The sequence below is a fragment of the Lissotriton helveticus genome, chromosome 3_1, assembly GCF_964261635.1.
Source record: "Lissotriton helveticus chromosome 3_1, aLisHel1.1, whole genome shotgun sequence".
Lineage (NCBI taxonomy): Eukaryota > Metazoa > Chordata > Amphibia > Caudata > Salamandridae > Lissotriton > Lissotriton helveticus.
The window spans coordinates 854,969,657-855,041,745 of record NC_136061.1 but is presented as its reverse complement, the minus strand read 5'-3'; positions in this window follow the sequence as shown (position 1 = coordinate 855,041,745).

Genomic DNA, 72,089 nt, shown 5'->3' with positions numbered 1-72,089 from the left:
GGCGCCACAGCAGTCAGTAGCAACCTCTGCTGAGCTGAGTGAGGGCAGGCCCCGCCCGGGTTGAGTCTTGACAGCGAGTGACTGATGTGTCTTCAGTGATTGACAGCCGCGCTGCGGTCGTGCGGCGCCAAGACTGGAAATTAAAGCCGAGGCAGTCGCAGATTCATGTAATATTGTAGCACCTCTTTAATAATATAAGCCAGCTCTGCTGGCAAGCGAGTCTGTGCAGTGCAGCGCCCGGGAAGCAGAGATTGCACAGAAGTCAGCACGAGTTTCTGAGTAGCATTACAAATGCGTGACATTGCATTTCAGTGCGGTGATGCGGATCACCGCACTGAAATGCGTGTGTGTCACACTTGATGCGTGATACTTGACAGGACTGAATGGAAGCCTTGTGACTCCCAAAACGATGGCCATTCATGTGAGCCTGCCAACTTTCCCAAAACAAAAACATTGTTTGAAGCATCATTGACCAGCATATGTGCACTTTTAGACCCTTTTTTTATTACAAAAATGCTCATTTGCTGTAACAAGATGTCCTCTAGTGAGGTAATCTCAGCAAAAGGCAGTGACACACTGAGCTATATTGCCACCATGGTAAGTGATGTTGGTGTATAGGGTTCATGTGTCATGGGAAGGTAGCACTGAGGGTTGAGTAGCTGCCGCTGAGATGTGAGTGTAAGTTGTGGATGGAACTCAAAAAAGCCCGATTAGCTTTCCACACATACTAGTGACAGGAAATCCTGTAAAGTATTACAATTGTAAGTTTATACATTTTATTTTGCCACCATGTAATTATCCATTATTAAACAAGATCTTTGATATCACCATTTTAAACATCACATTGCATGTATTTTTCCATTGACATGTTTTGTGGTGTTAAATATTAGGCAGGGTATGGTGGCTCAGTGGACCAATGCATTCACTGCAGGCATCTTTGATTGACCTCTTGGTTCTATTACAGTTTTTGTGTATTTTATAATTTTGTGCATTGCTAACAACAGTTAGAAGGTGGATTCACTTTCAAATGTACATGTACACACTGACATTTTGCTATTGCATTTGAAGCAAACGTACGATGTCTTGTTAAAGTGAGTTTTTCTGGCTTCCATAACTAGGCCTCAATTAGACCTCAACGCCATCTTGTTCAAAATGGATGTCTCTTCCTGCTTGTTCACTGTTCATTATTTCTGCAGGAAGCAGAGTCATATCTTTTTATTTCCATTGATGTTGTTCTTGCTGTTCTCGAAGAAAACTTTCCAACACAATTATAGTAATGTTTAATTGTCAAGGACCTCCTGCTAGCTCACTGTACTGCATTCATTCACAATAATTTGCTGTTGTTCTTGTACCAAGTTTGTACTGCCAGAGTGGAGTGGCGTAGAGTGGAGTGGAGTAGAGTGGAGTAGAGTGGAGTAGTTTGTCATAGAATAAGGGGAAGTGGCATGGTGCGGCATAGAGGGAGATGTGTGGAGTGTGGTAGAGTGGAGTAGTTATGTAGAAAGGCATAGAGTGGAGTAGAGTGCTGTAGAGTGGTGTGGCATAAAGTGCAGTAAGTTGTCAGTGAAGCAGAGTTCAATGGAGTTGAGCATCATAGAGTTGAGCATCGTGGAGGGGACTATCATGGAGTGTAGTAGAGTTGAGGACAGTGGCCTAGAGTGAAGCGACATAAAGTACAGGGATACAGAGTAGATTGGCGCAGAGTGCAGTTGCGTAGAGTCTATTGGTTTTGATTAAAGTGGTGTAGGGTGCATTGGCATAGAGTGCAGTGACGTATGGTAGTGTGGAGTGCAGTGACACAGAGAAGAGTGGTGCAGAGTAGATTGCAGTGGGGTAGGGTGCAATGGCGTAGAGTAGAGTAGAGTGGCACAGAGTGGAGGAGAGTGGCATAGAGTGAAATGGCAAAGAGTGGAGTAGGGTAGAGGTGCAGGTTAGAGTGGAGTGGAGTAGTGCAGGGTAGAGTGCAGAGGTGTAGAGTGGCGTGGAGTGCATTGGCAAAGAGTGTAGTGGTGTAGAATGCAGTGGTGTAAAGTGCAGTAGAGTGGCGTAGAGTTGAGTGGTGCAGAGTAGAATGCAGTGGCATAGAGTGCAGTCGTGCAGAGTAGTGTGTCAGAGTGCATGGTGGTAGAGTGGTGAAGAGTGGAGTGGTGCACAGTAGAGTGGTGCAGAGAGCAGTAACATAGAGTACAGGAGTGCAGAGTAGAAAAGAGTGGCAGAGTGTAGTGACGTAGAGTGCAATGATGTAGAGTGACGTAGCGTGCTGTTGCATAGAGTACAATGTTGTAGAGTAAAGTGGTGTAAAATGCAGTGAGGCAAAGTAGTTGGCATAGGTTGCATTGGTTTTGTGTAAAGGGGTGTAGAGTGAATGGCACTGGTTTAGAATACAGTGGCATAGCATGGACTGTATAGTGGTGCAGCATAGAGTGCTGTGACGTAGAGTGAAGTGACATACAGTGCAGTGGCGTAGAGTAGATTGTTTCAGAGTAGAGTGGAGTGGTGCAGGGTAGAGTACAGTGGTGCAGGGTAGTGCGCAGTGCCATAGAGTAGAGTGGTGCAGCATTGTTGCAGTGGCGGAGAGTGGAGTGGTGCAGAGTGGCGTAGAGTGCAGTGGCATAGAGTGCAGTGCAAAAGAGTAGATTGTTTCAGTGTAGAGTGAAGTGGTGTAGAGTGGAGTGGTGCAGGCCAGAGTGAAGTGTTGCAGGGCAGAGTGCAGTGGTATAGAGTAGTGGCGTAGAGTACATTGGCATAGAGTGCAGTGTTGCAGAGTGGAGTGGCGTAGAGTGGAGTGGTGTGAAGTGGCGTAGACTGGAGTGGCGAAGAGTGCAGTGGTACATAGTAACATGGGGTAGAGTGCACAGGCATGGAGTAGAGTGGTGTAGAATAGAGAAGCCTAGAGTGAGGTGGTGTAGAGTGCAGTGTCATAGAGTGCAGTGGTGCACAGTAGATTAGAGTGGTGTAGAGTGCATTGGTGTAGTAGAGTGCAGTAGAGAGGTGAAGAGTAGGGCGCAGTGGCACAGAGTAAAGTGGCACAGAGTAGAGTGGCATAGAGTTCAGTGGCAGAGAGTGCAGTGTTGTAGAGTAGAGTGTCGTAGAGTGCCGTGGTATATCTAGAGTGGCGCAGAGTGCATTGGTGTAGAGTGCAGTGGCGTAGAATGGTGCAGAGTAAAGTGACAGAGTGCACTGGTATTGAGTGGGGGAGAGTACAGTGGCGTGGAGTAGACAATAGTGGCATACAATGCAGTGGTGCAGAGTAGATTGGCATAGAGTGCAATGGCGTAGAGTATATTGGTTTTGAGTAAAGTGGTGTACAGTGCATTAGTGTAGAGTGCAGTGGCATAGAGTGCAACAGTGTAGAACAGAGTGGCGTAGTGTGGAGTGGCACAGAGTGGAATAGAGTGGTGTAGAGTGCAGTGGCATCGGGTAGATTGTTTCAGAGTAGACTGAAGTGGCATAGAGTGCAGTGGTATAGAGTGTCATAGAGTGCAGTGGTGCAGAGTAGATTAGAGTGGATTGGTGTAGAATACGGTGGTGTAGAGTCAAGCAATGCAGAGTAGAGTGGCACAGAGTTCAGTGGTGGAGGGAGTAGTGTTGTAGAGTATAGTGATGTAGAGTGAAATGGCATAGAGTGGAGGGGTGAAGAGTCAAGTGGAGTGGTGCTGGGTAGAGAGCAGTGGGACAGAGTGGAGTGATGTAGAGTAGAGTGGTGCAGTGGAATAGAGTGCAGTAGAGCGGCGTTATAGCACAGCAGCATAGAGTGCTGTATAGTGACATAGACTGCAGTAGAGTGGCACAGAGTCAGAGGCATAGAGTGCAGTTGCATAGAATGCAGTCAATGCAGAGTAGAGCAAGGCCGGCTCATTCATTAGAACTTGGGGCGTTGACCCCCTACTGCAAGCCACTACACCCCAGACTCTGTACACCAATTTGTTCGTTCCTTTAGGGTGGGGGCGGAGGAGCTCTCTCTCTCTCCTGGTGACTGTTGAGTGAACTGCGCATGTGAGATTGGCCGTCGTTTTTCATATGACCAATCTTAAATGCGCAGTTCAGGCTTCCTTAATGAACACTACTGGAAGCTGGAACAGCAGACACACCGCCATATCGGTCTCCAATGGAGCGTTGTGCCTTCCTTACCCAGCCAATCCGGGCACTGCTTTTATGCTGTTTGATATTAAAAGCAGCATGACAGCAGTGCTTGAATTGGCTGGTTTGCCATTTCCCAGCATGCACATCTTTTTGAGGCTGTGCGAAGCGGGAGGATCACGTTTACTGAAGGTAAGAATATACTTATTTATTTTACAGCAGTGTGCAATATTACATTTGCATTGCAGAGGTGATAGGGTCACATTCTATTTGAATAGAATGTGCCTTTAAATAGAATGTGCCCCGATCACCTCTGCAAAACAAATTTAAGGATACTGTAATTCGTAAAATAGTATTACGTAGCCTCAACACTATGGAAAGTAGCCAGCTGCCGCTGGAGTAGAGTGTCAGAGGGCAGTGGTGTAGAGCGCAGTAGAGTGGCGTAGAGTGCAGTGGCATAGAGTGCAGTACAGTGGTATAGAGTGGTGCAGAGTAGAGTGATGCAGAGAGCAGTGACATAGAGTACAGTGATGCAGAGTAGAACAGAGTGGCATAGAGTGAAGTGACGTAGAGCACAATGATATAGAGTGATGGGTGCAGTGGCATAAAGTGCAGTGGCATGTAGTAGAATCTTGTAGAGTAAAGTGGCGTAAAATGCAGTGGTCCAAAGTAGTGGGTGTAGGTACAGTGGCGTAGGTTACATTGGTTATGAGTAAAGTGGTGTAGAGTGAATTGGCATAGAATACTCTGGTGGTGTAGAGTGGCACAACGTAGACTGCAGTGGCGTAGAGTGGAGTAGAGTGGCATAGAGTAGATTGTTTCAGGGTAGAGTGGAGTGGTGAAGGATAGGGTATAGTGGTGCAGGGTAGAGTACAATGGCTAGGAGTAGTGGAGTAGAGCACAGTGGCATAGAGTAGAGTGGCATAGAGTAAAGCAATGCAGCGTTGACTGCAGAGGTGTGGAGTGGAGTGGTGCAGAGTGGAGTACAGTGGTGTAAAGTGCAGTGGCATAGAGCGCAGAGGTGTAGAATAGATTGTTTCAGAGTAGAATGAAGTGGCATAGAGTGGAGTTGTCGTTGTGCAGGATAGAGTGGAGTTGTATAGAGTAGTGGTGTAGAGTGCACTGACGTAGAGTGCAATGTTGCAGAGTGTAGTGGCATAGAGTGCAGCGGTGCAGAGTAGAGTGGCCAAGACTGGAGTGAGTGCAGTGGCGAAGAGTGCAGTGGTGCATAATACAGTGGGATAGAGTGCACTGACATAGAGTAGAGTGGTGCAGAGTAGAGTAGAAAGTCGTATAGTGAAGTGGCATAGAATGCAGTGTAAGAATGCAGTGGTGCACAGTAGATTAGAGTGGCATAGAGTGCATTGGCATAGAGTGCAGTAGATTGGCATAGAGTGGTGCAGAGTAGAGTATAGTGGCATAGAGTAGAGTGGCACACAGTCCAGTGGCATAGAGTAGAGCAGCATATAGTTTAGTGGCAGAGAGTGCAGTGCTGCAGAGTAAAGTGTTGTAGAATGCAGGCTGTAAAGTAGTGCAGAGTAAAGTGAAGTACAGTGCTATAGAGTAGAGTGGCATAGAGTGCAGTGGTGTAGTGTAGGGTATAGTGGCGTACAGTGCAGTGGTGCATTGTAGATTGGCATAGAGTGCAGTAGCGTAGAATGTGTTGGTTTTGAGTAAATTGGCGTAGAGTGCAGTGGTGTAGAGTGCAGTGGCAAGGAGTGGAGTGGCATGGTGTGGAGCGGTGTAGAGCGTAGTTGTGCAGATTGGAATAGAGTGGTGTAGACTGTAATGGCATAGAGTAGATTGTTTCAGAGAGGAGTGAAGTAGCGTAGAATGCAGTGGTATGGAGTAGAGTGTTGTAGAGTGCAGTGGTGCAGAGTAGACTACAGTGCATTGCGTAGAGTGCAATGGCGTAGAATGGAATGATGCATAGTTCAGTGGTGTAAAGTTCAGTGGCATAGAGTGGTATAAAGTGGAGTGGCAGAGAGTGCAGTGTTGCAGAGCATACTGTCATAGAGTGCAGTTGAGTATAGTAGAGTGGTATGGAGTGCATTGACAAAGAGTGCAGTAGTTCAGAGTATAGTAGTGCAGAGTGCAGTGGCACTGAGAAAAGTGGTGTAGAGTACAGTGGCACATAGTAGAGCGGCGTAGAGAGCAGTTGCATAAATTATAGTGGTACAGAGTAGAATAGAGTGGCTTTGAGTGCAGTGACAGAGTAGATTGGGATAAAAAGTGCAGTTACATGGAGCAGAGAGGCCCCGAGTTCAGTGGTGCAGAGTAGATTGGAGTAGAGTGCATTGGTTTTGAGTCAAGTACATTTGCATATAGTTCAGTGGCGTAGAATGGTGCAAAGTAGAGTGGAGTGCAGTCGCACCGAGTGCAGTGGCGTAGAGTAAATTGCTTCAGAGTAGAGTGCAGTGGAGCAGAGTAGATTAGAGTGGCTTAGAGGGGTTTGCCAATCAGTGCACTGGTGTACAGTGGAGTGGTACAGAGAAGAGTGCATTTGCATAGAGTTCATTGTTGCAGAGTAGAGTGGCATTGAGTGGAGTAGTGCAGAGTGGTGTAGAGTGCAGTGGTGAAGAGTGCAGTGGTACACAGTTAGAATAGCGTGGAGTACAGTGCATTGGCGCAGAGTGGAGTGGTGTAGAGAGGGGAAACATCCTTTACAACGTAACTTTTACCACGCAGTGCCTTTACGACGCAACTTTTACTATGCAAACCATTACAACGCATTGCGCTGGGGGGCGCTCTAGGATAGGGAATAGATTTAATTTACTATCCAACACCTTCCCTAGTGTCCACGGGGACTGGAGTTGGAATAGTAAATTAAACTATTCAATATCCAGCGCCCCAAAGCGCTATGCGTTGTAATGGTATGCGTGGTCAAAACCGCGTTGTAAAAGCATGCGATGTAAAAGCATGCGTTGTAATGTCATACATCCGTAGAGAGGCATAGAGTAGAGTGGGCAAAAGAGTGTAGTGACAGTGTGGAGTGGAGCAGTGTAGTGTGGAGTGGTACAGAATAGAGTGCAGTGGCATGGAGTGGTGCAGAATAGAATGGGGTAACGTGGAGTATGCATGGTATAGTAGAGTATTGCCATTACAGAGAACACATCTTCAACTGAAATGACCATTAAATTTGCACTCACATACAATTTTACTGATAAAGTATACAGTGCACAAACAATAACATGTGGAAATGTCATCAGACAACGTATTGAATTGATTGTTAGCTCAGTTTATTTACAGACATTTAAATGTTATTGTGTGCTAGAAAAAAATAACATCTGTTCAGCCTTACTCAAGCAGCCCCAGTAACCAGCATCATTGTCACGTAAATCCTCTCACTTTGAAGTCATAGAAAGAAAAATAAACATCAAGCTCCCTGGAAGACAGAGCCTGATGTATGACCTCTGTCTATGAATGCAGAGAAAATGTGACAAGATAAGAACAAGCTTTAAATGCCTGTTTACAGAAAGCGAGTTTGTGGAAGAATACAATAAACGGAATTTGGGCAACAGGAGGGACGAACTCGAGCTGGACAGCCTAAGGCAAATAAAGCTGGCAAATAGAAAGCCAGAAAATGTGAGCAGTGACGGTTCGTCTGCTAAGGTGGAGGAGCATCGCCCCACTGCTTCGCAGCAGTAAACTAAAGGAAACATACAATGATAATAACGCGTTTCCTTCTGCTGCAGCTTTGCGTTTGGGGCGCGGCTGCTCCGATGACAGAGGAGCTGGGGAGGAGTGGTTTGCCCACTCCTAAGTGCACATGACTGTTTGGCTGTTCCTCTGGGGACGGCCAAACATTCATGATCACTTGGCATCTTCTCCATGCAGGCTGCATTATAGCCTGCATGGAGAAGATGCCCAAGCTACCATTCCCTGGCTGAGTGCCAAACCACGGCGCTCAGACCAATCACCACGCTGCCTTGCAGTGTTGTGATTGGCTCAGGGAAGCCTGGGAGCTCGGGTGCATCCTGCTGCTTCCTGCATCCTGCTGTGGGGCCAGAGATAGGAAGAAGAGGACGGAGGACGGAAGAGAGGTGTCGGCCGGCCTGCCGTCACAGGTAAGTGTTTTTTTAAAAACTTTTTTCATTGTCCCCAAGACCCGCCCACCCGGGTCCGGTAGCAGCTGCTACTGAATGTGAGTAACAAACCACCAAGCTAATGGTAAGCAACTGGCGGAATGCATTCCTAGGACAACTTTCTGAATGTCCACAAGATGTCTTAGGCAAACCAGAGAACTGCGCTGTCTGGTTTGCTGCGACCTAAAAATGAGTTCCCGGAGTATGAGCAGTTAATGGATACTGGTCATGCAGTCATAAAGATGATAAAGAAGCTATGCTCCAGGTGAGGAAGGAAAGACATCTAGTAAGAAGCAAGCAATAAGATTAACAAGAAAGCCACCTAGTGGTAAGCAGCGGCCTGTCCCAGAGCGCACCGTAAGTATTGCTATTGTCCACGAGACAATATGATAATCCACATTTGTAAAGCGCGAACAATCACCCGTAAGGGTACCCAGGCAAGATTAAGCAAGCTATTGCCCAGAGTCACATGGTGCTGGGCTAATCTGCCGCAGGAGCCGGGGATCGAGCCGTGAACCCCCAGGTTCTGGAGTCAGTCACCCTGGCCGCTGCGCCACACCTCTTCCCACAATAGGTTTGGATGTGAGACCTAAAAAAAAGGAAAGAAATAAGTGAATGGAATAGTAAATGGCACATTTCAGGAAAGCTCCCAGAAATGTTTGAGATTCATAGCGGGATCTTGGCAAGCAAGCGCCTTCTCTTCATCTAGAACAAGGCGAGTGCTGCTGATTGGCCATTAAATCAGTGACCGTTTGACTTGTCTACAGGATCGCAAGAAGGTCATATGGAGCTGAGCCTTTGAGGTCTATTCGATTGCAACACGATTTAAGGTCCAGAGAATGGGGAATGCACTAAACCTCTTGCCTCACCTCTTTCTGCCTTTCCCCATGAATGGGGTCTTAGTCCCGCTGGCACTGACATAGCTGCCCCCAGTGGGGCCCGACAAAGTGTCCCCAGGGCGCATTGTTGGCAGAGAGATCTATCGATCAGCGTGACGCTTTGGAGCTGCCAGATGCCAGGCGGGATCGACTGGATGTCCCACTGAGCCCTGAAAGGCCAGCACACCCGTTCCACTCGCCCCATTCCTCCTCGCCCCCGTGGAAATGGAGGCAGGGTGACCAAAAGCTTCACCAGGAAGCTCCTGCAGCTGACGGCTTCGGCCGTCTTCGGAGCAGCAGCGCTGGAAAGATAGCCTAGGAGGTTGAGCGGCTACTGCACAGATCTGTGATTAGTCTGGAAGATGAAATCCCCACAGCTAGGTCAGACTCGGCCTTTTGTCGCATCATACTTCTAGTCAATGCAATAATGATAATAATTCACGCACCAATGATGTAATACTTATATGCATTTCATTTTATTGGGTAAGGTGCATAAATGTTCGATGGTTGATATATTCATTTTATTTATACATTTGCAAAGGAGTTTAGAGCTCATCGAATAGCAGTATAGGTTGCTTTAAAGATTTACTGCAGAATATAGAATTAATAGCTCATGTCAGCTCACTTCGTGTGTATGTCGTGGATCTAAAAGGCAGTCAACATGCTGGCGCTACAGACAATACTGCAAAAAAATATAACAGAAGACCTTTGAAATTGAGTGCACCTGCCATAGACACACTGAACAACAGAGAAATCAGGAGGTTTGTCCATCTGCCAGTTGGCAGTTCGCCTCAAGGTGCAGTAATACTTTGCTGGGGAAGCCTCAGTCGTATTGCATGCCTGATCCTGCCTGACGTCACTGACTTCTTCCCAGCTTCACAGACCATTTGAAGGTGCACATGTCAGGATGTGGAAGGCCATGCTCCAGCGCCACGTGCCTTGAGGAGTCAGTGCCCTGGCAGGACATCCTCTGGGTTTTCTGATGGTCCAGCAGCTCAGGTAAACACAGTGGAGTGGGTCTGGGCGGGGTGGGAAGTGAGGGGGTGGGGGATTTAGGGGGGGAGTCGACTGATGATAGAATATGTATAATTAAGTAAATAAATAATACCTATTCCGCGTTCTGTCTGCTTCCCCGCCTGGTGCGCCCTGCCCCGCCCCACCACGTTTACCTGTGCCGGCCACCATGGTGCCCCTGTGCAGGCACCGCTAGTTGCCAGCTGATGTGTAATGCACAGTACTTATTGATGCCAAACAGTGGAACAAGGCAGCGACAAGGCCAGCTGAAGGTTGAGGGTGTAACTCGCCAGGGCCTGTATCACAGATGTACCCTCGTGGGCATAACAGGCATTTGCGCCTGTTTTGTGCACCCCGGGTCATGTTGGTTTTACAGAAGGGGCCGCACAAGGATTACAGATGCTTGTGAGGCCCCGGCCTTCTGTAAAACAGCGCTATCTCTGTCGCTGATCAGAACCCTCTTCAAAGGTAATTCCGTAAGCAGTTCGGTGCTGCCTTCTTGGCCCCTAAGGTTTTTGCTACTTGTTAACATTTCTACTAACTGTTGCTCTCTCTCAAACTATTACAGTAACTTTTCAAGCTGCAATGCCAAGAATTGTGTGAGCTCGAAATCAAAATGAATCCAATTGTAATTACTATGTGCATTTCTCTGCACGATTCAATGACACGTGAGACAAAACTGTGAAATCTACCGGGTATTTTGGGGCATATTTACAAGAGGATTGCGCCACCGGAACGTCACTTGTTACGACATTCACGTAGCAAAATGCCCTGCACCATATTTACAAAGTTAAGCCACTCTGCCTGGCTTTATGCCGCTTTGTAAATATGGCAAAGGTGTCTGCGTGAAAGGGATGTGCAATGGGTGTTGCCGTGCGTATTCCACCGCAACACCCATTGCTTTTTGACGCTACCCCAGATTTACAAGGATCTGTAAATCTGAGGCAGCGCCTAAAACTAACGCCATGCAAAAGCAGGTGCTAGATTGGTGAACGAGCAAAAATGCTTTTATTTCTCCTCGTTCTTGATTTTTATATGTGTGCTACATTCTGCAGCACACATTGAAAGAGCAAAACACCTTTAATGATTGTTTATGCGCAGGAAGGCGTCCCTTCCTGCACATAAACATTCTTTCAATAATGACGATTGCTACTTCTTCTATGTGTGCTGCAGGCTGCAGCACACATAGAAGTAGCAAATCGCCATTATTTATTGTTTATGTGCAGGAAGGGACGCCTTCCTGCACATAAACAATCATTCCAAGAAACACAGGCACCCTTGCACTACGGCCCAAGGGTGTCTGTGTTGGCGCTAAGAAGCTATTTTTAGCACCAGCACAAACGAAAACACAAGGGTGATCCTATTGTTCTTAATAGGGTGCATCCCTGCATTTTTAGGTCTCGCCTGTCAATGCGCATGCGCATTGAGCTTGCGAGACTATGGGGGCTTAAACAGACTTTAACCAACTTGCGATTCCATGGCGATTCCTTGCAGTGCCCGTGAAATTCAAGCTCAATGCGCAAGCGCATTGACATTAAAAGCGCGTGCACATGCCACCAGCCGCCTGCCTTGCATTACCACATCAAAGGCAGCCCAGCCTCCCTCCCGCAGCCCCTGCTGCTTCACACCCTCATCGCCGCCTGCCGGATCAAAGGCTTTCACGGCCGGCCGGCCGGCCGTGCTTTCAGTTTCACGGCCGCCAGGCCGGCCGTGTCTCCTTATTTAATTATTAACTTGTTCTTCTAATCCTGCTTTCCTCTCCAGCGTATCCGGTGCCTAAGCTTGGCTCCCCAGTATGATCTACTGCTCTGCTAGGCCGTGTGGCCACTTTTCTTTTCGTGATTGCACTTCTGTCAACACCGGGATCTTCTTGACTCATCTGTTCTACTTCATTCTGCGATTGCGGCCGTCCGGCCGTGCTTTCAGTTTCACGGCCGCCAGGCCGGCCGTGTCTCCTTATTTAAATATTAACTTGTTCTTCTAATCCTGCTTTCCTCTCCAGCGTATCCGGTGCCTAAGCTTGGCTCCCCAGTATGATCTACTGCTCTGCTAGGCCGTGTGGCCACTTTTCTTTACGTGATTGCACTTCTGTCAACACCGGGATCTTCTTGACTCATCTGTTCTACTTCATTCTGCGATTGTATTTCTTCAAAGTGCATTGCCCTTTCAAAAGCGAAATGAGGTGGAGATGTGGCCACTGATGGGACAAACCAATGCGTTCTTAATCCTATTTTATTAGTCTTGGGTGGATTCAGAATATTTCAGGTCCATCTTTTTGTCACATGAATGTGACTTCCGTTTTATGGCTGTCACCCGAGGCCGCTTACTGATCCCAGAGTGCCTAATTGGCTTCCTCAATTCTGGTTGGGTGATCTGTCCGCAGAGGAAACAGACTACTTTGCTTTCTCCTGAAGGTACGTCTTTCTCGGGAGCACAGAAAATGTAGCTTTACCTCTGCCTGGCAAATGTCAGTTTAGCACCTTTGGTGTAGGTTGCAGTACTGCGGTAGAGCGGTGCTAAAACCAAGGGAAGTTCTTTTAACCGTGTTATCTAACAGCACACGTGTACCTCATTCTGCCATTCTGACTCCTCACTCCCACCATTACGCAATACTTCAGACTGCACTGTGTGGGTCCCTCTTATTTCTGCAGAGTTTATTTAGATTTAATAAACTGTACTTCATGTTTGGACTGTTTTGCCCATATTATGCTGACTGTTCATTTGTAACTTTATTTTGTTTTTCCGCTGTGAGCAGTATTTGTTTTTTGATTATTTTGTTAGTTTGAACAAACTGTCCTTGTTCTGCATCGGCGAATTCCTTCCATAATTAATCTGCCAGTACTGAATAAGCGTCTACTGTTCCCTTCTGCCGACCTGTGCTTTAGAGTCACATTGTTCGAATGAACACTCCGAACTAATAAACAGTGTTAACCTAGCACTGAAACCTGTGTGGGTGGTGCAGCTGAAACCAGCTGCTTGGGCGTGTTTGAAGTCTGGTGCATGGCATGCAGTTCTCGGGCGCGTCACTGATATGACTACTGTGGTTGTGGAAAGTTGTTTCTGCGCCCAGCCAGACGTTCATCCAGTAATATTGCTCAGTTTGCCGATGGCGTGCATTCGTGATCTTTTCTGAGTTGGTTTTTGGTGCAGATTACCAACAATTGTACGTGAGGTCTTGTGTCTGGTGGATATTATAAACTCAGACACCCTCACACACCCTCATCCTCACTTCCCCTCAAACCCCCTCCCTCTCACACACACCCTCACATCCCCTCACCCTCACACCCTCTCAACCTCTCACCCCTTCACCCTCACACACCCTCACACCCCCTCACCCTCACACACCCTCACCCTAACACCCACTCACCCTCACCCCCTCACCCTCACACACCCTCACCCTCACCCCCTCACCCTCACACCCCCCCTCACCCTCACACCCCCTCTCATCCTCACACACCCTCTCATCCTCACACACCCTCTCATCCTCACACACCCTCACACGCCCTCACACGCCCTCGCCCTCACACCCTCTCACCCTCACCCCCCCTCACCCTCACCCACCCCCTCACTCACCCTCACACACCCTCACACCCCCTCACAACCCTCATACACCCTCATACACCCTCACACACCCTCACTCTCACTCACCCTCACTCTCATTCACCCTCACTCTCACTCACCCTCACACACCCTCACCAGCATAGCATAACAAAACAAAGCATAGATTAACAATACACAGCATAGCATAACAATAAAAAAGCATAGGATAGCAAAACATAGCATAACAAAACAAAGCATAGGATAACAAAACAAAGCATAGGATAGCAAAACAAAACATAGCATAACAAAACAAAACATAGCATAGCAAAACACAACAAAGCATAGCATAACAAAACACAACAAAACATAGCAGAACGAAACATAGCATAACATAACAAAACATAGCATAACAAAACATAACATAACAAAACATAGCATAACAAAACACAACAAAACATAGCATATCATAATAAAACAAAGCATAGGATAGCAAAACAAAACATAGCATAGCATAACAAAACATAGCATAACATAACAAAACAGCATAACAAAACACAACACAGCATAACAAAACATAGCAAAACACAACAAAACATAGCTTAACAAAACACAACTAAACATAGCATAGAAAAACATATAATAGCATAGCAAAGCATAGCATACCAAACACAACAAACCATAGCATAGCATAACAAAACATAACATAGCAAAACAAAGCATAGCATAATAAAACACAACATAGCATAAAAAAGCATAGAAAACACAGCATAGCATAACAAATCAAAAGCATAGGATAGCAAAACATTGCATAGCATACCAAAACAAAACATAGGAAAGCAAAACAAAACAGCATAGCATACAGCATCACTCAGCACCACCACAGCATCACTCAGGGGCACCACAACTTCACTCAGCGTCACCACAGCATCAATCTGTGCAACCATTCAACAACTGGTTCAAATATGTTCGCTCAATGTTTCAAGCTTTATTACAAATGTAACAAAAAAATGTTAATATTTCACTTCTGTTCTTGGATTTTCGTCACAATAAAATACACTGAACATATTCTTAACAAAAGTTATTTACAAAAGTTTAAGCTATTGCCATTAGAAATTACAATAACTTTCATTTAAGTATTAATTAATTAAAAACATTAAAAGACATTGTTATTTGTAATATCAATACATGTAAGTCACGTAAATACAACACATTGCATTACAAATGCTATCGGTGTCACATTTGTGAAAGTTATAACTATTGGCATTGTAAATTACAAAGCTATTAATTTAGCTATTTTCAAAACCAACACAAATAAAAAAAATTGTCATTTACAAGACAAATAGCTCAAACTTTCCTAATGCGAGACCTATTGCATTTCCAATGCTTGTTAAAATGAGTCAGTGCAACGCTGAGAAATTTGAAGCAGAGCTGTGCTGCGCCATTTCCTTGTAGATATATCCCTTTGTTTCCAAGCATTGCCCTGAGGATTGTCTTGCATATTAATTATACGAAAGACCAAAACATCAACTTCTGTCCACTACTTGCTTCTTTCATACCACTGTGACTTTTGTCAACACACATAATTTCACTATCAACCGATTCAGTCCCGGACAAACTATCTTGTAAGAGTGGGCCAACAGTACTTTTGACCATATCTACGGACTTGATGGGACAAATTCAGGTCATTAGTCTGTTGGATGCTGGAATTTTTGTAAGCCCTCATTTTGTTTGTGTCTTTTGTTTGACCTTTTAAGTGAAACATTTTTTTCTCATATGCGCTCGAGTGTTGTATTATTTTCTTCATCACTTTGATGCTAGGCACTAAGAGATATCTCTATGTATATATTGTTGATCAAATCTCTTTATATTTCGTGATATTGGGTTTGAATGATCCCCTCATCAGCCTTTTGTTATTTGATTTATATTTACTCAAGCTTCAAGGGGTTATTGGGTAACATTGTACTAAGTTTTTGAAGTCACACTTAGAACAAGTTGCCCAGTTTCTGATTACCTCATTTGAAGCATTGTTCTGGAGTTTCCATCTTGAATACTGTGTGGGTCAGTTTGAAAAACAACAACATCACTGTAGTAATGTGTGGTTTTGGGGGAAAGGGAGCTGAGTCACATTTGGAGTCTTATGGCTAGATTTGGAGGTGACATTTTTACGCAGTATTGTGACCGGTTCCAGATGCCAAATCCTGAGGATATCGTCCAGTTCAAGAAGCAATGCTTTCAATCAATCAATCATTCAATCATGGTATTTATAGAGCGCACTACATACCCGTGGGGGTCTCAATGCGCTGGGGGGGGGGAGGGGCACTGCTACTCAAGTATTGTAACTCAAAGCTCTAAGTGGAATGTGTTCTTCCGCGTCTTAGACCTGCTTGTAATTAAAAACAGACATTGAAGCGTTTTACTATTATGCCTTATATTCATGTCCTTAACTTAAACATGCAAAAGTTAAGATAATCGATGTTGGGCCCACAAGAGAGGGGGGGGCAGCACAGACCACAATCCAGCTTGTTGGTGTGAAAAAGGCAGCTTTATTGGAAGCAGGTGCACCTTTCAAATACATTCCCTTGGCCTGTGCAGTACAAAACTAAACCTCGCTAAATATTTTTTATCCTAACATACCTTCCACCCCCTCCCCTAAACATGGTTCCCCCCTGCAACAAATATAAACACAAACTTGCAATTGCCAACTTTCCTCTCAACCTAACTAAATAACTTCTAGTACTAGTAAAACCAGACCTTCTAAAATCCCCCAGTACTTAGGAAAAAAACGCCACCCCAAAGGACTGAACAACTCACCAGCACCTGTTCCAGCGACAAATCCCCGTACAATAAACCTTCCCGATGCACCCGCTCCCAACAAAACCCCTTCAATATGCCGCATCTCACTAAGTCCTATATTTAGAAACTCCCCCATAAGACCCAAAAATTAGCAAAAAGAGGGAGGGAAAAGAAAAGTGCCCACAGAACCACCCCCATTGCCTGCTGGGTCACTACCACCAAATGGTGGATAGTACCCTAAGATGGCCGGTTAAGTACTAGCCCAGCCCAAAGCTAGCCCACAAGTAGCCCACCCAGCCCAAAGATAGCCCATAGAGGCCAACCAGCCCAATTGAGGTGCTGGCTGCTCCCCCCGGCCCAAAACCCCCCAGGAGGAGTAGGCCTACCGTTGGTCGGCCGCCCCTCCCAAAGCCCTATTGGGCCCACATGAGAGGGGGGGCAGCACAGACCACAGACCAGCTTGTTGGTTTGAAAAAGGGCGCTTTATTGGAAGCAGGGGCACCTTACAAATCAATTCCTTTGGCCTGTGCCGTACAAAACTAAACCTAGCTAAATATATTTTATCCTAACATACCCCCCCACCCCCTCCCCTAAACATGGTTCCCCCTGCAACAAATATAAACACAAACTTGCAATTGCCAACTTTCCTCTCTACCTAACTAAATAACTTCTTGTACTTACCCCCACGGTAAAACCAGACCTCCTAAAATCCTGCAGTACTTAGGACGATTTTCGAGTGGCGTTTTTTTCCTAACGACTTTCGACCCCACCTTAGGCATCCTCTCTCTTTGGATATCTGCGTACCCCTATAACCTTATCCAGCTCCATCCCATACTGAGATAGGTGGACTCCGTCCTCTCTAAAAAAAATACACTTCCCCATAGCGTAGTTCTGGATGTTCCATCCTACCCAGACCGACCTTCTCACAGAAAATTCTAATTTCCCTGTTGATATTCGTACGTGCCCTATCTATGGCCGCTGGCCGGTCTGCTCCCCTCCAAATCCGCCTGGGCACAAACTCTGACCATGTCACATGGCAGCCGGACCACTGGCGCCGTATTTCCAGCAAATCCCTCTTCATCTGTTTTACCAACGCTAGGCCCTTGCACTGAACTAAATCGTTCTCCCCCAGGTAAATGACAACTACATCCGGGCACACCCCCTCCTGACTACCTTGTTCAAAGCTGGCAACAGTTCATGCCATCTCATGCCTCCTTTCCCTTGCCATTGCAAGCAAACAACCTCGGGTCCAATTCCAGGTTAAAACTCTTCTTCTTATCCCACTCTGCCCGCTCCGCTCGCTTTACAAATGAGTGTCCTATAATGAGGATAGACAGGACTGTGGCGTCCGGCCCCACCACTGCACCTGCAAAGACACAAATGTAAGAGAGTGGACAATGCAATCCAACTTAGTTCTCCATCCCTGCCCCCCTCAGCCTGATGTACATCTTGTAGCAATTCGACTTCCAACGCCCCAGACGCATGATCTCTTTCCCCCCCAACCCTGTCTTGCTGCCTCCGTCGCCGCCGCTATCCGGAACGAATGCGTCCCACAAACCTTCGGGTCCTCACCCATGGGGCGTGCCGCAGAACCCATAGCAGCTGAGCCGCCATCACCCTTCCCTTGTCAACCCGGCTAAAGACTAAACCAGACGCCGACCTCAGTCCGGACGTCAACATCCCCCCCAAGCCGCCAGGCATATCGCACCTGTCCCCACGGGGCCCATCACCACCCATTTCCCTACTCCCCGTTGGTCAGTCTTGGAACGCAGTAACAGCACCGACACCTCCCTAGCTCTCAGTTCCACCTCCACCCATAGGACCCCTGGCCTACCCATGAGCCCCACCTGTTCTGAAACCCGAAACGCCCCGAAATACATCCACGACATAAGCATGGAAAACAAAATGGTCTCCTCCCGGTCATGGCGAATCGTCAGCAGAAGTCGTATCAAACCCTTGAGCATGTCCGCCGTAGTAGGCCGACGCCGACTAACCCTGGCACCCCTCTCCCAAACCCAACCTTCCAATAGTCGCGCTCCCAGTTCCCCCGCTGACAGCGCATAACCCCACCCCAACTTCCCCATGAACGCGACGGCTGACAACTTACCGGCAATCGTCACCTTCAACAACCCCTTGTCCATCATTCCCAGCATGAACTGCACCACCTGTTCGCCCCGTAGCCAGTGATCACCTTGCCGCACTGCCCCACTGGCCAAAAATTCCCTCCAGACCTCCGCGGCTAGCCCATGGAACCTCTGCCACTGTGAACGAGACAAAGCATCCGCAATGTCATTGTCCACCCCTGGCACATGCCGGACTTGAAACAAAATGTCATGCTCCAAACATCGCAGCACGAAAACCCTCATCAACTTAAGCACCTGTGGGTCCCTGGCCGATTGCCTATTGACGACCTGCACCACCGACATGTTGTCCACCTCGAAGAGCACCCGTTTGTGCGCTAGCTCTCGCGCCCACACTGTCACCGCCACCACCAGCGGAAATAGCTCCAAAAAGGCGATGCTCCGCCCCCTGCCCTGCCAATGCGGCGGTCATTCCTCCGTGCACCATATCCCCCGCCAGTACAGCCCAAAACCGCCCACCCCGCTGCATCCGACGAGATGGTGACGTCCCATTCCCAGTCCTCGGGGGCATCATGGGCACACTATTGAAGCGCTCCAGAAAGGCCCTCCACATGCGCAGGTCCTCCTTTGTCTCCGCCGACAGCCTCAGGTGATGATGTGGCAAGGTCAAACCGGACAGCGCCAGACCTAATCGTCTGCAGAAAGTATGGCCCGCCCGCAAGACACGGCATGCAAAGTTCAAATGCCCCAGCACAACCTGGACCTCCCGCACTGTCACCTTCTGCTTCCTCAACATGTTGTTCACCAATGCCAACATATGCGCCTTCTTATTCCCCGGTAGGCGTGCTTCCATGGCCATGGAGTTGAGCTCTATTCCTAAGAATGACAGCACCGTACTGGGACCCTGCGTCTTCTCTTGTGCCAGGGGCACACCCAGGTAGACCATGAGTTCCATAAAACCGTCCAGCTGCTGCTGGCAGTCTGCCAAACCAGGCCGTCCCACCAAGAAGAAGTCATCCAGGTGGTGCATCACCGTGTCAGTGCACGTGTGCCAGGAAAAAACCCACTGTAAAAAGGTACTGAAGCACTCAAACAACGCGCATGATATTGAACACCCCATGGGCAATGCCTTGTCCACGAATATGTCCCCATCAAACTGGGTCCCCAAAAGCTGGTGGTCCTCCGGATGTACCGGTAGCATTCTGAACGCTGACTTAATGTAGCATTTCGCCATGAGGGCGCCCGCCCCTACTACTGCCATGAGCCTCCATGCCACATCCACAGACGAATAAGACACCGATGACAACTCCAACGATATATAATTGTTCACCGACGTCCCTTCCGGCCATGACAGGTGTTGAATCAGGCGAAACGGCCCTGGCTCCTTCTTCGGCACCACGCCGATAGGAGAGATAATCAAATCCCGAATGGGCACTTCCCGAAAGGGGCCCTCCGTCCGCCCCTCCCGCACCTTCTTGAACAACTTGTCCCGCACCACCGCCTTGTCCGCATTGACAGATTTCAGATTCTCCGCCCACCTGGCAATCCTCGGACCTTCGTATCCCAATCAGAAACCCTTCGGGAACCCCCGTCGCAACACACCCGCGTCCTCAGTCCGTGGATAAGACGCTAGGAGGATCTCCAGCCGGTCCTGCTTAACCGGTGTATGAGCATTTCCCCAATACCCCTAACCCCTCTTTTCCTCCCCTATCCCCAGACTGTGCCCCCGATGCTGCGGGCTGCTGCCCCTGGGTACCAACCCCGACTCCCCAGCATCGCGCCACCGGGTGTCACTTCCCGCACTTGGAGCACTCATGCCGGAATCGGCAGTACTGTCTGCTACACGCGCCCTTGTTGTAGTCCCAACATGCTCCAACTGTGGCGCTCGCGGTACCCTCTCCCTGCTCCACCCCCCCACGGGTGGGGCGGGTCGGAAAGGGGGGAGGTGTTAGCGGTAGGCTGCTGGCCGTATAGATCGTCTTGCCGAACTTCGTTCCCCCCCCATGGTCTGCTGTTACAGGTCTGAATCGAGCTTGCCCCACTTCGCCTCCGGGTCCGCCGCCAAGCATGCTCGAAAATCCTCATCATAATGCGACCACGCATAATCCCCATACGTGACCTGCTCGCCTGATCACGTCCATATATTGGAAAAGGGCGACCACCCCGCCAAGCGTGCTAGAAACTCTTCATCAGAATCCGACCATGCATAACCCCCATGCGTGACCTGCACCCGCCTGATCACGACCATATATTTTGAAAAGCGCGACCACCCGGTCTGGGTACTTCTCGCAGTACACGCTGGCGAATATAAAAAACCCAGCCAACCAATTTTCTATGGTCAAAGGAACCTTTGGCCGCTTAGCCAGTTCCTGCTCCTCCTCCTTCGACCCCTCCTTTGCCGTTAATTCCCGGTCCAGGAGCTTCAGAAGCTCGACATTTTCCACTTTCCAAATCTTCTCTTTAGTTGCCAGCGAAAGACGCGCCCCCAGTGATTTCGTAATACCCATATAGGGAAGCTTGCACACCGGAATATCGCAGCTCTCCTTCCCTGCCTTGCTCCCTTAGCTTCCCTCGTCCGTCTTTGCTTCCTGAAACCCCTGACGCCCGCCCCGTCCGCCTTAGCGACCCCGGACCCACCGACGCCCGCCTTGTCCGGGCCCACCCCCGTGTCTTTTACCTTACTAAGGCTCACCCCTTCGTCCCCCCCTTTTGCATCCGTCCCCACTGGCACTTTCACCCGTAGGGTCCCACCCGACACGCTCCCCGCTCCTCCACCTTCCTTACCTGGCGTCAAGGCCGGCGTCTGCACTGGATCCCGCAGCCTAACCAGTGGAGCAGGGGGGCCGCCACTCTCACCGTTCTGCACTTTGGTTTGTCCTGCAAAAACACTAGTAACAGCGTTACTCCGCTACCCCAACCCATCCTGCCTCCCGCCCCTCACAAATTTCCCCCTTCTCTGTGCTGTCATCCTCATAGTCCAGCTGGTACATCTCGCCCTCCTGGTCCACACCTAGAACCTCTGCGAAATCGTGCCCTCGGCCGCCCTCCACGGGCTCCAGTGGCTCAGTCCTGCCTTTTCCCTACATGTACGTAGCAGGTCCCCCAAATCCACACTCTCCCTCCACCCCTCCACCTGATACCCCTCATGGTCCCAATCTGCACTGCCGGACCTCCGTCCCCCGGCGGCCGTCTCGACCCTTCGCGGTGGGGCTGGCGGGGACCTACCGCCCTGCCTCCCCTAGTACGCCACTGCCTGGTGCCTCGCGGGAGCACGACTGCCCGTACAAGGTAGAGCCGGTCCATCCCCTCGGCAGAGTGGAGCCGCATGCAGCTCTCCAGAGCACCTTGCCATACGTTCCTGTCTGGAAAAAGAAGTGGAGTCCAGCATGCCGGGGTGAAAATTTTACCCCGCCTGAACCCCTGCGGCCCCCCACCCCTCCTGCACCCCTGCCCCCCCTGCCGAATGACCCCCTGCCGCGATGGGGTATCCCGCCTCTATCCCCCCCGGGCACCTCCAGCCCCACCTCCCACAACCCCATTCACCTCCCTCCTCCTCCCCCTCGCTCCACACCAAGGACTCCAGCTCCCGGCGCACAGAAACACCCTCCCCCCACCCCCAAAAACCCTGCACCCCCGTCCTGACCCAAACACCACCGCGCTGCCCCCATTCCCCCTCCCTCACCCCTCCCTGACCCCCCCCGGGCCTTGCCATCGCCGCGTCCCCTGACCCGCTGCCTGAGGTCCGCCAACCCGTGCCCACCCCTGCTCCCCCGTGGCCAGCTCCATCCCCCTGCGCCACCCGCTCCGTTCACTCCCTCCCGTCACCACCCTCGGGGTCTGCGGCCTGCTTGGCCCTTCCATACACCCAGTCCCTCCTGGGGCATAACCTTCCCCTTCTCTGTCCCCACCTGCCCCTCCGTACCCCTTCTCATCCCTGAGTCGTCAATTGTGTGGGGGCATCCCAATCCGCCTGCTCTTGCCCCATAAATCGCTCGCGGCCCCTCCGGCCCTGCCCCCTCTCCCGCAACGCTTCTCCCGCTGTCCGTTCTCCTTTCAGCCCCCCCAGCCCCCACTACAAACTCCCGCTGGTCGTCCGCCCCTCCCAAAGCCCTATTACCAATTTAGCTCCTGTTTATATTCCTTGTTTCACTTAATCATCCATTCTCTAAAAGTGTTAGCTAGTTCCAGAATGTTGTGTTTCTGTATGTTTTCATTTCGTGCAGCATATTACTCTTGTATAGTGCATAGTTTGAATTGAGTTGCCTCAAGGGGTTTATAACGTGCCATGATTTAGAGCTCTGGAGCTGAGGCTGAAGGCGGTGCGAGTTTCTCACTATGCATGTCAGTGGGTCAAAAAGGTGTTCAGAACACATAGTCATCCAATTCTTGCCTCATTGCATAGTGCACAAAGTAATGGTCATGTATTCCAGTTCCAATTGTAATTGTGTGCCAATATGTGTAAAGGAGGTACAGAGTTGTCAAAATACTGACAAGCTTAAAATAAAAAAGCAGTACTTGCAAGTGAGTGGGTGCATTGTTTGTTTGGGGTGAAAGAGATGAGAAGAAGTGCATTCAGGAGAGAGTGAAAAGAGGGAACTGAGGAGTAAATAGATGAGGTGTACGAAATGCAGATAGGCAAGATGTGGAGAGTAAAAGGGCATACATATCTAATATAGAGTGAACATGAGACACTGAAGGCCACTGCCCATTCCACAGGCCTCAGTAATGTTTCATTCACTCTCACAATTAAAACATTTTCAATATTATTTACAACAAAATCAATGTTGGTACTCCCACATCTTAAACAGCTAACAACTATTGAAAAAGCCAATAGTCCTGGCTGATTTTAGGTATGTGTCAGTTGTTGTGTTATACGTCTGTATGCCATAACAGAAAGCTTACACAACAAGATGATGGACGGAGTGATTAAACTTTTCCACCACTCATTCCCAGACAAGAGATTTGGGTTTAATCCATTGTTCTTTTACTCATTATGCCACCCTAGTTTGGACCCAGCCATATGGAAATCAGTCTTGAGCCTGCTCCTCATGGGAACAGTCCAGTCCGAGTTACCAGGCCAGGTCCTCCCTGGACCAGAAACAAGCCTCCTGGGACCGGCTTCGGGGCTTCACCCCTCATCAGGCAGGCTAGCATGAATCCAGTGGCACAGCGAGCAAGGGACCCACATCTGGGCATTCCCTTGGCCACTTAGGGCGAACATAGCAAACACAGGATGATGGAAGGGGTGATGAAACTTTCAACTACTCATCCCCAGTCAAGAGATCTGGGTTTAATCTATCGTTCTTTTGCCCTCCATGCCAACCCAGTTTCGACCCAGCCATATACAAATCAGTCTTGACCCTGCTCCTCATGGGAAAAAGTCCAGCTCGAACTGCCAGGTCAGGTCCTCCCTGGACAGAAACAAGCATCCAGTGCCAGGTTTCGGGGCATCATCTCTCATCAGCCGGGCTAGAGCAAGGGACCCCCATCTGGGCATACCCGTGGCCACTTAAGGCGAACATAGCAAACACAGCAAGATGATGGACGGGGTGATGAAACCTTTCAACTACTCCTCCCCAGTCAAGAGATCAGGGTTTATTCCATTGTTCTTTTGCTCACTATGCTACCCCAGTTTAGACCCAGCCATATGCAAATCAGTCTTGACCCTGCTCCTCATGGTAACAGTCCAGGCTGAAATGCCAGGCCAGTTCCTCCCTAGACCGGAAACACGCATAGTGGAACCGGTTTTGGGGCATCACCCCTCATCAGCCATGCTAGCTTGAATCCAGTGGCACAACAAGCAAGGGTCCCACGTCTCGGCATAGCCTTGGCCACTTAGGGCGAACATAGCAAACACAACAAGATGATGGACAGAGTGATGAAACTTTTAAATCACTCATCCCCAGTCAAGGTATCGGTATTTGTAATGCCACCCCAGTTTGGACCCAGCCATATGCAAATCAGTTTTGACCCTGCTCCTCAATGGGAACAGTCCAGCTCGAACTGCCAGGACAGGTCCTCCCTGGACATGACACAAGCATTTTCTTCTTTTTGCAAAAAAACAGAAAGTTCAGTGAGGAACAAAAATACTGGTTGGATGAAACACTATGGTAATCAGAAAAATGAAGGAACAAATTAATGAAATTGTCACACAGTGCAGCAAGTAACCTTGCTGCTCTGCACTGCATGACAGGGAAAAGGCAAGAAATGTACTGTATTTTAGTCAATATGGCTTATTCCTGCCTTTTCTCCCGAGCTGGTGCCCTTGTGGTAGCCTAGCGCCAACGCAGCACCCTTGCACCATGGTGCAGGGGTGCCTACGTTGCATTCAGGATTGCTTTTGTGCAGGAAGGGGCACCTTCCTGTACAAAAATAATACCCTGAGTCATATTCCTCTTTCTAGGTGTGCTGCAAAATGCAGCACACATAGAAAAAGGAAGTAGCAAGGAGAAATAAAGATATTTCTCCTCATCACGCCTCTCCTGGGAAGGCATATCTTTTTAGCGCATTTTCCAGGTTTACCAATTCTGGTAAATCTGGGAATGCATCAAGACCCACAGGAGTTGCCTGGGGACATCCAAACAATGCCCATTGAATACCTTCCCAGGGCAGATTAGCCCCTTCGCAGCCGGCGGGATTCCCCCGCTGTGCTGGGGGTTGGGGGGCACGTACAGCGCCCCCATGCTCATGACGAGGTCAGCTCGTCATGAGTCACGGCGCTCCGCTCGTCATAACCTCGCCTGTTCCAATGGAACGTTCAGCACAGCTCGTCATGAGCATCCAAAAGGTTAAGGTAATGCAGCGATTTGCGCTGCTTTGCTTTACTATACAGATTTATGGAGCCCCTCAGGGCCCCACAAAGTGGCCTTGCGTGGCTTCATAAATCGCACTTAAGGTTTGCATCGCGCATGTACCACACTGCATGGTGAAACGCTACACAAACCGGGTCATAAATATGCCTCTGACTTTAGCACTTAAGCCACGCCCTTCATTACATAACACATAGGCCACGCCCCATTAAAGACCCACCACTTTTTTCATCCCACTCATAGCCCTGTTATAACTGGTTCTAAGCACATTTCCCACAATAATGCGTTCAAAGCAGGGTCCACTCACTGTGTTGCACTGGCAAGGGAGAGGGACACGCTAGCAGGGCCTGGGCCTCTTCTCCTCCATCCCTTTTGCGCCCCTGGGAGAGCCTGCAGGCTGCTGTGCTTGGCACATCCTGTCTGATTCTCTATCACACGCTTCGCAGCACCAGGCCTCTCGCTCGTGAATTATGCAAGCGCTGGCAGCGGGCCACGCTCTGCTGTCACGTCCCTGTCTGCCGCCTGCAGCGGGCAGGGAGGGCGGCTCTATGGCTGCATCTGAAGGTTGTCCTCAGAACTTTACAGCCTTCTCTCTCTACGCGCGCGCTCTCACGCACACACACGCGCACGCCTATTACTGGGCAGCCATTGCAGAGCACAGATACTGAACTCCAGGGTCTGCGAAGCGAGGCTCCTGGGTTTGTGACGCACTTCCCGTGGCAGCACTTTGGGTTCATTGCGTGATAAGCAGTTGCTGCACTCCCATGAGTTCTGAAAATCTGCAAAAAATCTGCACTAACCTATTTATTTAATGCGAAACCTGTGAACATGCGTTTTCTTGCATTATTTATCTAGAGTCTTCATGCCACTGTTGTAGCCCCGAAGCGCTGAAAGGACAGGCCCAAAAGGTTTAATCCCCGTCCGTTGTATGTACACACAGACATGCAAGCAGCAATATAGCTACTCATCCATGTGTGCATGACCAGGGCCGGCTGAAGGGAATGAGGGGCTCCTTTCAGGTTGTGTGCACCCCTTTCCTGCGCCAGGACCACATTCCTTAGGGAGGCCCCTGCTCTGAGCCAATGCAAATGTCAACATGTAACAAAGCGATATATAACATTAATTTTAAACAAATAAAGACAGTAAGACACATACTAAAGAACTTTTTTCTGCAAGCACAATGAGAGCGCTTGCTGGGAAACAGAGCATACACTGCACAGCCTCCTGGTACCTGTCACTTTCAGCAGCAGGCACAGGAAGGTTTCAAGAGAGAGAAAGGGTTGAGAGAGAGAGAGGATCACTAAAGACCTAAAAATGGCACTTAGACTAAATAGGGAATGCTCGGAAATCAGGTGCTTTATAGATTTGTAGGTAATTTATCCAAATAGTAATTTGATGACCTTGTGGATACCAGTTTGAAATGCTCTCACCAGTGAAAAACAGTGGCAGAAGATTTAGATTTGTTTTCCTCTTAGAATATTCTTTTTGAGGGGGTAGGGGGCTTGTTATGTGCCGACCTGCAAGTACTGAAGTCTCTGCCCGTAGGTTTCAAGAGAGAGAAAGCAGAGAGAGAAAGGAGAGAGAGAGAGAGAGGTTAAGGAAAGAGAGAGAGAGAGAGAGAGAGAGAGAGAGAGAGAGAGAGAGAGAGAGAGAGAGAGAGAGAGAGAGAGAGAGAGAGAGAGAGAGAGAGACACACACAAGGGAGGGGGCCGTTTGAATTTTTTTTGCCAGGGCTGCTTTTGGTCCCCACGTTTGGGCCAGCTACCCTGAATGTGGTAAGCCTACCGGTAACTGGAATTGTTGGCTGTAAGCTCTCCCCAGCATGGGGACCCATCAGCATAGGTGGATGTGGTTTTAACTAAAAGGGATTAAATGCACTGACACCAACCCTGTGCATTTTTTCACCCATACAGCAATCCATGAACGTATATAACATAATGGTTTAAATCAGAGGTCTCCAACCTTTTCTGTTGCGAGAGCTACTTCTGATCAGTGAAAATCATCGTGAGTTACTGAAGGCTAAGCAACACGCGCCTTGTTACCAGATGCCCCCACATCCAGATTACTTGGGTTTAAGCCAAATGCTATGGTTTAGGCAAAATATTTTGCCTAGTGGCACCTTGACAGGGCTGCCATTTGTGTCAGAGAGAGCGTGGTCTTTGGGGATGTATGAACATGTTATGTTATGTTATATAGTTTTATTGAGTGTTCAGGGGAAGATTATTTCAGGCTTTAGCAGCTCTCAGTACAAAGCCTCTACCGCCCCAAGTTGATCACTTAAAAATGGGTACTGACACCAGTTTAGTTGCAGAAGCATCTTGCTGGAACATATCAGGAAAAACTTTTCTGAAGAAAATCCGTATCTTGGCCATGCAGTTCTATGTATACAATGCAAAGCACCTTAAAAAGAGCCCTGTGGCTCACAGGGAGCCAGTGGAACTTTCAAATGGGTTTGGAGATGAATTGGTAGTTGGCGATTTTCAAGAGCACATTTTGTAAAGTTTGTCATTTATTGAGAACATGCTGATGGGCATTCAGACCCTTTAGCATAATCATTCTTAGACACCACCAATGAAGTGGCTACTGTTTTCTGCAACTTAGCTGATGAAAGGAAGAATCCTCTTGATTACTCTAAGCAAAAGAGGTGACTGCATTCATGGTAGGACAAGGTGTCATTAATAAGGACTCCTAGGTTTTTTGTTTTACTCACAGGTGTGGGAAGGGGCCTAAGTCAGAAGGCCACTAGGCAGGGGACCAGAAAGATGGCTGGGAGCCAAAGATAAAAACCTCAGTTTTTCCTGAATTTAATTTCAGACAGTCCAGGGCCAACCATGAGCTAACTCCTGTATACACTCATAGAACCTTGTCCCCACCATTGTAGCATCTCTATCTAAAGCAACGGCTACTCATGTGTTGTAGGTATAAGATGTAAGGGAGAAGCCAAAAATATCTTATGAGCTCTGCCAGTGGAGTAACATAAATATTAAAAAGTGTGTGACTGATTCAAGATCAATGGAGGACCCCACAAGGCAAGGGGTACTTGTGAGAAACAAACGCGCCCTAATCGAGAGATTGCTCAGGGCCACTGAGGAAGGAGTTTAAAACTTCCATGCAGTGCCTGTCACTCCAATCCTGCCTAGCCGCTCAACCAGCAGCCAATGATTTACCATTTCAAAGGCTGATGATAGATCGGGCAGGATGAGAGCAGCCCTATCACCTCTATCCAGAGATAACCTAATCTCCTTTGTGACTTTAATAAGAGCAGTGTCAGTGCTGCATCCAGCACGAAAGCCGAATTGAGTGGCATCCACTAGATCGTTAGCCTGACCATGACTGACCAATTGATTATTCATGATTTTTTCAATCAGCTTTTCTGGCAGAGGTAGGCAAGAGATTGGTTGGTAATAATGTGGGTCCAATTGGTCCAGAGAAGGTCTTTTAATGAAAGGCAGGACTGATGCCTTCTTCCAGACTAAAGAAAATGAGCCTGAGCGGCATATAAGATACAAAAATATCAGTTCGTTTAAAAGCAATGGTCTCTGCAACTAAGGTAGCTATTTCTGGTGGACAAGGGTCACAAAAAAAACCAGATTTCACTGATTTGAGCAGTTTAATGACCCCCTCTATGGAAGGTGGAGTGAATTGGCTGAGGGTGCTGTTTACAGCCAAGCTTGAAACTATTATAAACATTCACAACTTTATTGCTAAAAGCATCAGCCACCATCTCAAAGAAGGCTTGGCAAAAGTCGGTACAGATGTTAGCAGTATCAGTGGTCAGTTTGCTCTTTTGAGGAGTTAGTCGCTCCTTCAATCTTTCTAGTAAAATAATCAGACTTTTCTTGAGTGATCAAGATTTTATAATCAGCTAGACTTTTTTTATACTTACTTTTCTCTGCCTCTGAGTAATCTGCTCAACATTTTTTCTCCTGTCTACGACAGCACTGCTTCTATGCTCTCAATTTGTCAGAGAACCAGGGAGCAGATAACTTATGTCTCTCTATATTGGTCCTTTTCACGGGTGCTAAGGAGTGGACAGTGGTGTCCAGCCAGTGCGCGTACTGTGCAACTGGTAGTTCAACATCATCTGATTGTTTAGGAAAAGCATTCTGTAGCAATTGGGCCAGCTCCCTTGCTTGAATGTTGTGCCAAGCACGAGAAGAAGTGCAATACATGGCCAACTTGGCAATAGTTAATATCAAAGAAAACTGCCTTGTGGTCTGACCACAGTAAAGGCAACGTGGTCATATTACCCAATAAGGGATTATTAGTGAAAATGCCATCAAGGGTGTGGCCCGCCTGATGCGTAGGTCCTACAACTTGTTGAGAGAGGCCGAAAGCATCCATTGTTTGAAGCAAGGCAGCTGTATCCTTATCAGAAAGGACATCCAGATGAAAATTAAAGTCACCTTGGACAGTAAAGTCACGAAGAAGAATATTAGCCTCCAAGAGGCTGCTAAAGTCCTGTGCAAAGCTAGATCGTGGTCCAGGTGGACAATAGACTAATGTCCCAATAACGGACTGAATATCAGACATTTCCATGCAGAAAGAAACTGCTTCACAGAAGGGGGGTGAGAGACGTTCGCAACGGACCTTCAAGTGAGATCTATATATGAGCGCAATACCGCCTCCTCGCTTACCCACATGGTCAAGTCTGAAAAAAACGTATCCCTCATCGATAGCTGATAAACAATCCGGACCTGAGAACAGATCAACCCACGTCTCTGTGATAAAAAACAGGGAAGGAAGATGGCTAGCTAGACCTAAGTTAAATTTAACATTGTGTTTTATCAATAGTCTGGCATTTATAAGTGCACAGGGCATATGGGACTTGGCTTTAACTTGTGAGGTAACATGTGTGTATGAATGGCATGTATGTGTGTGGGTGACTGAGAGACTGTGTCATATGTGCTTGTGGCACAGGACATACCTTTCGCCATATGTGGCACCGCTACATGTATAACAAAAATGGGAGAAATTTAAACTGCTAGAATAATGCTCTGCAAAAATATTCAGTGTATGGAACATTTTTCTGCACTTTAAATTTCTCTAACTTAAAATAATGGCTGTATTTCTCACTTATAAATATGTCACTGTATTGAGAAAATGAAACTGAAGAGCTAACTTTGTTTTTGTGGATTCCATAAAAACCATCATTAAAATGTTCTCCCATTTCCCATTTCCAAGTGTCACATTTACAAACACAAAGCATCTTGCTCCCAGTGGCCTGTAGACATTGTGCCATATTTATAACATAAAAATACATTTGCTTAAATGGGAGAACTTGTAAGTGAATAAACATATTCCAGAAAACTTTAAGAGGCATTTGGCTTAATTGAAAGTGGAGAAATACATTAAAACCTAAGGTTCCATATAAACAGTATTCTTCACTTCAAATGTCTCCCATTTGAAAGAAATGAATGTTTTTAGTCATAAATATGGCACAGTGTCTACTGGCCACTGGGAGCAAGAGGCCTCCTGCTTGTAAACGCGACTCCTTGAAATGGGAGGAAATTAAAACAAAGAGTTAATCATTAAGGTAACTTTTCATTTTAATATTCTCCCAATTAGAAGCATTCAGAAACATCATTTTGTTCTAATGCTCCACTATTGAGTAGACAAGGACTTTTTTAAAGAGTTAAATACCTCAGTTCTTCACCTCTGTGAACCAGTCTGGTCCATAAATCATTACTGAGCACTGCTCACTATCAGGCTCTGCTATCTGTATCCTGATGATAATGTGACGTATTAAATACAACCAAAGGAGGGAGGGAGAGGAAGAAGTGGATTCAGTCTCCCCTAACAATTTATTTAAACAAAATAGAATCCACTCAGAAGGTGGTAGTGATCCCTAAAGTGATGGGGAGCACACAGTGTTGTTTGAATACCCCTCACACACCAAAAGGCCCCTTGGTGTCATGCTTCATCATCGGGGCCTTCGCATCCCTCTACGGGACGCGGCGTGCTGCGACTCACGGATACGTAGGAGCACTGATAGTGAACTATGTGTGTGTGTGTGAGAGGGAGGGAGTGAGTGGTGAGGTGAGAAAGTGAAGGTTAAAAAACCTCTTTGAGGTTGGTATACCCTAATACGTATAACTGACAACCTCATCTGGCACCCCTTTTAACAATACCAGCCGAGGACATAATAAATATATTTTTTCCTATGAGCCAGGTATTTTTTAACCTTCACTTTCTCACCTCACCACTCACTCCCTCCCTCTCAAACACACACACATAGTTCACTATCAGTGCTCCTACGTATCCGTGAGTCGCAGCACGCCGCGTCCCGTAGAGGGATGCGAAGGCCCCGATGATGAAGCATGACACCAAGGGGCCTTTTGGTGTGTGAGGGGTATTCAAACAACACTGTGTGCTCCCCATCACTTTAGGGATCACTACCACCTTCTGAGTGGATTCCATTTTGTTTAGATAATGTGACGTAAACACAGCCTTCCCTTAACCCCTTGTGTGCTCAGGACGGCCCCCGGCCGTCCTACATCACGGAGGGCGTATGCTCAGGACAGCCGGGGGCTGCCCGAACGCTGCCGATTCCCCGGCGCGGCGCAAATTCCGCGCCTGTGCGGAAGAATTAATTAGTGGGCAGAGTTCCGGCGACCCCCGGCCGTCTTCAGCACACACCTATTGTGACGTAGGATGGCTGGGGGCCGACCTGAGCATGCAAGGAGTTAGGCCCCCTAAATAAATCCCCGCACCGCGGCAGAATTAGCGCCGCAGGGAAGGGGTTAATGTGAAACGAAAAATGTGACCCTTTGCTTATTTAAAAATGAATGCAAGGCTGTGAGCTACTTTTTAGGTGTCTGGGAGCTACTGGTACCTCGTGACCGACTGGTTGGAGACACCTGGTTTAAATAAACCTTTAATGATGGACACATTTTTTTATCATTCACTAGTAAGCAGTGCAGGAATAGAGGGGGAACCAGCAGGGTTCTGGTAGATAACATTGGACTGAAACCAGGTCCCAGGTGAGCCCCTTGAAACTTTGCACTTGTGACCGAATGTAGGGTGCCGCCACCGGGACACCTGCAATGGTGCGTGCAGATCCTTTACTCTTCAGCGTTTTTGAGCATTAGAGGGCTCATTTGCAGTACTCAGTGAACATCACAGGCAAGTTAATTCCTTTTGTCCCAGTGGTGTCCTCGCTGGGAACTGTTGGGGAGTAAAACAGAGAACAGCAGGCCCACCAAATCAGCAGATCCTGAAGATAAATGCAAGATATACTCTGCAGTGTAATTTCACAAGTTGCTAAGAGATTAATCCAGAGTTTAAAGTGCTTTTGACTTTCACAGACTATGGGCCTATGCAACATATGTAAATCTAGGCATGTTCTGTAGAAATACGTATGTACCCCATTGATAATCATTTCTAGACCACATAATCCAAACAGAATTGTTTGGCACTAATTAAAATGCATATATCACTATGCAATGGAGCAATAATATCAATCTTAGTATAACCATAGATTGAATTAAAACCTGCAAAGTTTCAACCTTATGCCATGCAGGTAACAACTAGGAGCTGTTTGAAATGGGAACATCACAATACTATTTTACCACACTGTAGTTTGCGACCTGCAGATAATATAAGAATCTCTGCAATAAAAGCATTAATCCATGAGTTTTTTGGTAAAATACAAATGAATTACCCACTCTTACACACTATGCACTGCAGCAGGGCCATTAACACGCTGAACTATTTTATGATGGTTCAAACCTGTGACTGGAGAATGCAGAGAGATCACCTTAGAAAATACATTAACATCCAGTTGTCAAACCACTATTTATACGCAGAAACTTGCAATATCTGCCAAGCTCTATACAGTAAGTGTAGGAAGGTGAAATCCGACTGCATGGTTACCCCCACTTTTTGCCTGGTGTTTTGATGGTTTTTGACTTAGTGTGGCTGGAATCCTGCTATCCAGGGTCTAAGTCTATCTGCTTCCTCTCTAAATTGATTGCATGTACAATAGGTACACTCCAGATTGGTTACTGGGTTACCCTTGTGAGTCCCTAGTATATGGTACCTTAGGTGCCAAGGGCATAGGTACCCCAGAGGCCTACCAGGGGCTGGAGCATGTATTATGCCACCCCTGAGAAGCCTTCCAAAATGGCACCACAGGTCTGCTACTGCAGCCTGTGTAAGGTGGTCCTTTTACCCCTTACTTAGATATAGTATACCTATATCTACCTATATATAAATATAGACACATATAAACCTATAAGTCACTCCTATGGCAGGCTTTGACAATCCTGAAGGCAGAGTGCTTGGTTTTGTGTGAGAGGGTGCCCAAGCATGAGCTGAGCCCCTCTTCAGCTTTCGGAATCCCTTCCTTATAGCTGTTCTATGATACAGCTAGACCATATACTCTTAAGTGCATTATAAACTCACAGTAAATGCTAACTTTGAAATGGCTGCATCAAAACATGTCGTGTTTGGTGTCAAACACTTTGGAATACTACCCCCCCCGCCCGTTCTGGTGGCGGGGGTAGTACATTCCACCCTTCTAGAGGAAGAAGACATGCACATACTGGTAAACCCTGTAGAAGTTAAACAGAGCCCCAGCATCACAAAATGGATGCTGCTGCTACAGACACGAGTCTGACCTTCTGCTGCTGGACGAAACACCAGCAGGGGAGGCTTGGACAATAGGTTTCCTACCCAGGGAGGTGCCAGCACCTCCCTAGACAGGCTTTAGTGTATTGGGGCAGGGTGGGTGCATTTAGTGAATGCTTTCCAGACAGTGCCTGGGGCACACAAGGTGTCCCCGTGCATTTACCAGTTCAAACCGGTTACTGGGACACTCAGCCCCAGCTCTGGCACGAAACTGGACAAAGGGGAAAGGGTGTAACCACCCCCTCCCCAGGTCCTCACATAGGTAGGATCTTAAAGTTAGTCCAACCCCTAAACTTAGTAAAAGTATAGGAACCCAGTTCCTGGGACTTTAGATTACCCTGGACGAAACTCTGAAACATAAATCTTGGACCTTTGACATTCCATATCGACTGGAAGACGGAGAAGAAATCTCCCTTGGGGTCAAGGAGTGACTCCCCTGTTCAAACAGGTACCAAAGAAGCATCTTGCCGGTCTGCATTTTCAAGGCTCCCGACGGATTCTGAAAAATCTGCGACACAGGACACAGACTTCCAGACATCTCCGAGGCCGACACGAGTCCCCAGCAAAGCTGAGAGCTGTAGCCATCACGAGAGACGTGGGACCGGAACTCCTGGACATCCAGCACATTTGCTAGTGCATCAAGTTCCCGAGCTTTCCCGAAGTTGTGCATTGAGCTACTTGTAGTCCAAGCCCTGATCAACTTTTGCACTGAAGCTTAGAGGCCTACACTCCTTGAGTGTTCCGTGGGCCCGCTTCCTGAATTTCTACTTGAGGCCCCTTCGCGATCCCTGATCCATCGACTTTGTTTCTTGGGCTTTCCTGGTTGCTCCAAATGTGCCCTGACTCCCCTCCAAAGGGTGAGTCCCTCAGACCTTGCTGGTCTGCTCCGAAGTCAATCTTTCCATCTTGCGTGGGTTGCTGTTGCCAAGGCTTGTTGGTACTGATGCTATAACACTCAACATACGATGTGGGACAGCTCAAATCCAGCTCCTGGTTGTCATCGACGCCTCCTGGACCTCGTGGCTGAAGAGTCAAGCATCACCTACATCACCTGAAAGTACCCGACATTGGCTGGCTTCTTCTTGTCGTCTATCTGGTCACTGGCTAGTGACCCAGACTCTGTCCCCTCTGCTTTCAGGTTCTTCAGATCTCCGATCCACCCTTGGATCCATCCGGACACTCTTCACCTGGACGCCTGCAACACTTCTTCACAGCTCTCCATTGGAAATGACAACGAAACCCGACACAAAAAGACACCTATGCACCCGGCTCCCCTGGGTGAGGTAACACGAGTACTTCGGTGCTCCCATGGGTCTTGACTCTCGAAGTGTCCAGTACTGAAGGGGTTTTACCATAGTCCACTCCTAAGTGTCTGCATTCCTTAAAAATCGAACTTAACTTTCTCCATAGAAGTCAATGGTGATTCGCGGCTGTGTTTACACACTGCACGCGTCCCCCGTGGGTCTCCTGCATCCCTACCTTGGGTGGTTCCTGGTTGCCCCAGCGGTTCTACAGGCCCTGGGCCTTGTCTCTATGCTGAGAGAGGTACTTATACCACTTTCTTAGTATATGGTTTGTGAGGCCCCTAGGGCAAAACATATACTGTGCTAATTTACTGTGTGCTATTTAAGTTCTTGTATTGTACTTTTGCCTCTAGCCTCATAAAGAGACTAGAGGGGTGTGTTTAGAATAAATACATATATTTTATATATATATATATATATATATATATATATATATATATATATATATATATATATATATATATATATATATATATATATACCTGGTGTGGTTCTGCTTTCATTTGGTCATTCAAGAGATTATAGACAAGTAAAACAAGCTGCTTTACATTCCTTCAGGACTTAGCCTGAAGGCTGCTTTCCACAGCTACCACTAGGATAGCTTTCTATAAAGGTTGTCTAAACCTTCCATAAATAAGGGTCATTTGGACTGGTGCACGGTGCCTACTAGAATAGTGGACATCACATGCCAGGCCAACTTCTCACAGTAAGGGACCGAGAACAACGTTTCCATTACATTTCACGATTGCAATTTTCTTTTGTAAAAACATAGCCTATAGACAGACTGTCAGTGACTCCACTCCTAAAATTGATGCCCCACATATCTCTGCACCTTATGGCTAGGCCCAGGCGTAATTTCAATTATGCCAGAGTAGTCAGAGTAATTTTGGTAATTCTGCGTTACTCTTTGATGTAGAATTACCGATAATTACTCAAGTACTCCTGCTTGCATGATTATGAGTAATTTAGAGGGGGAAAATCCTACAGCGAAAGCACATTTAGTGAGTGTGACCAGCCATTCATGCTCACTATTCGCGGTCTACTGCATTTGGTGCCATTTTTTAGTGCAAAATGCATCCTCATGTCCATTTTCAACTCGTTGGTTCTTTTTGTACTAAGCAAATAGAGCTAAATGTGGGGAGTAAGTTGAAGGAAAATACAACCCCAAGGGCACCCTATTTCTTTCATTTAGCGCTGATCTTTAGCACCTCATGTATTCTTGTACCAATTTTGGATGCAAGGAGGCATTTTTGTGCTTCAAAATATAGCTAAACTCAGAATTAGTCTTCTTGTGTAAATAAGCGTAATCTTGCAGAATACTCTGGTATTTCTGCATGATTAAACTACACTAAACTACGCGAGGTGCGCCCACCCCTATTTCTTCTCCTCCCACTGCCGGCTCCCACAATTCATAATAGTGTTTCCATTTCCAGCTCTGCCAGTAAAAGAATAAACACGTTGAATCTTCGCTTTATTTTGCCATAAGAGTCAGTTTCCACTAGCAACTTCCAAACTAAATTGATTCCAAAACCTTGTTACATCACACACTACATGTATGCTTAGTCTCTTCCGACATTTGGGACTTTGTGAAATAACGACACGGGCTCAGCAAGAATGTCCAGCTTCAAGTAACGTGGCTTATTATTTTGAGGACGTTATCCTTTTCATTGAAGTATGGCCAGCAGATGGCGCTGCACGGATTGCTCCCCGCGCCGCTGCCACCGTCCAGGCCTGTTTCCGGTTGGCAGTGTTTGTTGCTGCGGCGGCCTCGGACTCCGTGCAGGGCGGTGCCGTCTGATGGAAGCGCTCGGCGGCCTCGCTTGCACCGGTGTCGACTGCCACAAACAACAAAGTGGAGGAAGTAATGCAATTAAGCTCAGCCATTGGTGATTACGTGGCTATTGGCCATATTTCAGGACATCTTTTTACGCTCACCGTGCTGCTTTTGACAGAGACCACCAAAACATTTAATTTTAAGGACTCTTTGGGGTCACTGGTTAACATATAATTTGGGGATCTCTCTACAAAATAACTTTCACGTTTATCATTCGTTACTTGCTAGTTCAAGCCTCCAACCAAACACAACTGAATATATTTTGTCAGAAATATCATCAGCAGTTAAACCATATCTTGCCCAACCGGCAGACCCAAAATCCTTATGATGACACTGTGCAGAGAGGTACAGACTCAGAGGTGAAGGTGGGAAGAGAGGGTTAACCAAAGAAATCGAATAGACAGAGGTTAAGCATAGAAAAATTCAACCTCTCAGGGGCCCATTGGAAGATGGGGCCCTGGCCAATGTCTATTTTGCCCGTGCCTTGAAACGTTTGTGCTACCGATATTCAAACCTGTCTTGCCCCTGTAGGAAAAGTCCAGTTTGAAATACCAGGCCAGGGCCGCGGCAGATAGCAGTACAAGCCAGCACAGACCGAATTCAGGTTACTTACGTCTAATCAGTAAGTTGCTCCTCAAGTCATAAGATAGCGAGCATTAGCTTGCAGGTGTGCAGGAGTGCCACAATAACTAGAGACGCTCCATGGAGACCAGACTGAAACATGGTGACCGTCCTCAATACGCCTTGAGGCCGGCCCACCTTGTTTCCCTGACAGCGTGGTATTGCCCCAGAGGGGAAGACTGCTACACACAATCAGACCTGGCATAAATGTGACAACTGGCTTCACACTGCGGGAGGCAGACTAGTACAAGACCCTGGGGGCTTCCTTGCGTCATCATTCCATCTCATCTAGATTTGAAATCAGCTCCCTAGCCTGTATCCCATCAGAGAAATGCCAGAGTAGGGCATAGCAGTTGACTTCTGCACGCCTTGAAGGTTGGCCACGTTCTTTCCTTGCCAGCGTGGTGGTGACTCAGTCAACGGGAGCCCGGAAAGCTGGGCTTAACAACGCTCCAGGTGCCAAAGGAGTGCATTGCCCATCTGATGATTGGCCATGGGCCCGATCCCTGCTGCGCTATTGCAGTTACACTGCAGATGATGCTATGAAGCACCCCTCCTAGAGGTCAGCAACCTGAGACCTGTGTGTGCAGAGGAGGGAGCTGACGAGGAGGGAACCCGCAGTGCCTGGGGTAGGGGAGAAGAGACCCACTGATGTAAACACCTGTGGTGGAGTGGCGCTCTCTTGCCACATTGAGCCACTCAATGCTTAAAGCTGATGCAGCACTTTGATCTCCCAGTGTCCTGGATACTGTGTGGCACAATGGTAGAATGAGGCTCCTTCCCCTTGTTGAGAGAGGGAGACCCACGCTGCTGACTGGACCACTCAGCAGATGGCATAGCACACCTGTGCAATTTCTCGCACAGCGTGGGATCTGCTGAGACTTTCTGACAACTCTGGAGCCTGGCGTTTCAATGTTTAAGCACCTTCGAGACATAGAGGTCTGGGAGCGAATCTTGCAGACAAAGGTTGCGGAGGTGTGTTCCAGGTGAAACAAGATAAGAGTGGTGGGCATGCATGAACATGTGAAGAACCTGAGTGTGGAACTTTGTTTTTTGAAAACTGGCTAAGTAAGACTGTGACACCCAAGGAATGTTCAAAGCTCTTCATGGTGGAGCATGCACAACAGTCGTCAATGCTCCTTCCTGGGGTGCTGCCTCACCTGATTTGAGCTAAACTACTTGATTGTATGGGCTGTGTCCATATTGGAGTCCCCCTTAAAAACGGGGAAGCACACGTTATGATCTTCTCTGACTATACACTAGCAGAACAACAGCAACTTTGCTTGTATGTGGATGTGCAGAAAATGTCTCTGTGAACCTGCTATTTATGTACAAGCTGCTCTTTCTGGCTAAAAATGAAGGAAGTAGCAGAAGGCGTGACACGTCTTTGATCAGCATCCAGCAGCATTTAACTGGGTGGAAACCTGGGAGGCTGCCAATGGCACACTTGATGTTCCTCAGGAGAAGACACAACATCCAGCAGGGAGCACACGTTAGACTGGGAGGCTGAGAAGACCAACCAAGAAAGAAATGCAAACAGACTTGTCTGAGGCTATAGCTAGATTGAACATTATATACTGCACGGAGGTTCACATTCTTGCTAGTTAGTCAGTCCCTTGTTCAACAAAATCAAGAGAGTACTCTGAGAGCTCTAATGTATCAAACGTTCTGGGTAGATCAGTCATTTCTGTGAATCCTGATCTGTTTTTCTTATGGATGATCTCAGCAGTACTCCTGGAACAATGGCCACTCTCATGACCAGGGCAGTAAACAAGCACCACGATTGCTGTGATACTGATAAGAGAACATCGTGGTACACATAGATGTGTCCAGCTTCCCCTGAACAACTTGGAGAGGAGCAAAAGTGTGACAAAGCGGTGCATCTGATGGTTTGGTGACCCCGCCCTCTCTTCTTACTTTTTATCTATTCTTTTTTTCAGATGGTTTCACTGATTTTGCTTATCATAAGCATCTAATATTGAATGTGACTCTTCCCAAGGCACCCACAGAAGATAGCGCACATCGGTGGCTGTCATGTGAATGTGGTGACTTGCACGTAGGAAGAGTGTCGGAGCCCTTGGAGTTTAAACTCTTTGGTTCTCTCTACTTCACAGTTACTTTATGTGTTGGTATGTTTTTGGATGGGTTGGTTGGGTAGGGGGAAAATTATGCTCTGGGTGTGGTTTATATTCTGATTTCTAGCCTCTGACACACCTCCCGACCCTCTCGTGAAGATGCTCCCACCCAGATGCGAGTGGCAGCCATGGTCTAAAACCACTAGGATAATAGGTCCTCTGATAGTGATTGGTGAAGTTCCTTCTAGATTGACATCTGACTTGTGCAGTGATCATGCTGGAGCTCTGATCTTTCAACTATGTCATGATTCCCATACAGGCCGCAAAGGGTTTGGGTGCAGAGATGTAGGACAGTGGGTCTGTAACCTTCATGGTGTAAATGTATACATTTCAAAAAGGGGCAGGCTGAAGAATCCACTTTTCTGGAAAGGACTGTCTGGGGCGTGGCATAAATGACAAACAGGAATAGAGTGCTAGCATTAAGCACAGGGGAACTCACTACACCTTTTAACAGAAAGGACCCCGGATTGGGTAACAGTGTCAATATGTGTCCATCAGTAATGCAACTGGTGCTCATGTAAAGTGCTCTAATACTTCCGGGTCTAGTTTGCACTATATAAAACTCCCCAAAAATAAATAAAATATTAATGAGTATTTGGCGAGGGTAGCTTTCTCTTTTCCTCTTATGCCAAAGGACTGCTCATATGGGTAAAACCAGAAGTACCATTAAAAATATTTAAGCTCATAAGGCGTATGAAGTGGTAGAGGAATGCTTTGATGGTACATCATCCTGATAGTATATGTCCTATGCAATGGACGTCCTGCATAGGACAGCAGGGTGACTACTGAGAGACTCAGAGCCGACCAAACTGTGGGGCAACGACTTTAACTGTGTTGCAAATTTCTCGCTTCGTTGTTCTATTGTACCACAGACTTCAGCGGTTGGTGTAAGGCAGAACTGAAAGACTGGCAAACACACTATGGTCTCTGTGATGTGAGGTGCGAGACTCACCCCCTTGACCATGAATACGTAGTCTACTCACCAGTCCACAAAGTCTACACAAGAGTGGACACGTTTTTGATTAACTCAATAATGGTTAGCCTGGTCATGACTGCTGACATTTTGAAGGATGACACTTTCTGAACTTAAAGCCCTCTTTTGCTGTCTATGCAGTGAGGCAAACAGTCTTGTCTATACTTGTGCTTACAGGTGCCTGTGTTGCATGATCTGGCCTTCTGGGGAACGATCAGGAGCACTATCAAAGATTATTTTGAGCACGAGGGCGCTAGAGGGCGCACACGCAGAATGGCCGCACTGTAGTGAGGCTCCTGCTGCCTGAACAAATGATCCTTTCATAATCCTTTACCACCAACGCCAACCCTGTGCAAAGGCTGCGAGATTGTAGGATATGTTGATCTGCAGACTCGGTGAAAGTTTGGGAGCGATCTGATAATCCGACTTGAAGATAGCACCTTGGAAGTGTGGGACCGAGAGCTGGGCTGGAGCCTGACTGATCGCATTGCCCGGGGCCTGTGACAACGTTTGACCAAGGCGGACCACGAGGCGTGCAGGCCTCAACAGATAAGGCGCTGATACAACCCCCGCGTTGCCTCGCCGCTGTACCAAGAAGATCTGTGGGGAAACCGGTACTGTGCTGTGCACTGCCAACGACATCAGGAACACCCGACAAGCTCCTGGACATTGGGAAGGGGTGCAGTAACGACCTGCTTGGGCTGGCCGGAGCATTGCGGTGCGGCGTATGCAGTGCGGCGGAGGGGTAAGATAAGGAGGCTGGGGAGGAGCGTCCTATGCTGGGGAGTCTGCTGGTTAGAAACTGGTGGCGGACGTTGTGAAGGAGTATGACTTCCCCCCTCCCCCCCCCCCCGCTAACGGCACCTACGAGTGCGGATCACGCCTAGTTGCTCTAGCTGACCTGGGAGAAGCGTGGATCACCATTGAACGGCCCGCAATGGTGCAGATATACTTTTGGACATCCGCTTGCTGCCTGTGATCGCTGTTGGGTCGGGCCGGGAGACTGAGACTCGGACCGCAAAGAGAGTGAGCTGCGCTGGGTCGCAATACGCTGTGTTAGGCTGCCGGTGATACCTACGCCCAGCGGGAGGTAGATTGACAGCGTACCTGAGGGCTCGACCATGGGAGGTGAGAAGGGACGACAGGTACTCGAACTTTGGCACGGATTTCACAGGGGGCATAGTGGAAGAATCACCGCACTGGCGGGAACCAGAACCCGTGCATGACGGAGGATAGCAAGCTCTACATTGCCTACGCTGTGATTCTGTACTGCACTTCTGGGCCCAGCGACTACAGACTGCGCCTAGCGGGAGCAACGCTGTTCAGGACATTGATCTTGATATATACTGCCAAGTCACGTGTGTTTCTCCTTATAACACTTCATTGCTCGGTTATCGGAGTGGTGAGGGGAGAACAGGCGGAGTGGTGCGACATTGGCACGGCCCTTGCTGCGGTGGTGGGGCGGATCGCTCGATTCGTCCTCTGGCTGGGACGGGCGGCTCCCTGCATGCAGCGCAGGAACGGACTACTGTGGGCTGGACACGCTGGTCCCTAGTTGCATTAATCAGACATTGTGCCACAGGACGGGGAGCTTGAGACGGTGGCGAACCTTATGTTTGGCAGAGAAGTGGGACACTGTGAGGGATTGCGCATACCGGGATTACTAGCATAATAAGGTGGATTGCGACACACGGCTTCTCCTGCCCTCTACGCTGACTTTCGTCTGTTGCTGCTGGTCACATGCTGGTTGATGCATAAATTGATACCCTGAACTGCAGTGGAGGAGTGTGACTCACCTACCCTAACGGAAGTCACGGGGACGGGCTGTCGCGGACACTGGTGTGAGCTGGGGGACTGGTGGCACGTATCGACCCGTCCCACACAATAGGACTGGTCCATCTACGATGGCCTCTGGCGGTCTGCTAGCGGTGGACTTGCGGTGTCATCTTTGGAGGCGTGACGCCCCTCTCACGGTCACTAATGGGTCGCCAAGACAATAAGCAGCCCAAAATATCCTTCGATTCTGTTTCGGCACCAAGGAAGACGGTACGTACATCGCCGGACAATGGAGGGGCACATAGCCCGTCAACTGTGGGGGCGGGTTCCAGCTCGAATGCCCCAGACATGCAATTGATCCTCCAAGAAATGAAGCAGGGTTTTGCTACAGTGGTGGATAAGGTGGATCGGCTATCCTCCAGGATGGATGCAATCGCGCAGAAGATGGATGTCCATGAGGCGCGACTTACCGAAGTGGAGAGGCGTGTGTCGGAGGCTGATGACACCACTGCATCTCACGCTACCAGACTTTCGAGGATGGACAATATCCTTAGAGTAATCGCTGCTAAGAATGAGGAGTTGGAGGCGCGTAGCAGACGCAACAACATTCATGTGGTTGGCGTGCCGGAGTCTACCAATACAGGCCGGATGGAGGAGTACGTGGAGAGGATTCTTCAGACGGCGATAGGTGCAGAGGCCTTCTCCAAACAGTTCATAGTTGAGCGAGCGCACCGCTCCTTGGGCCCGCAGCCTAAACCTGGAGCTCCGCCTCGACCGATCATCGCGAGGCTCCTAAATTATCATGACAGGGATACAGCGCTACGTGCAGCACTGAACACTCAGAAGATGGCGTGGGATGGCGTTAGTTTTTCTATATACCCGGACTTCACACCTATTGTGCAGGAGCAGCAACGCAAGTTTCTGGATGTCAAAAAGAAATTAAGTGCGTTGCAAATTGATTATGCACTGCTGCACCCAGCAAAACTTAGAGTGAATCATCAGGCGAAGCAACATTTTTTCCTAAATCCTCAGCAGGTGGAAAACTTCTTGAAAAAACTGCGGCGTGAACGTGCTGTACGCCATGGAGGCGATGATGTAGGCGATGGAGAGGATCAACATTTATCTGACGAACAGTGAAGAAAATGTCCCATTAGTCTGGGAGTTGTCTTGATGCTGGAGGGCTCCTTCATGAGGACTGTGGAGAAATGCCAGTGGATCGACTATACCATGGACGGGTGTTGGACAATGGGTGGTAAGATATGCCAGACACCATACCCTTACCTCGTAAAGCCGTAACAGGGTGGTTCAGGACATAGGGCGAGGAGTAGGGGTTGGTATTGTGTGAACCTCTAGTGTCCCTGAGAGGGAATACCCCATACAAAATGTTGTTTACACTGCAGCTGTTCGGTTGTTTGCTGCTTGTGGAGGGAAGGGGGCGGGTTGGTGATGCTGGCAAGTTGGAGATGCTTCAGTGGGTGGGGGGAGGAGTGGGAAGGTATCTGGAGGTAATGTTAGTATTCTATGTTGCCAGAGACTTGCTTGTTGGAGCTGGGATGGTACTGCCTCTAGCTGCTAACGAGAGAAAGGAGGTGAAGTATGCTTTTTATCCCCAGTCATTCAGTGGTGAAGGGAGTGGAGGTATGGTGGAATGGGCGAATGTAACTGGGATCTGTCTGGGGGTAGGGGTGTATATGCAGACTTTACTTCAGTTAATTTTTGAAGGATGCGTAAGGATTGGGGATGTTTTGAGCTCTGTATAAGACAGGGGTGGGTGAGGGTGGGGGGGAGAATGACTGACGTAGTTGGGGTCTGTCAGTGGGTGGGGGGGGGAGGCGAGATGTTTACAGGACAGTGTGGTTACGTGTGCGATTCAGAATTCATTGTCAGATGGGTGGTGGTACGACCGGGCTTGAGTCTAGACATAATGGTGTAGCTCTTAAAACAATTCTTTTCATGGATTATGGCTGATACAGGGTTGAGTAAAGTATCAATATTATCTTGGAATGTGAGGGGCCTCAATGACGCCAGGAAGGTTAGGAATGTGATTGGTTATTTGGACAGGCACAATGTGCAAATAGCCTTGTTTAAGGAAACCCACCTACGCCCACGCTCTGATCCCACATTTGCACGTAGCTGGGCGGCGATTAGGAAGTTTGCATCATATTCCTCTTATGCAAGGGGGACTGCAGTGATCGTCAAGAAATCACTTCACCTGCATCTGTTAGGGGAGATCATAGACCCTCAAGGACGATATGTGATATTGTGGGGCAGACTGGGTACTGAAACGGTTGTATTAGTGAGTTGCTATGCACCGAATGTAGACACTTCGGAATTCTTCACGACACTCTGGGGGCATGTGATGGGAGTGGGCGCTACTCATATTATATGGGGAGGAGATTTTAATGTTGCACTAGTCCCTGGAATGGATAGGTCAGATGGCAGTGGTCAGTATAACAGACAGGCTAGGGATGCGTTGCTGGGCGTAATTGAGGAAGCTGGGTTGGTTGATAGTTGGCGATTTGTCCATCCCGGTCGCAGAGAGGGGACCCATTTTATTACGCTCACCGATACGTGGGCTCGGCTAGATTATTGCTTTGTGTCCCGGAGTTTGGCCTTGGGTATAGGACTAGTGATACATTTGCCGAGGACATACTCGGATCATTGCCCAGTGTTGCTGCAGTTGGACGTGCCGGGACATGACAAATTACGGCCCCCATGGCGACTATTCCCATCTGTACTACTGGATGCGGTGTTCAAAACTGAGTTGGGAGAAGAAATAGAGGCATTCTTCCCCAGAAACAAAGGATCGGTGAACAGTGTGGAGATGGTATGGGAGGCATTTAAAGTCACGGTGCGTGGGTTCTGTATAACCAAGTGCTGCGGGGTGTTGAGGGACATCAGGAGAACGATAGGGAAGTTGGATAGGGAACTGAAAGAGCTGGAACTTGAGATGGCGAGAGGTGGAGGCCCAGAGGTACATAAGCGCTTTAGGGACAAACTTTCAGAGTATGAGGAAGAGGCAATTAGGGAAGTTAGATATATGGGGTAACACTGGACAGCGCGTAGATACTGCGAAGGGGACAGACCGGGTAAGGTACTGGCAGCACTCACAAGGAAACCGCGGTTCAGTAATAATATATTGGAGATCACTACAACGGAGGGTATGCGCTGTCAGAATACACAGGAGATACAGGAGGAATTCCTGGCGCACTATGGGAGGCTTTACACTTCACATCAGACTGAAGATATAGACTTAAGGAGTTTCCTGGATGATATTGCGTTGTGTTGGCTAAGTGATGTCCATAGGCAGTTCCTTGGCGCACCTCTTGAACTGGACGAGATACGGGAGGCGATTATGTCGCTATCTACTGGCAAGGCGGCGGTAATAGACGGACTTCCTGCCGAATTCTATAAATATTACATTGATGTTATGGCACCCGTCCTGAAGGAAGTATTTGAGGAGTCTTTGGAAGTTGGGGAGTTGCCGGGATCGATGAGGGAGGTAGTGATAACCTCCCTGTTGAAACCAGGCAAGGACCCGGTGGACACTGATTCCTATCGGCCGCTGTCTCTTATGAATTGTGACGCAAAGATACTTGCTGAAGTCTTGGCGACACGTCTGTCTTTGATTATGACTAAGATAGTACTGACGAACCAGGCTGGCTTTGTACCCGGACGGGCCACAACTCATAATCTTCGTACATTGTTCTCGCTGATCTCTACCATAGCCCCCGAGATCCCAGTAGCAGCCATATTTCTTGATGCGACGAAAGCGTTCGATTCTGTGGAGTGGAAGTACCTGTTTGCTATACTGCATAGGATGGGGTTCCCCAAGATATTTGTGGAATGGGTGGAACTGCTCTATACCAAGCCAGCTGCGAGAGTGCTGATTAATGGGATGTTGTCACCTCAGATGCCCATAACGAGAGGTACCAGGCAGGGGTGCCCTCTTTCCCCGTTGCTATTTGCTATAGCAATAGAACCGCTAGCATGCCGCATTCGTCAACTGCATAGGGATAGTGCCTTCAAGTGTTTCCAGCGTCAGATAGGGGTATCACTATATGCGGACGATATCACATTGTATGTCAAAGACCCGCAACTCAACCTTAATCCAATTCTGCGCGAGTTCATAGTCTTTGGAGGGATATCTGGTGTGCTTATTAACTGGAAGAAATCGCAATTTTTTCCGCTTACGCGTGCGGTTACGAGATTCCAGTTGGACTATCCACTTGAGTGGTGCGATGCTGATCTCCGCTATTTGGGTATTGTGATATCTCTAAATAAGGAGGAGACACTTAGATTGAATTATGGTGTTGCCATTACTAAACTGGCCGACAATGTCTCCAGATGGAAATCGCTGCCCTTGTCTATGGCGGGCAGAGCGTCCCTCATAAAAATGGTGGTGCTACCTCGCCTTCTTTATCTATTTCAAAATATCCCTTATTATCCTGGTGCATATTTTTTTACAAGGCTGCGATCGGAACTCCTTCGGCTATTCTGGGGGGGTAAACAACCAAGGGTGCGGTGGTCAATTCTGACTCAGACTTACGAGAAGGGAGGCTTTGATGTGCCAGATTTCGAGATTTATTACTTAAGCGCTCAGGCGCAATATGCGTATCATTGGATGAATCCTACACCTTTTATGCCGCAACTTGCGGCAGAGGACTGGATCGTACGACCTCTTCCTCTCAGCGGGATGATTCAGGGAACGGTGGCAGTAATAGACACACCAGCCACTACAGTAACATGTACGATCGATGCGTGACGTAGAATAGCGAGGATCCTTCACACTTCGCTGCTGTACTCCCCAGTAATGCCACTCACATATCACCCCCAACTGTCGATACTGCAAGAGACGGGATTTCAATTGATGTGTAGACGTATTAGGGTTGCCACGTGGGGAGACTTGTTCCTCAACGGGCAATTTCGCACCAGGGAGCAGCTGTTTCAGGGATTGCATCCAACCCCCCTTGAGGTCTTTTATAACATCAGATTACGTCAGGGGCTGAAGGAAGTGCTAGCACAGTTTCCGAATGAACCGGAAGTGGTGTTACCGCTGCATGCCATGTTGCTGTCGGATGGCCGCCATCTTGTTTCTAGATTGTATAATAATATCAGGCTACAACGCGTGGGGCCGGAAAGTGCAGCGCGACAGCAGTGGGGTCTGGATATAGGCCAGGAAATTACTGACGATCAATGGACCTATTGTTGCACTATCACAGCCAATATTTCTTCTAGCTGTAGGCTCAAAATTATACACTACAAATTCTTGCAAAGATTCTATTATACCCCAGTTCGGAAACTGCGTTTCCAGCTGGCAGATGATAGATGTGCTAGATGCCATGCGGAGGGGGCGGGTTTCCTTCATCTGGCATGGGAATGTCCGGGGGTGCATAGCTATTGGGCTCAGGTGCATGAGGCATTGCAAATTATGACAGAGGGGGTATTGGACAGGGACCCGCTGGTTATGTTGTTGGGATATACGCTGCATGTGCCTAAACTCATTAGAAGATTTGTGGACACTGCACTATTGCTAGCCAAAAGGAGGGTTGCATGCAGGTGGGGTAGGGGAAGAGCCCCGAAGTTTAAGGACTGGCTAGATGATATAATCTACTGTCAAGATCAACACAATATCTATGCTGATTTACTACCGGTCTGTAGCAGGCCGAAAGATATCTGGGGTTCTCTGCAGATGTATCTGATGAGAAATACAGAGTCACGAGAAGGGTCAGAGGATGACAACCAGGGTAATGAGGTATAGATACGACGCTCTCATGCTTCTGTCACCTGGCGATGCTGTAGACATGTAACTAACCCTCTTCCCTTTCTGCTATTACGTGATATTCCTGATGTACAGACGTGCTTATTGAAAGATGCTCCTTACACACATTTACACTATTGACTTTATTGCCCTGAGATGTCAGATATGTGACTTTGTACGGCCATTCTACAGATACAGCGAGAAAGAGCACACTAGCATTTGCAAACTTGTTTGGATTCTTAGCTTCGGACACTGTACCTCCTAAATTGTCGATTGCTTGTCTCTTGTATGATTGTAACCACTGTGACTATGTATGTTCCATGAAAACTGATAAATAAAGGTTTTAAAATAAATAAATAAGTTAATCTGTTCCACCATGAGTGATGCAGAGTTTCACAGATTACAAGAGACGTAGCTCAATGGGTAGGTATCGATCCAGAATTATCTCTTCTGGTCTTAGGGGAAGAACCCTTTATGATTCTTGCATTTATCTATGTCATTTGGATTATTTTCTGTCTTGGCCCAGCACTTACTTCACCCAAATGACTATAAAACCCCATGTGGGTACCAGCAACCTTATTTGATTTTGCTGTACGCCGTTTTCTAAGACCTCTGTCCTTACCATATGGGCCTTGTTCTCTTTCACAAGCATTATGACCTCTGACCTGTTGTCAAAACCTCTGAGCATGGACAACTCCTTAGCTTAAGAGGCTACTCCATCCATTGTGGACTGGATGCGGCATGAACTGTTCTTCAATATACCATGGCTTTACTTCAAATTGCCAGATTTACTCTCAAGCCAGCTGATAAGTATTTCAACAGGAAAGTGACAGGATCACTGGACAGTAAGAATTTGTGTATTGGGGATTCTTTTCTTGGAATAGACTTGGACATACTTCCTTGAGGTTAACAAAGGTCTACCCAGGCATATTTCGCTTTCCCTTTGCCCTTTGAATTCACCCTTTTTCGCACACAGTGTGGTCTGGGGGAGGCCCACTCAGTCAGTGAAGGTAGCTAGTTGTTTGCCTATTCGTGGTGCCTGGCCCCTATATTGCGAAGCATCCGACAATTTGCACTCTATCCAAGCGGGTGAGCTAAGTTCTAAGATGTCGGTCTATCTATCAGTCAGCTGCCTCTTACTCTGGTCTCTTGCTGGTCCTTCTTCTATCTCTTTGCCCTGGCTGAGTTATCATTGCCCTTAAGGGATACTGCTTTCACTAACAGGGCTGCTGCGCCACTCTGTTCTGCTCGAGCTCCCTGGCTGCAGCACCCACCAATCAAGCAACTCTACATTCTGCTTCCTTGACTCGGAGTGGCTCTTCCTATTTTGGTTCATTGTGCTCATCGCATCCTCATCGCCTCTGCTTCATGGTTGCGCCATTGCCTAAGGCAGCTTCAGTTACTGGTCTGGTTGGAAGTTCGCCGTCTGCCCGTGCAGATTGTCTAAGGCACTAGCGGCCAAGGGGATGGGGACCAAGCTTGGCAAACACAGTCCTCAAGCAGGAGGCATCCGCAGAACCAGCTCGGACAGCATTTGGCACCAGCAGTGCTCACCTTGTGTTTAGAATTTGGTGAGATATTGGTGCTACCACAGGGTATCCAGATGCAGTGCACTGTTTACCTAAAATTTAACAGGGCAAATGTAAACATATAAAAGTCTTAATGTTCGTAGCTGTTTATTCCATTTACCACTACCCTATTAATCTACCTCAGATGGATTAATGCCCAGCTAGGATTCAAACCCATGACCTGCAGATCACACACGGATTTATCCCACTGAGCTAATTAATCCCTTTGCTTAGAATATAGGTTCTCACCCTGAAAGTTTTAAAACCTTCGAAGGGAGGAGTATGAAAAGAATACTTGGGCTTCCTAAATCTACCCGAGCAGAAGCAACTGGGTTGGAGTTAGGTCAACGAAATATGAGCTTTACACTTGAATATTTGGGAGGTAGAGTCTTAGATAATTTAGTGAATGATTAATCAATCAATCAATTGCAGGTCTGTTCTTGAGGGAACTGTTGTTGTGCGGAAGGAAGCACCTGGGGCAGAAGTAAAGAACAGTTGCTTAGTGCAAACTACAACCAAAATGTGAATTGTCTACCTTTACTGAAGCTGCTGCAACCGGTTCATTTACTGAAGCGGAAAAATGCATATGTAAAATGATTTCAGTGTGGTTAGTTCTTTTATTTGTGAGGTACAATACATTTTTACAAAGCCTACTTTGCCAAGTTTAAGTATACAACTATGCCCTGATGTATCTAATCCCTAGCTGTGACGTTTTATTTGTGATGTATAATATATTTCCACATATGTAAAATGATTTCAGCGGTTAGTTCTTATACTTGTGATGTACAATATATTCATACAAAGCCTAAAAAAAAATTTAAAAAAAAGATTTTGAGCACAATGAAGGCTCAACTGATAATATGGGTATGGAGTGAGAGGAGTTGAAGCCAGCAATTGAGAAGCATGTGATGGAGCAAGGATTCGCACGTTACGCGACTTGCTTGTACTCATGAACCTCGAATAACTATAATGAATTAACTCAACATGTTTGTCTTACTAATTTCCCCGTTATTCTGACATTTTGGGTGTCCCAGAGACGCTTGCATATGTGTGTATTAACCTTAACAACGCTTGTCATTAAAATGGCCTCTGCTTAGCAGGGTTTTCTTCTGCGCATGCGTTGGTCACAATCACGTGACGTGACGTACTCGCAGTTCTGGATGGGAATCTCTGCACTTGCGCACTAGCATTAAGATGGCCGCTTTGTGTTCTCACATGCCGAAGCTTGCGCTGCTGCTTTTGCGCTACTGTTCGTGTGCCTCTAATATTAATGCTATAAGTTAGTATAAAGTAAGGGGAGTCATATAGGGATTCCTGGTATACAGTGTATTCATTTATTTCTGTGTTTTAATTTATTTTCGCTTACTTTTCATGTATCGTGTACTTTGGGCCTGGGAGGGAAGCAAACCCCATCTTAAGAAGTCCCTACTGCGCATGTCATCCTGGCAGAGGGAAGAAAACCTTGTACCAGTGGAACTCAGCCAGCTGGCAGCCACAGCCAAGATGCTCATGAGAAAGTGACCTGCGACCCAGCAGAACGAAGCTGAACTGTCCTGCAAATGAAACAATTGTATATATTCCATTGTATTTTGGAGAACATGTCATGGGAACCCCAAATTCAATAGGCGGTTCCAAAACATGCAAATGTGGCATTGTAGAAGCTTGTCCTGGTTGGTGTGTTAACCTGTCCTACTTGGGGACCAATCGAAATTGGGGATTCTTGCACTTGCAACATTTGGGGGGTGGTACACTGACCCGAAAACAGTATAACTAGCCTAGGTTTAGCTAGAGAAATTGTCCGACTTGTCCGAATAGCTGACCTGTCACTGACCCAACGCACTCAATAGGTGACTTGATACAGAGGGCTGCGGAGCACTCTGTCTGAAATTTCCATAGACTCAGGGGTTTTGTTAATTTACTTCCTTTATGGATATGTGCTCTTTATAATCTTGGTTATCGACTGTTTACTTGCTGTGAACCTTATGCTTTCTGATATTGATGAATTTTAGATAAAGGTTTTCAAAACTTCCTGAGTTTGTGGTTATTATAAAAGTACAAATAGAATATATAAAGTATAGGTGTTTTGGTGTCTGCCTTTTCTTTACAGCTAGCTCCCTGATCCATTGTGGTCATTAGGTACCCGTAGCAGTGGAGTGGTAAGTCAGGTACACTGGAAATGAAATAGGAAGGAACAGGGATACTGGTAGTAGAGTGTAAGGTTACCCGATTAATAAACATGATAAATTGAAATTTATGGGCCCGATACGTATGTGGTAAAATTGTTGGTCGGGTGACCTGCGCGCTCTATCAGTATTTTTCTGGTAGGCAGAGGATGGTTAGGGACTAGTTAAGATAGGCAGGTAGGTTATTTGCTACTAATTGTGAACATTTTGCTGCTAAACGAATTTACAAATGTTTATTGCTTTGAAAATTATGAAATGTTTTAAATTGTTTTTCTTGCCGTTATATTGATAAATGTACTAATATTACTCGTTAGTGACTGTTATATGTTTGTCTGGAATCCCCGGGGAAATTGAATAACGGGTGGTGAGGAGAATCCACGCCGTAGAGAGGTCACTTGCTAGAGGAAAATTGGTGCAGGTTAGGTAGAACTGGAAGCACTAATTAGGGTTTTCTGAATGTGTGATTGAATAAATGGTAGCAAAGAGTTCGCTGGCAAAACTTCTATTCTATTGTGATATAACCTAGTAAGGGTCACACGGAAGGAGTAGCAGGTTCGTCTAAGCTTGATTGATAGCAAAGGAGTTCACTAGTGAAACTTTGGCTTAGTATATATCCCGGAAAGAAGTGGATGAGTCGAAGAAGTAGCAGGTTCTCTAATGCTTGAGTGAAGGGTAGGCAGAAGGGATCTACTCGTAGTATTTGAAAAGTAAATAGAAGTAGTTTACTTGCAGTGAAAGAATCTTTCCTTTCTAGACACTCGAGTACAGTGGCGAATGTTTTTACGTTGTAAAATTAAATAAAGCACTTGCACTTTAAGAAAAGAAATAAAGTTTCCGTTACCTTGGGAAGGAGGGAGTCAGTTGCGGAGCTGCTCTGACGTCACTCTGTGCCGCGCTGGGATTGGTAGAGACAGCGGGTGTGTAGCGGAGCTAGTATTGTAAAGGAGTGGTGAGCGCAGAAGCGTGAGAACTTGTTTCACGAAAAGGCCGCGCACCCATTGGTCAGAAAATTTTGCAACCACCGTGTTGATTGGCTGTAGAAAAATAAAAGACGCAATTGGATTGGAAGTGACTGGTAAACAAAGTCGCTTGCGGGAAAGTATATGTGGCATATAACTAACCCGGAGACTAGACCTGATCCAAAATATTTAGGGTTTGGAAAAGAGAAGTGGAAAGGTCGTAGATACGACATTATGTACGGAAACTAGAGGAAGATGACCTTAGTAAACAAAGTGAGGAATTATTTCAAAAAAGATAAGCCGATCAAAACTAGAGAAGGAGTTGTCATTCCACCACCTAACACTCCCGCATCATTCATGATGTTTGATAAAGGGTACCACTCTTGTGTGTGGTTGGAGAATTGGGTGGAATACACTAAAAATGACGGAGTTTTGGCATTTCCGTTAGAGGGTACATTTAATGGCAGGATTCTGTTCAACTTGAGAACCCGAATGAACGATTTACATCCCAGACCCAGATTGACACAGTACGAAGCCTTAGAGGAATGGGAGATAGAGGCTTTTGAGAGAGACAAGCCCCGAATGGATAAAGGGTTAACCAAATGGTATCCTAAAGTGAAACCTGAAACCCGAGAGAAAAGAATGAAAGAGTGGAGGCAGAATATGATAGTAGAAGGATTGTACCCTATGATGGCACTAGGAGACCCGGTGGGAGGGAAAAAGACAGAAAAAAACAAACATTGGGTGACCAGTGGGGATTCAGATGACGATTTGTTGGATGACTTGTTCATGAAAAATCCACCTCCTTATAATGAAGGACCCCGATCCTCTAGTGTAGGGGATGTTTGCCTGAGACCTCCTTACCAAGAGGGGTCTAGACCTGTAAATGTAAGAGACGGCTGTCAAATACCTCCTTATCAGGAGATGCTGAGACCTTTAAGCACAGGAAATCCATTCATGAAACCTAATTATGGTGAGGGCCCAAGTATGACGCATCCAACTGCCCCAACCCTGACTCCGCAAATAGTACCTGAAATAAGCCTGGAAAGAATACTGCAGGAAAGAGAGCGAGAGGCTATAGCCAAACAGAGAACAGAATTAATTCAGAAAATTTCCCAGTTAAACACAAGTCCTGAAGCTTTGACAATTCCAGTAACTATTGGACCGGTTGTTCCTTTGTATGGGGATAAACAGGGGTGTCCAAAGACTCCAGTTATTACCCCAGCTGTAGTGCAGCCGAGAAAGGAGCCCTTAATTGTAGATGACCAAGAAAGTGAATGTGAGTCTGTGATTTCCTTAATGGATTTACCGATAAGGGAACCAGAAAGGGGTTCAAGACCGAAGAATACTCCTTTCAGTTCAGGAGAAGTGCAGATTGAGTCAGCTTCTGGTACTAAAAGTTCCACTGTAGTGACTCCTGAAGAAATCGAGAGATGGAGTCGAGAATTAGAGAAACCAAATTCCCCGTCGAAACCATTAGATATTTACAAATTAAGAATAGAATTGGAAGACCTGATGGCTGGAAATGTGGGGTTGGACATACTAAACACCTTTTCTGAAGAAGAACTGCTGTTTATCTGTAAGAGCATCACCCATAATACTAGGGTGTTCCATGAGAAGTTAGTGGACACCGCGGCTAGTATGGGAATTGATATTGGGAAATCTAAATCATTGCAAAAACCCTGCAGAGCAGAGTTCTCAGACAAAGATCTGGAAAATATGAATGTGTCAGAGAAGAAGGTACAGATCAAGGAATTAGTGAATCTGTTGCAAAAATGGGAAGAATTAGAAAAATGGAAAGCCAGATGGGCAAAGAAAAAGGAGGAGATTAGATCAAAACAGATGGCTTCCGAGTTCGTCTTAAAGGAAGCAGACAAGGCAGAAAAATTATATCCTATGCGAGAAGTGTCAGGTGGAAAGTATGTGCATGTTCCATGGTCCCGACAGGATATTGTGTCTTTTACCAATGATTTCTCAAAACTACGAGAGAAACCTGTGGATTGGTACAGGCAGGTAGAAAGGTTCGTGAAGGTACAAAAATGTCTGTGGAAAGATCTGGATGGGTTTTTCGATATCGTAGTTCCCGTAGATTTGTGGACAGAATGTAAAATTGCCATTGGTTGGCCTAGTGAGGAATTCCCGAGGGACCCTATTACAGGAGCTCCTTCTGATGAGGCAATGAAAAAATACCAGCAAGTAATGTTACGTCTGAAAGGGAATGTGCCTGCAAAGGAAACTGATTGGACCCGAATAGATAGAACTACCCAGGATAGGGATGAAACTGTGCATTCCTATTATGAAAGACTGTTACAGGTGTTCAAAACGTACAGCGGTATAGATAACATTGAGATGAAGGACATGACCCATTTCATTTACAGGTTTGTAAACGGTTTGAGACCTGAAATTTGCCAATGGATCAAAGACAATAAAATCTGTTGGCAGTCTAAGAAAATTGATGAAGTTTTAAGGTATGCAAAATACTGTGAAGATGAGATGGCTGACAAACGAAAGGCCTTAAAGGAAAAGGTCATGTGGGCACAAGTAAAATTAGCTGAGCAACAAGAAAAGCAGTTAAGTAAAATGAATAGTAATACCCAAAACCAAGGTTCTGGGGGTGGAGGGAAGCCCAAAGTAAAAATGAGCCGAGAGGAAGCAAAAAAGAAGTTCCCCTGTCACGGGTGCAGACAGATAGGGCACTGGAGAGACGAGTGTCCATACCCACAAAATAGTAACCCCCAAACTGATGATTTAAATCCACAGACGCAGAATGAAAAACCAAGAAAGACCCAGCAACAGGTAAAACCGAATCAGTTGCCCCGAGCACCTAGACCGAATTTTATGGGCAAAGCACAGCAGGGTGAAGACATAGAAATTTGGGGAGGAAAGGAGGATAGAAATGCAGCAACTTCACAATTTTTGTTGAATGATACCTTCCTCTGTGATGAACCTTACTGACGGTGCCTGAGGGGGGAGGACGAGGAGTGGGTATTTGGCGCCTCCTTGCCGGTAGACCAGTCAGGGCCATACATTGAAGGAAAGGTTGAAGGCAATGATGTCACCTTTCTGTTGGACACTGGGGCTACCCGTTCTACTGTAAGAACAGCAGACGTTCCAAACCTACCCCTCTCGGGAGAAGCAATCCAAGTAGTGGGTGTATCTAATCAATTGATTAGTACCCCAGTTACTGAGCCCATGGAGATTACCATAGGGAATTTCAAAGAAATGCACAGATTTGTTGTCTGTGATTCCAGTCCTGTAAACCTACTGGGACGTGATTTGTTGTGTAAAATGAACTGTACCATCTTTTGCACACCAAAGGGCGTCGAGATTCAAACCCCAGACGAAGATGGAATATACAAATTAATGCTAATAAGACCTGACTCAGAAATTAAAAGACTGACGATACAAGACTTACCTGAAGAACTCCAACAGACAGTGAAACCAGAAGTATGGGATTTTACTGGAAAAGATGTAGGACTAATGGCAAATGTTGACCCAGTTAAAATAGCCATAAAGGAAGATGCAGTTTACCCAAATACTAAACCATACAACATGAGTGCAGAAGTGAAAGCAGGAGTTGCCATTGAAATAAAAAGATTGCTAGAAGCAAACATCATACAAGAAGTGTTGAGTAGTTCATGCAACTCGCCCATAATCGGAATCAAGAAACCTAGTGGTAAGTACAGGGTAGTGCAGGACCTGCGAAAGGTAAACAAAATTGTTGTTCCTTGCTGTCCTATTGTTCTGAACCCAGCAGTGATTTTATATCAGATTCCATGGGATGCTGAATGGTTCACCGTTATTGACCTATGTCATGCATTCTTCTCAATCCCATTGCATCCAGACAGCAAATTTCTCTTCTCATTTGAATTCGACAGTCACGTGTTCGTTTGGAATTGCGTCCCTCAGGGGTATACAGAAAGCCCCTCAATCTTTAATCAGATTCTGAAAAAGTGCCTTGAATCCTTGGTTTTACCTGGAGAATCAGTTTTGGTGCAATATATAGACGACCTCTTGGTGGCGTCTAAAAGTCAGAAAGACTGTGATGTGACACTATTGCCTTACTGAACCACTTAGGTGAAGGAGGACATAAAGTATCCCCTGACAAACTACAGTTCTGTACCTCTTCTGTAAAATATTTGGGGCACCAGATAGAGAAAGGTATCAGGAAAGTTACTTCAGAAAGAATTAGGATAATTCGAAATATGTAGTTACCAAACACTCAGAAAGAGATCAGAATGTTCCTTGGAGTTGTAGGATACTGCAGACAATGGATTGTGGGATTTGCAGTCCTAGCCAAGCCATTGATAAAAATGACAAGGAAAGGAGCAAATGACCCAGTAGAATGGGATGAAGAAAGCATGACAGCATTTACTAAATTACGAGAATGTCTATGTACAGCCCCCGCCTTAGGAATGCCTGATTATTCAAAGTAATTTGCACTATAATGTGATACACGAGACAATTGTGCACTGTCAGACCTAACTCAAGAGCATGGTTTGACTAGACGTCCAGTAGCATACTTCTCTGCTACTTTGGATCCAGTGGCTGCTGGACTACCTGGATGTCTGAAAGCAGTAGCTGCAACTTGCACAAGTCTTGAACAGAGTGAATCCATTATTATGGGACATCCTGTATGTTCCACATGCAGTTGTAATCTTACTAACCAGAACTAAAACCCAGTATCTCACACCTAGTCGGCTGACTAAATATGAGAGGATTCTTGTGGGTGCTGCAAATGTAACAATTACTTGTTGTAACATATTGAATCCAGCAACCCTATTACCAGATGCACTGATTGCAGAAGCAAAGGGAGAGGTCGAGCATGACTGCATTGACCTGGCAGAGTTTAGTACCAAACCACGCCCAGATATCAAGGAAATGCCCCTACCGGTAGAAGATTACGAACTGTTTGTGGATGGCTCATGTTTGAGACACGAGAATGGAGGCTTAAGTGCTGCCTATGCTGTAGTCACAGTTTCACGTGCTGTAGAAACATCCTATCTATTTGGAGTAAAGTCTGCACAAGTAGCCGAATTGATTGCATTGGCAAGAGCCTGTAAAGTTGGGAAAAATAAAAGAGTAAACATATATACGGACAGTCAGTATGGTTACGGGGTTGTGCATGACTTCGGCCAGTTATGGCTGCAAAGAGAGTCCCTGACTTCTTCAGGTACTCCTATTAGAAATGGAAAAGTGGTACAGGAATTACTGGAAGAAATCCAGTTACCAAAAGAATTGGCAGTGGTCAAGTGTGCTGCTCACAAATCTGGCGATGACAATGTGACAGCAGGTAATTGATATGCTGACCAACTGGCCCAACATTGTGCAAGACATCAAATGTCAGTCAATATCAAATTGGGGGGAAATGGAAACAGCTGCCAACTTATGGTGTTTGAGAATGTGCCAACATGGGAGGAACTGAGAGATTTACAGAATGCAGCAGGACCAAAGGAAAAGAGAAAATGGAGAAAGTTTGGTTGTCAGCAGAGAAATGAGGACGGTGTCATGGTTTGCTCTGATGGTATGCCTGTATTGCCTGACAGCTTGCTTGCTCCTATGGCCCGGCTAATACATGGAAATACACACATTGGTAGGGATGCCATGGTTCGTGTTTTCAAACAGACATGGTTCAATTCGAAATTCAGGAAGATAGCGGAGAGACTCTGCCAGAGGTGCTTGACATGTCAGCAGTACAATTCCGGGAAGAAAACAGTAGTTTCACTGGGTAAAATTGGGAAAGCAGAAGGCCCTTTTATAAGATTACAAATTGATTTAATTCAGTTACCCCCTTGTAGAGGAATGAGGTACGTCCTTGTCATTGTTTGCCTGTTTTCAAAATGGGTAGAGGCTTACCCGGCCAAGAAGAATGATGCCATCACTGTAGCTAAATTGTTATTACGAGAACTAATACCTAGGCACGGGGTTCCAGTCACAATTGAATCAGACAGAGGTGGGCATTTTCAGAATGAAATAATTGATCAAATCTGTGGAGCATTCAAAATTACTCAAAACTGCACTGTGCATATCGTCCAGAGGCTTCTGGAGTGGTGGAACAACTGAATGGCACTATCAAGTCGAGACTAGGAAAGATGTGTGAATCTACTGGCATGAACTGGATAGAGGCTTTACCTCTTGTACTGATGGGAATCAGAAGTATTCCAGACCGAAAAACAGGCCTGAGTCCCCATGAGATCCTGATGGGAAGAGTAATGAGACAAGCATGGGTACCAGGACACAAACTGATAAGCATTTCTGATGATTTGGTACTAGAGTACTGCAAGCAAATGGGTGACCAAGTGCGTTCTATCTCTCACCAGATTGGGGAAGACGCCAACGCCAGGCCAGCAACTCCAGTCCATAAACTGAATCCAGGTGACTGGGTGGTACTTAAGAAGCACACCCGATCGAGTTGCCTTGCACCGAAGTGGGGAAAGCCAAGACAAGTAATTCTGGTCACGACAGCGGTGAAGGGTGCAGGAGTACCAAAGTGGATCCATGCCAGTCATACGAAGAAGGTAACCGAAGACGAAGAAACTGACGCTGAAGGTTGTCCAGCTGAGGGGTCTCCAGATGTTTGTCCTGAAGTAGCTGATGATGAACAACCGAGCACCAGTCAAGATGAATGGATCCCAGTAATTGACCTGACCGTTGATCCAATAAGAACCAGAAGCCAGACATACCCAGATAGAGAGTGGGATAGTGAGGAGGAGACAGGAATAGAAGGAGATAATCAGATCATCGAAATCCATGTCAAATCTGATGAGGAGGAAGGTCAGATAGGGACAGAACAGGTTATTGACACACCTCCAAGAACTCCTGAGATTGAAAAGGGACAGATAGAAATTAGGGCGAAAGTTCAAGCGGAAGAAAATCAAAGGTTCGAAGTGCTTGAACAGGATCAGATAGAAATAGACGAATGTGTTCAGGACGCAGAAATTGAAACGTCCAAAGTCAAATTCAGTATACACCTGAACAAGGCCAGTTTAGCAACCAGGCAGAAGAAACTGAAATAAGACCTGGGACTAGTCAGATAGAAAGGGAGGAAACAGAAGCAGAAGTGCCACAACAGAATGAAAATAAAAGAGCATTGGATGAAAGTCCTACAACAGTACCAGTTAAAAGGCTCAAGAAGAAAAATAGAGAACCAAGGTACATCAAAAGACTGAGATTGAGACTGAAAACAGTAGAAGAGAAGCTTGAGCAAAGGAAACAAGCTTCCAGTAAAACAGAGCCACCTGGAGAAAGCACGAAGCGAAGAAGTGCCCGAATAAAAAGACTGAACGAAAAGTATCAGGATCCTGAATGGACTTACCTGGTGTTAGAGGAATTTGAGGATCTTGAAATAAGTGACGAAAGTGATGAAGAATTGACTGCTGACCAGTCTACCGAAGAAGAAGAACACACGTGAAGTTGCCCTGTGTAAGCAGCCTGTGTAAACTTACAAAGAGGGGTTGGAAAGCTTCTTTTGAGCGAAAATGTCTGATTCCAATGTGAATGGAAGACCTAGACGCAATTGTTGTAAAACATGCTGCAAGGTATGTGAATGTAGTGTAGCTTTAGTATTAATATTATGGATAGGACTAACAATTACTATTCCTTATATGATGAGTAAAGATACTGATATTGACTCTACAAAGACTGTGACAAAAGACACTGACGAACTGACACCACAAAGTGTGGATGGACATGAGAAAGCACTTAGCGTTAGACAAACTAAAATGGACTTAGAAGCACCAGATGAGGAAGGACTGCATTATCATGGAATAAAGAACAGGACTCATTTAAACGTATTCGCAAACCTTTTAGTGCATTATGTAGAAGCCATGGAAATAGAAGACTGTTATGTTTGCATGAAGCTACCTACTTCTGTAGCTGAGGGGGTGACATACCATCACTTGCCATTAACATATGGAATTTCTTGTAGTATTTTAGCTAGCTTATTCTATAAAAGAGGACCGTTACAATACTATTACTCTAACTCAGACGTGATATTTTCTGAACTTCCTATACGTGGAAATCTGAACCCTGTACATACCAAAAGTGATGTAACACGTTATATGGGAGAATATTTTCTAACTATAGGTACCATAGATTTAGGTGAAGCACATAGAGATAACTTGACATGTTCATGACATGAACAAGAGAAAATGTTTCTAAACATGGCAGAGAAAAGAAGAGAAAGTTTCCAAAGAAAGGCGAATGATAAAAGGCAGAAAACTCCTTAGTGGGCTGAAAACATGGGAAGCACCTCAAATGGTGGGGCTAATCCTGCTTTGTTGCTGGATTTCGAAAGAAAAGGGAAACTTTGTCTTTACCGAGAAAAGACTAGTTATTATAATAACATTTTCATTGGTTCCAGTCAATGCGAACACAATTACAAGGTAATTGGAGGTTGGGGTTTCAAAAATGGGTCAGAACCTGTTTCTCCCGGAATTTATTACATATGTGGAAACAAGGCCTATTTCAAATTGCCGGATCACTGGTATGGAAGCTGCTATTTTGGAATTGTCTTCCCGAAAATATACCACATGAATGAAATTGCTGGAAGCAGTGAAAGTACTAACGGTTTAGTACCTAGTAGAAGAGAAAGTATAGGGGAAATAGTGGGTAGTATATTTAGTGCATTGATACCTGCAGTGGGAGTGGTTCTGAACACACACAGAATTTGCAAATTGTCTACAGTAGTGGATCGGTTATCTACTGACACTGCTAGTGGATTTCTGATGATCAATACCGAAATGGTTGCGATCAGATCTATGGTTTTGCAAAACAGACTTGCTCTTGACACTCTATTGGCAAAAGAGGGCGGAGTCTGCTGAATGTTGAAAGCACAACATTGTTGCACTTACATACCTGACAAAAGTGTTGAACTCAAAAGGTATGTGAGGAACATTACGAATTTGGAAAAGGAACTCAAACCACTGGAGGTTGATAGTGCCTGGAAGAGACTTACTGATGGTCTCTCCGCTGTAGGTCATTGGTTTTCCAATATAGGTAAAGGTTTTTTGTTTAAGGTACTGATGCCAATTGCAGGAATAGGTTTTGTCATATTCCTCATATTTGTCTGTTGCAAATGTCGCAAACACCAAAAGAAATATACTGTGAACAAGAGAGGCGTGAAACGGAATGTGGATGAACTTGAATTAGAGGAACTGAATAATCAAATTTATAAAAGGATGAAAAATTCTCACCCTAACAAAGAGACCAAAGAGAAGTTGAATCGAATGTTGGAAGAGATTGAATTGGGAAAAATGTAAGTTGGCATCTGGTTCTATTGTTTTGTGATGATAGTAAATATCATCAAAGAGGGGATTGATGGAGCAAGGATTCGCACGTTACGCGACTTGCTTGTACTCACGAACCGCGAATAACTATAATGAATTAACTCAACATGTTTGTCTTACTAATTTCCCCGTTATTCTGACATTTTGAGTGTCCCAGAGACGCTTGCATATGTGTGTATTAACCTTAACAACGCTTGTCATTAAAATGGCTGCTGCTTAGCAGGGTTTTCTTCTGCGCATGTGTTGGTCACAATCACGTGACGTGACGTACTCGCAGTTCTGGTGGGAATCTCTGCACTTGCGCACTAGCATTAAGATGGCCGCTTTGTGTTCTCACATGCCGAAGCTTGCGCTGCTGCTTTTGCGCTACTGTTCGTGTGCCTCTAATATTAATGCTATAAGTTAGTATAAAGTAAGGGGAGTCATATAGGGATTCCTGGTATACAGTGTATTCATTTATTTCTGTGTTTTAATTTGTTTTCGCTTACTTTTCATGTATCGTGTACTTTGGGCCTGGGAGGGAAGCAAACCCCATCTTAAGAAGTCCCTACTGCGCATGTCATCCTGGCAGAGGGAAGAAAACCTTGTACCAGTGGAACTCAACCAGCTGGCAGCCACAGCCAAGATGCTCATGAGAAAGTGACATGCGACCCAGCAGACTGAAGCTGAACTGTCCTGCAAATGAAACAATTGTATATATTCCATTGTATTTTGGAGAACATGTCATGGGAACCCCAAATTCAATAGGCGGTTCCAAAACATGCAAATGTGGCATTGTAGAAGCTTGTCCTGGTTGGTGTGTTAACCTGTCCTACTTGGGGACCAATCGAAATTGGGGATTCTTGCACTTGCAACATTTGGGGGGTGGTACACTGACCCGAAAACAGTATAACTAGCCTAGGTTTAGCTAGAGAAATTGTCCGACTTGTCCGAATAGCTGACCTGTCACTGACCCAACGCACTCAATAGGTGACTTGATACAGAGGGCTGCGGAGCACTCTGTCTGAAATTTCCATAGACTCAGGGGTTTTGTTAAGAAACCTTAAGTGCTGGCAGAGCACTTTGCTGGGGAATTCGATAACCCAATCGGGGTTCTGACCGATAGCTGCAGAGAGGGTGGAGCTCAGGCGTTGCTTCCGAACTGCGGGTGCTGGTCGTGCCTTGGTGGTCCTGTCCTGATCCTAATCTGGGTTTCCTGTCCTGGGTTGTCCCTTTTGTACCTGCTGTCCTACTGGCGACTGTCCTTCCTTGGGGTTCCTCCCGTCCTTAACTGACCCGTGGCCAGGGTTAGTCTTTACACCAGTCTAGGTAAATATAGTGCTGAAAGTCTACTCTGCATCTTCTATATTTTCCTTTCTTTTGCTTTAATAAAGTCATACTCTTGCATATTTGATTTTCCATGCTTTCCGCATTTTGCTAATTAAAAGTCATACTTTATGATTGTAATTCTAGCATGCTCCTTATTTTTCCCCGTCCTTTAGTCACGCCATATTAAATCTTAATTCTGAAACTGCTGACTAGCATGTTCCCTGTTCTTACCTTCCTTTAGACTCATAAATGGTTGGGTTCATTTACTTCCTTTATGGATATGTGCTCTTTATAATCTTGGTTATCGACTGTTTACTTGCTGTGAACCTTATGCTTTCTGATATTGATGAATTTTAGATAAAGGTTTTCAAAACTTCCTGAGTTTGTGGTTATTATGAAAGTACAAATAGAATATATAAAGTATAGGTATTTTGGTGTCTGCCTTTTCTTTACAGCTAGCTCCCTGATCCATTGTGGTCATTAGGTACCCGTAGCAGTGGAGTGGTAAGTCAGGTACACTGGAAATGAAATAGGAAGGAACAGGGATACTGGTAGTAGAGTGTAAGGTTACCCGATTAATAAACATGATAAATTGAAATTTATGGGCCCGATACGTATGTGGTAAAATTGTTGGTCGGGTGACCTGCGCGCTCTATCACATGTATTAGTGAGATTACAAGTAATAAAGGGGTACTATTGATACACCTGACACTACTCATCAGTGACATACATGCCATGTCAGGAGTGTCTGGCCTGTTGTAGACCAGGGCCAAACAAGATCTGCTTATTGAAAGGTTGAGGTGCCTTGACCTATCCTACAACCCAGCCAGTTAGCATGTTGCTGGACATAGGGGTGGGAAAGTGCTGGCATGACATTAGTGTGCAGACTCAGCCAGGCTAGAGTTGACTGCTTTAATTGGAAAGGACAGGACCCTGAGCCGTAATCAGGCCGAGCTTAACTTGATCTTTGTATAGTACTATTGCCTTTCTCCGTGGAAACCACCAATTCCATATGCGGACCAACGGTTTGATTTTTTGATGGATTCGCACCTCCCAAAATAGTCTCCTGATCAGAAGGAGACTAGAGGACTCCTGGCTCATACAGGCCTACCACAGACGTATATAGTTGTGTGTATGGAACAGCTTATGCCACGACTCCTTGAGCTATATAATTCAGAAAACGCTGGGGTGAATCTTCCCACAGTGTGTGAGATGAAAGTAGTGATAGCCCCTAAACTTGACAAGGACCTCTTGAAATGGACCTTGTACCCATGCTGCATCTAGCAAATAAAACTCTGGCCAACAGGACGATGACAATAATTGTAACACTAGTACACCTGGACCACAACAGTTTTTTCCTGGATCATAATATCTCCCCTAACCTTAGACACTTTGGTTTTACTTGATAATGGGCATTCCATCAGAGAGGCTGTTCCCTTTCATATCATCCCTCAATATTGAGAAGGCCATTGACATGCTTGGATGGCGATACCCAGGGCTGGTTTTCAGGACTATGAATTTGGGCTGGAGATGTGGAGCTGGATATTTCTTACGCGCCATGACCCAGTCACAAGTGTCCGCATGGGGTGGGTGATATCATCATAACGGCAGGTCGAGCATGCTCCCTATTGCACTTGCGGTCAATTTGGCCATAGGGCTCATGGTTTATCATTTCCAGACCATGGCGTGCAGCAGAAGGTTGAATCTCTTGGAAGTACAGCATTCATCCGGCTATCTGTGGATGGCATGCTGCTTCATAATAAACCGCGTAATATCCATCTCCTTAGACATGAAGAGGAAGGATCATTTGAACCTCCTTTTTGCCCTTCAGGTTAATTGTAGTAAGTCATGTTTGTTCCCAGTGAGTGCAGTATTTGCCTCCCATGCTGATGGGATATTTCCTGACCTTCTGTAGTAGCCTCAGATACGTTTATATATCTAAGAGTTTGGGTGTGTCAGAAAAATCAGGGTCTAATAGCTGGAAACATACTAAGGATGTGTAACGCACTGGAATACGGCAGTAGCCCTAGGGAAGGAACTCCCTTCTCTGTGGTGGCATGGACAAAAATGCTCATTCCACAGCATCTGAGAAATCACTTTTTGAAAGTGCCTGTGGTTCTTACCCACACATTATTAGTGATCTAGACTTGAGCTTCAAAGATGGAAGAAACTGAGTCACCCTGGATAAGCTCCGACTCCCAGTGCTAGAGGGAGGGCTTGAGCGCTTGACTTTCAGATATATAATTTAGTTGTGCACCTCAAATATGTGGTGAAATGGCTGGCAGATAAGAACACTTATGAGACAGGATTCCTGGAGCAGGGCCTATTACCAATGTCCCTAATGGAAAACCTTCTTGGAAGGTCCTGTCCAGTTCGAAAGCTCCCCATACTGCTACAGTGGAGCACCACCGTGGGACCCAGAGTCGGAAGAGGAAAGGAATGCTTCCTACATATTCTCCTATTTACTTGCTGTCTTTATTTGTGGAGGTATCTTGGAACATCAACAAGTCAGTATGTCAGTTGCTCGATCTCCTCTGTCAGCGACCTATATATCTACGGTATGTTTGATGACTTTAGATTATTGTAAGATGTCCCTACCAGACAATTCCTAGGGCTCCTGACAGGGGTAGCAGGGCTGATGTGGAACTGTGGAATGGTGGATACTGTCAGATATCGCAGACCTTGGTGACTTAACATAATGGTGGGAAGCAGACACATTACCATACCGGGAAATACCAGGGGTGCATAAGGTTCCACAGAGTAGAGTTTGAGAACAGTGTCTGGAGCTGTTGGATGAAGAGTGGGGCAAAAGGGTGCACACATGTGCAGTGATGTCTTGCAATACCAGCTTTAAACTGGGGTAGATTCACTATATACATTGCACGTCCCCCACATTGACTCACAGAATTCATACTTCCCATTCAGGAGATTATCTTACATGAAGATCTGAGGGCGCAAACGTTTCACATATGGTGTGGCGGCCTACGATCCTACCATTCTTGGGACAGAGGAAGTTTCTTCTTTTTTGGGTAGGACACTTCAACACCAACTGAGGCATGCTGATTTGGCCTTTCTGAATGCTCCAAGTTAGCTACAACAGGGATGTAGGTTTGTGGACATTGTTTTTTTCGTAGTGAAAAAAACCACAGGTTTGCCGTAGCCTGGAAGTCTGAGCCCATGGTGGTGGATTGGAAAGGAGTTATCCATATGTGGGGTGAGGCCGAGGATACAGATGTGAAAGCTGCTGGTCTTCGATTGTAGTAGTGAGCAATCGTAATTAAACTCAATAATCAGTGTCGGACTGGCCTATAGGGCAATCAGGCAGTGCCCAATTGGCTTGTCTGAAAAATCAGTGTGTGGGCCTTTTTTTGTTGTTGCAGTTTTTGGCCCGGAGAGCTGGTTTTCATTGTTAATTTCCCTTACATTACCACAACCACAAATGCATGCAGTCTCCCATACCTTTCAAAAAAAACATTCCTGTCTTACCAAGTTCAAACCTGGACTGATTTGTAAATGTGGGACACTTTTAGTTGCCTGGTTAAAAAACAGGAGCCACTTTTATGTTGGTGCCCGGGCCTATTTTTTGACCTAGTCCAACTCTGCAGATGATAGACCTATATGCATGGCCTCTGATTCACCAAAATGCCAAGGGTAGCGGAAGTGACATCACATACCCTGTGGTCCTAATGACATAACAGAAAGTGACATCATATGACCCTTGACCCTCATTATTTCTAGGAAGGCATGTCTGGTGCTGATTTGACCTTTGAAAGTTCTGGGGCATAATACAATTACAATAATACTTGCCCTAAATTATAGTGAGCAAGCAAAGCGAGTAATCCAGACCTATTCTAGGAGGTTCCACACCTACATTTTTTTTGTCAAGAATGGGAAAAATCATGCATCTTTAAGCCCAATTTTCACATAAATTTGCTAAAATGCCAAAGGCTCTGGAAGGGTCCTCATTAAATATTCAAATCCTTTCATGGTGTGTGAAGCCAATGAAGTATGATGTTTCCTAGGGTTGACCCAATTGTTTTAAAAAATGTGGTATGAGTACCCCATATCTCAAAAATGATCTTCATTGTGCCTAGGACAGAATATTGTCATGGGTGCCCCTTTAGTTCATGGGTGCCCCATTATAGAAAAAATGACAAAATATGGCAATGGGAGAATTTTGCAATTTATGCCATACATATACCATAGGCGAACCTTATGTCGAAAATTTCCTCAGTGTCCTAGTGTCTGTATTTTGTCACAGGTGATTGTCATGCTAAGAACTGCTGCACATATGACAGGATCTGTATTTTGCCCTGGGTGTCTCTGTAAGACAATAGACAAAGACTCCTTCAACGAGAACTTTATTGGATCAAACATTTACAGACAATGCAACCGAGAGGGTTGAATGACAGATACGATCTGTCATGTTACCTTTAACATCCCAATCGACAGTAGGTCACAACACAAAGCCAGAGTATAACTCTCCTAGAACATGAGTATCTTCTAATGTAATTATGAGTATTTTTGATGAATAGGTACCATGAATATAATTTGATAACTTGGGACTCATGATATAATGACTCATTATAATGCAACATTTGATTCACGTGTACATCACTGAGAATAAGTGTATGTTATCATGACTTTGGATAAACTTGATTCTAAGTTTTCATAATAAGAACATAACATGTTAGTTTGAGAATAATGGAATTGTAAAATGTAAATAACATGATGATTTATAATTCTTTAATTTTATAAAATTTTGTATAAAAGGATTTGTATCCCAAAGTAAAACAATGTTGCGTTATGCTCTGCTTTGCTTTATTTTGCATTAAGGGGGGGTTCCAGAGGTAACATTGGTAGACAGAAATTTGCACCGAAATCTTACACCTCATTGAGGCAGGCGTAATAAGGAGAAATGCTTTCCTTATTCTTAGTTTTTCCAACTTTGCATGGGTGATGCAGTGTACAGCATACATACAAAGCACAAAAAGCCTTAAATCATAGTTTTCATACTAGAAGGGTTACCTTCCTGTATGAAACATATGTTTCAGAGAACACACTCCCCTTGCACTATGGCATAAGGGTGTGTACTTTGGAGCATGGATGCCAAAAGTGCGCTAGCGCTTGGGAAGCGTACAAATGTGCTATATTTTAATAGATATGTCACACTTTTTTCTCTCTTCCTTTGATGAGAGGCAGCGCAGAAACTTTGGTGCAGAGTTGCCTTGCGTCAAAGAATAGCAAATCTGGGCCTCCATTTCACACAGTCTCACACAATCTCACTGCACTACATGCCACTGACTGTGACTAATTTTCACTTACACACACATGCTTTCACATACAGATGCACTTACTCACTCATACACATACTCTCTCGCTTAACATACTCTCACTCACAAGCACGTTCACAACATATATTTAAAACCATTTTTAATCGCCAGCGCTGCCTTGAAAGGTCCTAGGTGTGCTCCATTTTTTATTACACTAATAGTAAATAACATAACATTATTCAGTACTAGAATAATGAAACGTTTGTAGAAAATAAGGAATGCAGGATTTCTTGGCACTGACTTTGCCACCTCTGAGGCCAGGGGTCACAAGGGACAAGCCAGTGACCCATGTCAACCCCTAAATGACGTCCATGTCTGCATGAAGGATTGCTAGCTGGTGTAGACCTAAGGCAAGAGGTGTCACAATATTCCCCTGAAGTGTCTGGCCGGCCCTAGGAGAGTTGACAGTGCACCATAAGCCTTTAAGATATTGGTATCACCCAAAGAGTGATCTGGTCATGACATTCCGACGAAGAGCGAATGTAGGAAGGAAGTGGCCGCCATGAAAAGGAGTTCCAGATGTGTGAAACAGTTGTGACAAATAATTAACTAGAATGTGTCGACTCCATGCAGATTGTAACACTGTACAAACTTGAATGAGTAATTTACAGCTGCTTTGAGAAAGTGATGAATCTCTCATTTATTCTTTGGTGTCTTTTCTTTGTGTATGAAATACAATAAAATCTGTGTAAAAGAGATATTTAACTCCATTATTGCACCTATAGCCATATATCATGAAAAAGTGCCCAGAACTCACTAGCATGAAGTATAGGGCATGGTCAAATGCCACAAACCTCGAGAGCAGCATTGCATTTCATTATAGTCACATTCATATCACACTGCACACTCCTGATAGGGAGGTTTGGTCCATGGCCAGCATGCTATCTGTAGGGTCTGGTTGGTTGGAAAGCTGTGAGTTTGTAGTTAGGACCTGTTGGAAGTGTTTTGGTGTTGCGTGTGATGACCAGAGTTGTGCTTTTATCGTCTCATAATGGCGCTCAAACTGGGCATCTGGTAAGAAGTGGAGTGAGAGATAAGATACTTCATAAGGCACTGACATGTCTGAGTGGGAGAGTGTGGATTGCAAATGTGGCTTGTGTGGAAAGTGTTTTGGTTTCATGGGAAGGTCAGTACTTTATTTTATGGTCTTGACAGTGGTGGTCGGTACGGATCGGGGTGGCAGGGTGGGGAGGTGGAGGGTAAATTAACAAGCATTTGCAATGCAATAGGTCTCGCATTAGGAAAGTTTGAGCTATTAGTCTTGTAAATGACAATTTTTTTATTTATGTGTTGGTTTTGAAAATAGCTAAATTAATGACACCTTTAGCATTTGTAATGCAACATATGTTGTATTTACGTGACTTAGATGTATTGATATTACAAATAACAATGGCTTTTAATTTTTTTAAATAATACTTACATAAAAGTAATTTATAATGGCAATACCTTAAACTTTTGTAAATAACTTTTGTGAAGATTATGTTCAGTGTATTTTATTGTGACGAAAATCCAAGAACAGAAGTGAAATATTAACATCTTTTTGTGACATTTGTAATACAGCTTGAACCATTGAGAGAACATATTTGAACCAGTTGTTGTTGAATGGTTGCGCAGTTTGATGCTAGGGTGGTGCTGAGTGATGCTGTGGTGGTGCTGAGTGGTGCTGTGGTGGTGCTGAGTGATGCTGTGGTGGTGCTGAGTGATACTGGGATGGTGCCGAGTGATGCTGGGGTGGTGCTGAGTGATGTTGTGCTGCTGAGTGATAATGTGTTGGTGCTGAGTGATAATGTGGTGGTGCTGAGTGATAATGTGGTGGTGCTGTGGTGGTGCTGAGTGATAATGTGGTGGTGCTGAGTGATAATGTGGTAGTGCTGAGTGATAATGTGGTGGTGCTGAGTGATGCTGGGGTAGCGCTGAGTGATGATGTGGTGGTGCTGAGTGATAATGTGGTGGTGCTGAGTGATAATGTGGTGGTGCTGAGTGGTGCTGTGGTGGTGCTGAGTGATAATGTGTTGGTGCTGAGTGATAATGTGGTGGTGCTGAGTGATAATGTGGTGGTGCTGAGTGATAATGTGGTGGTGCTGAGTGATAATGTGGCGGTGCTGAGTGATGCTGGGGTAGCGCTGAGTGATGATGTGGTGATGCAGAGGGCAGAAAGGCACAACAAGTGCAAATTTCTTTTAAAACCATCCCTATTTATACGTTTTCCCTGGCACCCTTGGCTGTGTGTGTGCGCGCAGTGCCGGTGTGTGCGCGCAGTGCCGGTGTGTGTGTGAAATGCCGGTGTGTGTGTGAAGTGCCTGTGTGTGTGAGCAGCGTCTGTGTGTGTGATCAGTGTCTGTGTGTGTGTGTGTGAACAGTGCCTGTGTGTGTGAGCAGCCTGTGTGTCTGAGAGCATTGTGTGTGACAGTAACTTGTGTGTGTGAGGGCAGTATGTGTCAATGCAACGAGGCTCATGTTATCGACCTCCGATGCATGAAAAGTGTGTGTCTTGGAACGTCTGAGGGCAGCTCGTGTTACAAGCTTGCTTTGAAGACGGTCATGCAGCGCTGGGAGTGGAGCAGATGGTCCTGTTTATGACCTGTAGAGCGCGTGTGAAGTGGGCACGCATGAAGTGACTGGGGGTGAGGGGGTGTGCAGCCTGGTGTGCTGAAGCCTGGCAGCAGAGGCGGCGCGCGCACACAAAGTGGCTAAGTGGCTGGTGGCAAATGGACGCACATCAAAGGAGCCGCGAAAGTAGCATGCAAGCAGAAGGCTTTTGTTATTTATTTATTTCCTCCCAGATGAATAATTAAAAACGCAAACAATTAGCGTTGCCTGATTTTGGGCTGAAGGACAAGAACCTAGTTAAGCGATTGCAGAAGCTCATGGGCCGTGTATTGTCCCTTAATAATGTACACACTGTCATTCTACGGGCTGACCTTCCTCAGAGGTCAGGCCCAAAGACCGGAGGAGTACAGCTTATAAATCAAGTAGCACTTTAACGATTTTCTGTCACTTCCTGAAGAATGACATTCAATAAAAAAAAGAATTTCAAGTGGTTGGTTCAAGAATGCTCCTAACGTAACAGTAGCAGGCGCAGAGATCTAATGTTTCGGAACAGGCAATGGGTTGATGCTTCGGAGTGTCCTGCGTG